Raw genomic sequence first — 55966 nt, forward strand, 5'->3', positions numbered from 1 at the left:
AATGGCAGGAAGAGAAGAGGGATTCCCAGCTTCAACTCAGCTCCCAAAGCGGCATTTTATTTTGTGGCTTGTGAAAAAAATCCGCAAAGCTGGTTTAGCGTAGCGCATTTTGGCATGCTGTTCCTCTGCTCCTGACAAATCCATTTTGCAATCTCCCTGGAGCGGGGGCTCTCCCGTCACCTGCACTGCCGAAGGGCTGGACCCCCGCGGCAGTGGGCAGCCCACAGCCCCGGCCCTGCTGCACCCCAGCCCCGCTGTGCCCACACCACACACCCATCCATACCCACTTCCATGAGCTGCTGGCACTCTGCCTGCATGGCCGGGGTTCAGCTGCTGTCCCCAAGCCCAAGGCCACCTGCTCAGGCATTTCTGTGGGGTTCAACCATCTTGCACCTCAAACAAGGCTGTTAGCAAGCTAAAAGGAGTCATCCGCAGCCCGCCTATGAAAGAACAGGCACATAAAGACCAGCAAGCTCCCTTGCTGCTCATGCACAGGTCTGGTTCTGGACCTTGGTGCTCAGGACTCAATCTGCTGGTGCCACTCACCTGGCTGCAGGCACGCAGGCCCTGCACAGCCACACAAAGCTGCTCCTGGCCCAAGCAGTCACTGGTAACACCTTCCCTCCCCTGCCCCCCCCCACCCCACCCAACCCCCCGCTCAGAGCAGGGAGTTTCTTTCTTTGACATCAAACCTCTGTTAAACCTGCAGACTAGTTACATTGGCTGCAGCTCGAGTAGGAACAAACTCCTGCCCCGGTGCAAAACCCTGGAGAATGCCAGAGTTAGGGCAGTTTCAGAGCAGGGAACCCTGTCTCACCCACCAAGTGTCCTAACGTGCACTCATGCAGACAATCCGCACACCGAAGCCCTGCACCTCAGCTGTGGCCAAGCAGCACGCCCAGCTGCTGAGGTACGGGCATCTGCCGCACCTGCCAGCCAGAGCCATGCACTTGCCAGGACAGGGCTCAGCATTGCAGGAGACAACTCCAGATGTGCCACGGGCAGTGGGGCAGAGGAGAGAGGGGACGTGGTGCCACTGGTGCTCCCTGCCACGCTGGAGCCTCCCACGGTCCATTACGGCACCTTTCCCTCTGAAGCACCAGTTTTTTCCAGGAGCTGGTGCAGGCTCCCGTGCCGCAGGCGGAGCCCTTCTATCCCGCATGCTGCCCTCGGCACTGGCAGGGCATGGCGAAAGGGCGGCTGGGCTCACTTCCGCTGCCTGTTCCCATATGATCACATTTTCTTTCTCTGTGGGAACTTTTCTTTGCCTTTCCAGTGACTACCTAAGATCCCACACACTCAGATTTACATTGTCCCTCGAGCTTCTGGGGTTTGTCTCATAGTGTAGCAACTTCACCTTAAAACATACTGTCTTGTAAGCTCTCTACTTATGCCTATGTTTTACACACACACACACACACACACACGCAATGCTGGGCTTTGGGACACTTCTGCAGCATGTCCCCATGACAGACATTCAATAATCCAGTCATTTCTTTACCCAGTATGGTTCCCAGCTTCTCACTGATTATGCATTCAAATGAGATCTAAGGTTATTTGTCTCACTTTTAATTTTGAACAAATGACTGCAAATCCCAGGAGCAGGGTTTCAGATAAGGCGTACAACAGCGGGCTGAAGTTGAGGACATGCGCCATGACATATAAAGCAGCCTGGTCTGGAATAAGCTAAGCTCAAACTAGCTGAAGGCCCTGACAGCAAGTCATAAGGCATTGTTTCAGCATTAAGTAGATATTGTTAATTTTTTCAAAGACAGACATTCAGCTTCTGCACTAGGCTTTCTTGCCCAATGAGCAAACTGATAAAAGCAAGGAGCAGAACTGTAATGCTCCAGATGAAAGCCTAGTGCTTCGCTTGGTACCTAGTTCGTAACTCCTGTAAAGTTTCTATGCTGTCTATAAATTGCAGGACAGGATGAGCAGAGACAGGCCGATTAAATGAATCTGGCTTTTGTGTTTTTTTTTTAAAATTGGTGATCACAGGGTTTTGCAATAAATTTCCAAAAGGTCCTTTTACCGTTGTTCACAGGCTGTCCTGTGCCCATGGAGAAACAGCAAAGGAGGAGGGCGACATGGTGGTTTGCCCGTCTCCAGAGCTGGCACCAGTGTGGATGAGTAACTGTGTCTGCAGACGCTCCTGAAGGACGATGGACACAGCCAGCAAGCTGTCCCTCCCTGCATCTGCTGTGGGTGCTTTCAGCCCACAGCAGAGATTTCTCCCACCCGGAGCGCAGAGGAGCTGCCGGACACTCCCCATGCCCCCGGGGAGAATGTGGGGCGGCTCTTGCGGCAGGCACCAAGAGAACAGGGCCCTGGGGAAGGGGCTGACGCCTCCAGCCGGCTCTGTGGCCACCCCTGTTCAACTGGAGTCAAACCGGAGCATGTTTGGGGGCACAAAAAGCGACCACGTCCTCAGCCTGGTGGTGCAGGTCCTGCAGAGGGGCTTACACCCATGGCAGGTACCACAGATATCTGGGACAGCCACATGCTCCTCCTCCTGAGCCTCACCGGGGCCACATGCCAGGCTACCATTAAAAAAAAAAAAAGGCTATAGGATATGAGTGTAGAAGGTGCTTGTGCTCCAGGCAGGTGACTGGCACTCCACGTGAATACTCAGCTTTTCCCGTCGCAGGGGCAGCTGCAGGGCATGTGGTCCTTCCAGGGCTTGGAGTCTGACTTGTTGGCTCTCGTTCTTGAAGTCTGAGAGGAAACAAGGGAAAAAAAATGCCTTTGATAAACTGCTAGGGACAAATGGTCTGTGAGTATTTTCTTTAACAAAACACCTGCACCATTTCCAGCACTTGCAAGCAAAACAAAATCTAAGGTCCATGGCATTTCAACACTCGCAGGGAAGGCAAAGTATGTTTAAAAACCTGTCTAAACCCTTTCATTCGCATCTTCCTTCATGTGTGCCTAGTGCATGGCCAGTCCCCTGCTCACTCAGAGTAAAAGCAAATTCCAGAGTTCTGTTTATTTCGGTGTGCTACCCCAAGTAAAACCCCTCCTTGGTGGGTGTAAAACAGGAAAATGTCACCCTAAACCAGAAGTCAAACCCAGTATTAAAAGACTGACAAGAAGATCCAAGTCAGGTCTGTGGATGGGTTTGTTTTCCCCACACTCGGGCTTGCTCCAGCATACTGTACTCCATCAGCTCACCTCCTCCATCACCCAGGCAGCTCAGAAAGGCAACGATGATCCCGCGCATCTCGAGACCATGCTGCGTAGCGCTGCTAACGGGGCAAGGAGGCTGGTATCCACCTGACCACAGCCGCTTCCACATGGGAGACAACTGGGGAGAAGACATGAAGGGAAGGCCCTTGCTTGCACCAGCCTCCCCTGGGGTGGGGGCTGATGGCTTACTTGCAGCAGAGCAGCTGGGAGGGCACCGGGTCCATCCGTCCCATGGCTGCAGCTCCTCTGAGCTTCACGCAGCACCTCCCAGGCACGGGGATTAGCGTAACAAGCTGCCTTGGGAAGCAACACCGAGCCAGGCTGTGCTTTCCTCTTCCTGCCTGAACAAAACTGCCTGTGCAACATGAGCGCTTCCCGCTCGGGACCCACGTAAACAGAGCACACACAGCCCCTGCAGCCTTTCACCTACTAAACTCTGTTTACATATTTCACTCCTCTCTTTTCTCCCCCTGCTGCAAACCAATACCTTTGTGTGTGTGTGTGCGCACGTGGGTACTGCATTTGGCAGGGCCATATGGTGTTTTCCTGACGTATATTTGAGGCCAGATACATAGTTGTGCTGCTGAGAGATTTAAGATGAGAAAACCTTTTCAGGACATTTAAGCTGTAAAAATAATTATAATAAAAGGCCTTTATAAATCTATATGTTTAGTTCTGACAAGCTCCTTGCTACCCTACTCAGTATGAAATATAGACAGGCTGTGACTTAAGAACTTCCTCAGTAAACAAAACAGCAAATGAGTAAGATAAATGGATATGTCTAGAGAAACAAATGCTTCTTAAAATTCCACTTAAACACATTTTTATTTGTATTTTATGGCAGCAAGAAAGGAGTACTTAAAAATTATTTCAACAGGGAAAAGGTCTTGCCCCGATGTACTAAAATAAGCAAAGAATTATGGCTGAGATTTTCAAATCTGCCTAAGGGATTCAAGTCTCCAACTAAACCAAACAAAGTGAGCATCCAAATCCTTTAAGCAGCCTTGAAAATCCTCCTATCCGTGTGCACAGGGCTGTGCATATAAAAGTATTTAGAGTTGCATGAGTAAAAGACTCAATACTTCTTTCACCAAAGCAACTATTTCTAGGGATTCTGAGTATATAAATACATAAAAATGAACTCAAATGAGTTGCAATATTTGAAAGAGTGTTTGGTTGGTCTGTCATATGATCTAATCAATACTCATTATTTATTTAACGTGAGTAAATTTGACCCAAAAGTTTCTAAAGCCTCAAGCTTTCCAACACCTAGTGCCAGCAGGATTATTTAAGGGCATTCACCCAGAGTTGCCAAATAGTCCCGCAGAATCTAAACAGACCCACACACCATTTGAGTCTGGGCTGGCCAGACCCCATGCTATTAATAGTCAACCCAAAGAGGGGAGAGGGGTCTGTGCATATAGGGCCACACATAGGTCTGCTCCTAAAAAACGTGGCTTTGCTCCGTGATCTGTGTCATCCCAATTTGGATCCATAAAGCTTCCTTCAGGATGGGTTGCTATGCTGTGTTTCTTTAGTTTAACAGATGCTTTCCAGACATGGTTTTATTTTACATGTATGTATGTTAGTGTCTAAGCTTTGCCTTCCATAGGTATGCTGACTAGGATGGTGTATCACTGATTTCACTATGACTGCAAGCATTCACAACACCTCTAGTTGCTCTTATATGAAATCTGAGCCCTTAATTCGCTGCACATAAGGAAACAGATCCAAACTACTGAGAACTACGAGACTGATGATAAGTGACAACGCAGCCCACACAGGGCAGAAAATACTGGGGTGGGGGAGAAGGGGGTGTCACACCAGCTTTAGGAGTTCCCAGGACTTCTCCTCCAGAAGCGGTCTGACAGGCAAAGCTTTCTGGAGAATTACAGATGTTACCTACTCCAGAGAACGATACGTTACAGCTTATACCCATATACCACCTCATGAGGTTGACCTGGATTTGAGGTTAACGTCAAAGCTTCCTGAGGACAAAGGAAGCCAAAGGGCTTCCACCTGTCCTCCTGTACTCATGTTCCAGCATTGGTCCCAGCCAGCGCTCACTGATCGTGAACAGGACCCGTGAGGATGGCATCCACTGCCTGCACATCCAGGTACGTGCAGTGGAAGCCTGAATACACAAGCAGAACAGAAGTGTGGAAAACATGCCCACAAAAGGCCTTGACAGATAAGGTGGGTGACAAGAACCCCCTGAACCTCATTTGCTGCTGTTCCCCTCACACTCACATCAATGCTGGAAATGTCCTTTTTTGGAAGGGCTCTGAAGACGGTTCCTGGTAAGCGCATGATCCTCACCACGCAGAGCAGGATGGAGCTCTTTTCTGATAGTTAAAAACTGTTCCAGCTGCAAAACAAACACATGTACACACACAGACGTTACATCAATGTTTCTTTTACAACTGGTGCCATCAAATAAATGAAGATGGTCTTCAGGAGTGCTTCTCAAAAACAACAACTGGATGCAAGCTTTCTTCTGGTAGACATCTCTCTTTCACTTTCTGCCTTTCAGTCCTTGCTCAGAACAGTTCACTGCACTGGGATGAACAACTGCAGAATCACACCCTCTTTCTTTCTGCCCAATATCTGCATTTTCAATCCCTAAACAAAGGGAGATGAAATAGTATTTTGCAAGAATCATTTTTTCCTGCCACTACTGCAAACCAGTTATTTTTCAACAGCACCTGTGAAAAGGCTTCATGGAAGTTCACGCTGAAAATGAATGCATCAGTCAAGCTTCAGCCATTCCTCTTGGTGTAGAAATAGAGTTTACCTGCAAAACCCACCTCAGGTTAACTCACCAACAGGAAAAGACTAGAAAAATGTTGAAAGTGAAAGGAAAAAATATTTCACACAACCAAACATTTCTGGAAGTAGTGAGAAATGAATGTCAATTCTCTCCTGGGAGGACAGAGCTAGTTATATGCCAACCTTCTCCTGACTTGTTCTTATTATTTTTAAATACAAGCTATGCTTCTGAACCAGCTCTGAAAACCGCAGGGATCGCAAAGCCTTTGACCCCAGTCTTATGGCTACACCCAGAGGCAGACCCAGGGACCTAGAAGAGATTTGTGGTGGACAAGTATGTTTCTAAAAACCCATCAGAACAGAGCCACTGCCCCTCAGCAGAGCAAACCTCTGAGAGACAGTGACAGTCAGCTGCCACGCTGCATACCACATCAAGGGGGAACAGGGGAAAACAGAAGCTTCTGACACAGGATAGAGGTAACAAAGGTGTTCCCCAGGGCAGCTGCCCTGGGAAAGCCTGGTTCCTTACAAGGTCTGGAACTGTCCTCTACGTGCCCCATCTCAACAGCTACAGTATCCCTTCTTCACCACTTCCGTGGTGCCCCTGCAAGGTCCTCAGGCTTCCTCAACTTCTCCTGAATTTCAGTCCCCATCACAGTACCGCCTCTCCCCCCATAGTTTTTACCCAAATCTCTTGGCAGCAAAGGATAGTCTGTGCTATGTCCAAGTAGCAGCCATGCACGTGAATGCCTATGTGTCCAGCAGCCAGCAAACCAAGCAGGCCCGAGATCATTCAGTCCATCCCTCCATGAAACTCTCCTCTGCCCAGCTGATGGTTCTTGTTGGCCTTGTCGGCACTCATGGTGGGATCCACTTCACCTCACTCCACCTGCTTTGTAGATTCACCTACCTGTGGCAGCTGCCCAGGCTCCCATTATCGGCACAGGAGATGAAGTCAACAGAGCTCAGAGTGCAATTCATCCCACATCAAGGAAAAATGAAACATGCCTGAACCCTGTGGTTTATATTTACTAGCGCTCCACTGACTATAAAAAGAGCTATAAAAACTGACACTTGTGTTATAAGCACCTAATCTTAGATGAACTCCACCCATAGTGATTCTGGGTACATTTATATTCACTTTGCTATTTGAACCTGAGAACAACCTTAAGCCCAGGGTCAAACAGTGCAAACTGGCTTGCTTCCCAGCTGCTCTTCACAACAAAGGTCCTCTGAAGCAGATGATCTGCACCCATGGAAAAGATGAGCGAGAGAATGCCAGCGCACTTCCCACCTCCCCAGGCCTCCTCGGCCTCCTGTGCCAGCACACTCGCTAGCACAGGCCACGCTCTACAGCCCTCTGTGGTTGTTTTCCAACAGACGCATGCCTACGCATCTACACCCTTCCAGGCATTGACGTCATCCACCATCCCTTCTTTCCCTCATGGAGGGGAGACTTTGGACCAGGGAGACAGCAGTCACAAGCGGGTTCAGATTGATGTGGTCTTTACAAGGCTGCCTGCCAGCCCTTTAACTCCGGCGCATCACTCACTGGGTCCCCATCCCAATGGACGGGAGAATCGCTACCACCCTTTGGAGGCTGGCAATCAAGAGTTGCGGATGCCATAACCAGCTACATGGGCTCAGTCTGCACTGCAGGTCCTATCGGTAAAGTGTGCCCTGTCTACTGTGGACAAGCCAATGCCCTCTTCTTCTAGAAGAGCTTCCATGAGGTCAGGGTGCCACTCTGCATGTCATCTCAAACAGGGCCCACATGGTCCCTCTCCTTGTTACTGTTCCTGTAGAGTGAACGCCTGTGCGACCAAGGTGCAGCATGTCTCCAAGGATGAGCTGCGGGACAGAGATGACTCTCTCCCAACAGTGAGCTGCAAGACCAAAGTGCGTCTCTCCCATGGGGAGCTGCGGGGCTGAGGCACTTACACCCATGCGGAGCTGCAGCAATGAGGGCATGTCCCCAGAACTGTGCTGCAGGAACAAAGTGAGCTGCACAGAGAACTCTGGGAGCGGTGAGATGCCAGCAACCTGTGACCATGAAGGCAGTTGGGATGGGTTGCATGTTGCATAATGCGCGTGATCTCCAGCTAAACCACTCCACAGGCGGAATCTGCAAAGTCCAGGGGATTGGCACACCTGATGAAAATCTTTGGGCAAGTTTTTCTGGTCATGAGGGCAACCCCACTGATGGGGGTTCCCTCCCTGTGGTCTCTGACAAAGCCAACACCATCAATGCACATTGTACATTTGGAGAGTAAACAGTGATGTCCTCTGCAGCCCCTTGTGTGTATCTGAGATCACAGCAGAGATACTTGCACTGAGCAGCACCAAAGCTGGCTTTCGCATAGGCTCTTGTTTTACAAATTTAAAGTAGTATTGCTCAATCCTTATATTGCTGCCAAGAGACCATCTGACCAGCAAAGCTGTGACTCTTATTACATCTCTTTAAATGAAACACAAGGCCTTGATCTCCATGGGTCCCTCAAGTATGTCCTCTGCCCTTAGTTACTGTGACATCTTAAGGAAAAAAAAAGATGAAATCAATTACTAATAGCGAGTAGATTGCTTAACAGCATGCCAGTGGTGTGTTTTGTACCACGATGCCAAGGGCATGGTATGTGAGCCAGGCATTTGGCAAGAGACAGCAGTGGGATATGGGAGAGCTCAAGGCCTGCCGACATATATGGGAGGAGTGTATTGGGTGCAGGGAGCCATACTGGATGCAGTTTAGTCTGTATTGTATGTAGGACATGCTACCTGGATTTTTGCACCTGCATTTTCCTATCCACAGACTATTGGCTTGCTTGAGTATAAACTAACAGGTATGCAGTGGGGGTGGGATCAAATATTAGCATCAACAAATTAACATTGCAGGAGCTATTAACATCTCTATCTCATTTGTCATATGGGCCTGAAACTAGTCAATAGTTCAAAAATTATTAAAGGTAGATATGTCTAAAGAAAAGAAGGACCTTTGTTCCCATGACTTCTATCTCTTCTCCCAAGTCCCTAGCGACAGGACAAGAGGAAATGGCCTCAAGTTGTGCCAGGGGAGGTTCAGGCTGGATATTAGGAAAAATTTCTTTACTGAGAGAGTGGTGAAGCATTGGAACAGGCCGCCCAGGGAGGTGGTGGAGTCACCATCCCTGGAGGTGTTCAAGGAACGTGTGGATGTGGCATTGCAGGACATGGTTTAGTGGGCATGGTGGTGATGGGTCGGTCGATGGTTGGACCTGATGATCTTACAGGTCTTTTCCAACCTTAATGATTCTGTGATTCTGTGAAAATACCTATAATGGGAGATGTAGAAATGCTGTTACCTGTGTTAGGAGGAAAGGCAAAGCTGTCCCTGCTGACTTCCATACCATATTGATATGTCACATGAGATGCCCTGGGCACACCACCGTCTCATCTCCTTCATACCTCCAGGATTTAGCCCATCAGAGAAACTCTTGAAATGCAGCAGCCATTAAGTCACTGTGTAACAAGTAAATTCTGTTTTGGCATGAAAAAGCACACAAACATGTTTCTAACACTTCCATTGGGGAAGAACATTTGTCTCAGCACACACAGATGGCTTTGTTAGCTACACAAGCTCATTCTACAATGCTTAGGGACTGTCTCCTTCTCATCTTACTGGCTGACAGTTCAGCTTCTAAGTATCTGATTTTGTTAGCAGAAATTCAAATTGATCAGTTGGGTTTTATACTAAATAGTTAAATAAACCATGACACTGGGAAAACTCTGAATACAATAAATACACCATTCAAAGTGTGGGAACACACAGACCCATACATCATGCTCGCAAGCAGAAAAGGCTCTCAGTTGCATTTTCCGGTATTTTCCAAGCTCTCTCTGCAAATAAGCAACACATCTTTGCCATACTCTTCCACAGCTTTCCAAAGGTATCCAAGTTCTTGTGAAATGGCGTATCTTCACATCACACGTACGATCCAACAATGTTGCCCTTTTTTTGAGGTATCAACAAAACTACCAGCACTGCACAAGTGAAGAACACACAAGATACTAAACAAAAATAACACATGGTCACACCATGTGAAGTGAAATGTGAAGCAGGATCTACATGGAAAGAATCAACAAATCATTCCAATATTAACTCCTGATTTCCACTACAGAGAATTCCCAGGATTTCTTGGACCAAGACATGCAGTGAGTATGCGACTTGGCTGGTTTGAGACGACCAGACACCCGTTCCGGCTGCCCTTCCAAAAAGATAGATGGGAAGCAGGGCTGTAGCTGGTACCATCATCCTATCCAGTGTCCTGAGAAGAAACACAGTTCTTGTGACAGCCACAAGACCTGAGAAAAGTTCTAGTTGGCATACAACCTGATCCTGCACTGAAGAAAGTGAATATAAAACCTCTCACAATCTTCAGTGGATACTAAAGCAATCATTTACTCACCTAGGTTCTTTCTGCTCTGACTAAAGTAACTGCCTAGCCCACAGTTTTCTGTGAAACAGGTATACATCTAACATCAGAGGTTAAAAATACCTCTTGATGTCCTATCACAAGAAGTGGAAAATGGATCTTGCTTATTAGGATGTAGAAGCCAAGAGTTTAGGATAAAGGAGAAACTTGAAACACCTTCTTAATTCCACCTGCCAAAGCTGAGATAAGCCACAGATAATAGAGCTGTATTTCTTAAGAGAAGGGTGAAATTCAGGAGACTGGAGTTTCGCCTGACACAGCCTCAGTCTCTAGACTGCTGGACAGGACTGCAGTTACACAGCTGGCCAGTGACTTACCAGCCGTGTTGCCAATTCTCTTCCCTAATTTACCTTGCCAATCCCATGACAATTTAGCTTTCCACATCGGAAGAATATGACCTGCAAGCTGGACAAGTGGTTTTCTGGGAAATTTAAACTTAAGATATAGTGTAATAGGCATACATAAATAACCCACAAGTGCTTAAAAGTCAAAATCCTAAACATCTTCCCAACAAAAAACCCAGACATCTCTGTTTTCTCCTGGGCGGCATAAAACCACATCCCCAGCTTCTCTGGGAAACTGAATGGAAAATACAAATACATGTGAACTGACAGTGATCCTTCAGCTGCTTCCAGTGATTGCTAGAGAAAATCGGTTTCACTGAAAACTACTCACTTGCCAAAAAGAAGTTTCTCTTACCTGTCCTAGGCTTCATTAGGGGTGTTTGGGTTTTTTTTTTCCCCTTGCCAGGCTGTCTCCTATGGCAGCAGTGCAAACATCAGTGCTGCTAACAGCCTTCCATTGAACGGCGCTGAGCAGGCACGGCAGGACTGGAACTGCGGTGACTCAGGAACAGCCACAAATGCTCTGGAGAAAAAAGGCCATGAGCAATACTGCGTAAAATGCACGTACACAGAAACTGGGGTTAGTATCATGTAGGGCTGGGGAGAAACACAGCACTGCCAGCCAAACAGGACTTGCTTTGTCTGGCAATCAGACTGGTAAAGCAAACTAAAATGGATAAACTCAAGTCTTTATTACAAGTAAGTTCTGGTTTTCACCTGGTATTCTAATAAGCAATTGCAGAACCAGGACAAAGCAGGTTTTTCCCAAGGCTGGGATGTGTGAGGAAAATGGGGTATGAAGAGGAAGATAAAAAGACTTAGAGGAGACAAAAAAGGAGACAAGCTGCCTTGTTGCCAGTTATATGCTCCACCTATATAAAGCTCTGCAACTGCTGTCTGTAGCAGCAGAGACACATCTCCAATTATTAATAAATGAACTCGAGCAGCAGTAGGCATGCCAGGGAAAAGAGAACAGCCCCACACTGTACAACCCTCTTCTGCCCTGAACTCGCCGTCTGCTGCCTCCAGCCCTCCTTCCGCCCTCTCCCCATTCTCGGTTTGCTCCCTTCCTTCCGTCCTTCCTCTCATGTTCCCCGGCTGCCACTTTCCTGTCATTTCAGAGCTGCCTTTCCCTGGCCACCCCCTCAGCCTCAGCTGCTTTCAGACACCCACCGCATTGCTCTGCATATGAAAATGAGCTGTCACATTTTCCAGCCTCTGAAGCAGAGATTATTTTTGGGAGAGGTGGTTTTGACAGTTCTGCCCTGCAGTTGACAGGCAGAACACAGAACAAGCTGCGTCTGTGCAGGGGCGGAAGAGGCAGGAGGGTACAGCAGTTCAACACACATGCAGGGCTCCTGGCTGTGCACTCAGAAGGGACTGAAGGTCTGTGGGGGGACACAAACCTCCCGTGGGGTATGAGAGTCAAGGAGCAGTTAAGTCTCCCCACTTTCAAGGGCTGTTCTTTCCCAACCCAAGGCCAGCTGCTAGCAATGCTGCTACAGGACATGTCACTCAGATGACAGTTGAGCCTGCCTGTGGAGGACAGGCACAGCGAAGCCCCTCTCCACTCTGTCACACAAAGTCCCTCACCCCGGCTGCATCCCTATCACCCCTAGGCCACACACACTTACAGAGCTCATACTCCCTGCCAAGTACCACAATCACCATTCAGACCTCATCTGAAGATTTGGCCTAAAGACCCTGAAGAGGGAAAGTATAACAGGATTTTGGCCTACCAGTCCAGCCCCAACCATTCTGTGCACTTTGACTGCAGCTGGTCAGCGCATAACATAGAACTTGCGGGGCCAGAAGGCCCTGTGGCACCTGGATGGTGGCAGCAGAAGACAAGCACTGACACGGTGGGAACAAACCCCAGGGGTGAGAGGAGACACTAACGCAGGAGAAGGGAGAATGAGTGGGAGGTTTTCCAAGGGACCGGAAGAGCAGACTGAAGAAAAGAGCAGCTGCAGAGGGTTGCTCTGGAAATTGAAGTTGAAATGAGCTGGTTAAAGAAGCAAAGAAATATGGCAGCTGGAGTGGCAGCGCTAGGAGCACCCTGGGATGGAGTGGCTGGCGGTGTCGGCGGGGGAGGAACAGATAGGGAGGATCCAGAAATGGCCAAGGAGACGGCAGGGTAAGATTGGCCGTAGGTGGTGCAGAGCAGGGTCCGGCAGGCACACTGGGAACGGCCACGGGGAGAGGCTTTCACAGAGTGAAAGCAGCCCGGATGTCATGGGAAGGAAGGTGCATTAAGAAGTAGTAAGAAGAGGTGTGTGTGCTAAGGGCACATGAGATTGGCAACCACGAAAGGCAAGCTGTGAGGGCTTGTGGAGAATTACCGCTGGAAGGGGTGCCGCAAGCAGCAAGGGCGGTCCTGCAGGACCCACAGCAACAACGGCAAAGAGCCAGGCAGTCTTACCGGGAAGCCAAGGCGAGTATGGACAAGGAAGTAAAGCAAGAACAGGAGGAGAGAGAAGTAAGATCAGGAAAAGAACAAAACAGAACAGGCCACCTGAAGCGGGAGCTGATATTGCAAATCAGCCCTTCATTATTTTCTCATAGTTATACCACAGTGGAGTCCAGAAGTACCTCTCACTGTTGGGTCACATCCTACTTCATGTTGCATAAACGGAGAGATACGGCCAAAACGCCAAAGCATTTACAACAGCCTCACTCAATCTCCCCCGAAAGCTACCCTTATGACAAATCTAAAAGGCATGTGAACCAGCTCAAACATCACTATACTAATTTCTTCATCTTTCCATTTTATATGAAAATAACTGTGTTTTCTCCAAAGAGCAGTTTACTACTTCTAGAAAATTACTGCAGAATCACCTTAACTTCCACGAGTAGTCTAACACATACCTCCAACATCTTGCCATAGCAAGCAAACTAAAAATGGTAACAGTATTTCATGTTACAGACCTTTAGTTCATGTTGGCAACTGGATTTTAACACTAAAGTTCTTGCTGTATCAGTAAAACTTTTGTGTACATGCATTACATACATGTAAGGGTGAAAGAAGTGACAAAGATCTGCCTAACTTTTCTGCTGACTTACAGGCAGAAGCTATTAGTTTTGTAAGTGAATTTATCATGTAGGGTTAAACTGCAATGCTGGTGCAACTTTTACAGATTTAGTTTTAGGGGCAATAATATGCTTCAAAAGATATTTCAAAACTTTTTAAATAAAAACAATTACAATCACAAAAAACCTGACAGAACCTGCCATAAACAGGAAACACAGGTTTTCACCAAGAACTATTGTGTATTAGTTCTGCAACCTTTATTTCAGCCAGACCAGATGCAGACAGATGCACTTAGGAGCCAAGAAGTCCGTCCCCGGCCGTGCCTTGCGTGACGGTAGCACCTTTTGGCAAAGGAGAGTATGTTCCGGGAGTCAAGCAACCATTTCATCAACATTTTTTCCTGTTGATTTCAGTGGGAAATACACAATAAACACACTTTCTCCTGTTAAGACACCCAGAGATATGGGATCCAGTGGAGTAATTTGTGAACAACTGTTTGCTGCTACTAGTGAAAAGGATTTGGATCATCCTGAAGTGAATTCTCTTTTGGGAATTCCCTCTAGATAAGGCAGTCAAGCCAGTTTCCCTGCAAGCGTGGCAGGGATCTTATAAAATCTGGCCAAAAGGCAGGCAGATACTCAGGTTACATAACAGAAACCGAAGATGGGAGATGCAGCTTTCCCTCCGTCAGGCGGCACGTTTTCTCAGACGTGAGAATCGTGGAAGCTGTTATCATTACTTCAGCTGTAGAAGTGAGGAGAGAGGGATCCCACCACGGGCAGTCTGGTGCAGGGGGACACAGCAGGAGAGCGCAATCCACCAGATATGCATGGGGTATCGGTGTGAAGCTGAGTAACAGAAATTCCAGCTGTACAATGTATCAGTGGAAACACTGGAGTTCAAGCAATACCAAAAAAATGTGTTTCCTGATAATAAAATTACCACTCTTCTGTCAATACACAAGTCTTTGAACTAATTAAGAATTGTTTTAAATTATATTTTACTCTGTGCTCATGTTTTGCAATTGTTATATCCTTATCCTTCCTTCAGGCTGCAGAAACTGCTTGTTTGCTATTCTTGCGGCATTTTTTCACTTTCAGACATCGTGAAACATTCTGGGAAGTTTCCAGGCAAGTTACAGGAGGACATAACCTGCTGTCAGACCCCTTCTGTCAATTGGGATCAGCTGACAAGGGGATGAAGAATTAATCAGAAAGAAATAATACTGGACCACACCACCACTGAAAAGGGGAAAGACAGGAAGACATATCTTAGAAGAAAAAAAAAAAAAAGTAGAAAAATGCTCTGAGTGAACAAGGCTGCACTGCCTAGGAGGAGGAGGGGAGATCTCTGAAGCGAAGCTGAATAAATAGGAGAAATGGAACTGAACCATAACGAAGCATTAGTAGTATTTCTAGAGCAGAACAGCACTCAACAGCTGCAGCCTGGCTCGGGATCCCACTTCTCAGGTGCTGACACACACAGCCACCTTTTCTGCTTTTATTAGAACTTTCTGACAGGAGAAAGAATCTGCCTTAAACTCTGCATCGAGGACGATATATCAAACAGCTGTCACCCCTCTGGAGTGCCGCAGACTGCAGTGTAACGTAATTAGCTGTGACCCAGCTAATGGGCAGCTGCTACCCAAGCTAGCTGGATGTCAGCTGCGGGAAGCAGGGCGAGAGAGCCCACGGGGCCGTGGGCTGCGCGGCTTGCTCAGGCTGGCTGGTTTACAGCCGGACACGGCCGAGCCGCAACGCGGAGCCGACGTGCCCGCAGGCCCCGCGGGGCTGGGGTTTCCCCCGGAGCTCCCGGCCGCCACAGGGTTCTCGCGTGCTGCCGGCAGCGCTCGGGAGCCGGCCGGGGCCCCGCCCGGCCTTCGCGGGACGCCCCGGGCGGCTGCGGCCTGCAAACCTGGGGTGATCCCGACGCGTGGCAGCAACCCCCCCACCGCGCAGACGCGGCTGCGTGGGCCTCCACCGGGCGTGGGCCCGGGGGTGCCGCCAGCACACATCCGCGGGTACCCAGGCGCCCCCAGCCACGGTGTTTCCTCCGGGGGGGGGGGGGGCCAGAAGGGCCAGAAAGGCCTGAGAAGGCCGCGGCGGCCGGACCACCCTCCTCTCCCCCGCCCGCGGCCCCGCTTCACCCCAGCCCGGCGGATGGGCGGGGGCCGCGCCGGGGAGGCTGCTCCGCTGCTCCCCCGCCCCCCCCCCCGCAGCCGCGTGACCTCATGCGCGAGGAAGCGCCGGGCCGCCCCCGCCGCTCCCACCCGGGGGCGGGCGGGGGGAGGGGGGGAGGGGGCGGCACTGACTCAGCCGGCGGCGGGGACTTACCGCGCGCCGCGCACACGCCGCGCTGACACACTGGCCACGCCGCGGGGCAGCCGCCGATCACGCGCGGGCGCCGAGGGCCCATTGGTCGTCGCCTCACACACCTTTGCCGGCGATTGGCGGCGGGCGGCCGGGAGCCCCGCCCCCCCCCCCCCGCGCGCGGGGCCGGAGCAGCCACCACCTGAATGGGGAGCGGCGAACAAAAAGAGGAAAATAAAGGCAGCGGGCGGAGAGCAGGGGTGCGGGCTCCGGTCAGCCTCGGCTCCCGCCACCGGCTGGAGGTGAGTGACCGGCCCCGCCCGTCGGGCCGAGCGCGGGCCTGCGGACCCCGGGTGGGGAGGCGACCGGGCACCCCCGGGGGTGTGCAGGGCGGTGGGGGACGGGGTGTCCCGAGGTGGGGAGGGAGTCCCCAGGGATGGCGCGACAGGGGGATCCCGAGGGGACGCGCGCGGGGGCGGCCGGCGGCCCGGGCCAGGGAAGGAGGGGCAGCGGCACGGGCGGGAGATCGGACTGAGGCGGCGACGGGAAGAGGTGAGGTGAGGCGCGGCGGGGGGACGGGGGCTGCTGGATGGCCTGCGGGGCGAGGGGAAGGAGCGAGGGAGCCCCCACGGGCAGAGCCTGCGGGGCAGGCGGGCGAGGAAAGCCGCGGGAGGGAGGGGAGCTGCCGGGAACCTGTTGGCACCGCCGGGCCGGCGACGTGCAGCCTGTGTGCCCGCCTGCCCGGGCGCGCCCAGCGCGGGGGAGCGGTGTGGGCGGCAGGCTCCGCGGCCGCATGTGCCGGGCGGCGGGGGAGGAGGGAGCCGGGGGGATCCCGGCGCGGCGGGGTCGGCGAGGCGAGGCGCGGCCCGCCGCCAGGAGGGGGTGGGCGGTGCGGGGGCCAGGAAGCGGGCCGGCGCTGCGGGGAAGAGCCAGCCACAGCCCCCCCGCCGGGCGCTGGGAGCCGTGGGCTCGCTCCGCGCGGGGACGCCGCTTCGCTTCGCTTCCCCCGCGGCGGGAGGCGCCAGGTGCGGCGGCGGCGCTGACCCTCGCCCGGCCCCCGCCCGCTGTGAGGCGAGGCGAGGCGGCGCGGCTCCCCCGGCCGGTCTTTCCCCCGCCCCGCGTGGCACCGGGAGGGGAGGCGGGGCGCGGCCCTGCCCGCGGCGGCTGTGGCGGGCTCCCTTCCTGCCGGCTGGCTGAGGGCGGGGGCGGCCGCGCGGAGAACTGGGTGAAAGGTCGGCGCGCGGCAGTACCCGCACCGCCGAGCAGGCGCTGATCACGCTTTGTTCACATGCCCCCGCCCCGGGCCGCGCCTCGATCGGCGCCGGCCAATGGGCGCCGTCGCGGCGAGCCAATAGGGGAGGGCGGGGGCGGTGCGCGCGGGGGCGGGCGGCGGGGAGCGCCGGCGGGGTGCGCTGAGGTGAGGGTGGCGCGCGCCCAACGGCCGGGGGCGGGGCCCGCGCCTGCGCCCCGCCCCCGCCGCCTCAGCCCGCCGCTGCGGGGGCTGTCCGTGACAGCCGGGGCTGGGCTCCCGCCCCCAGCGCCCGCGGGGTGCCCAGGTCGCCTTAAAAAGATGCATCGTACCCGTGACTCCGGCTGCCTGGAGACACTGCTTCCAGAAACGCGGCTTTTCCACCCACACCATCTCCTCGGGGCGGGGGGGATTTCGCCAGCAGCGGCGGGCACCGTCCTTAAGAAATCGCAAGCTCTGTTAGGGATGATGGTGGAACGTACAGCTTAGGAGGCTTTCTGCGTGAGTTGGTTCCATGTGGTGATAGGGCAGACGGTGAATATACACACATGTATTTCAGTTCTCAAGCTGGTGATTTTCCTGGCATGTATGTGTGTGTGAGAGAGACCTTTTGAATATTTTCTGGAAAATTTTTGGTAGCTAATAAGTTTTGAAGAAAATGTGCATCAGTCCCAATATGGTCCTTTCTCATGTGTCAAAATAAGCACAATACTGAGGGCTGTGTTTAAAGCAAAAATGGAAGGAGGGTGAGATGAGGGAGGAAGTTCTGGGGTTTTTTTGGGTGAAGATTTTTAAGCTTTCGGACACAACACTTGCAATATGGAATAACTTAACCTGTTGCTTAAGATTTGAGGGGAGTTCTTTTGTCTCAAGAAAATATATAATCTTCACCAGATGGCCAGATTTCCCCACTAACAACTTAATAAAAATACTATATAAATAAGAAAAAGGGCAGGAAAATACAGGCATACCCGCCACATGACCAAGCATATTTATCTTGCACAAGTTGCTTTGTTTGTTTTTTACGATGCCTTCTTATAAGTAACTGCAAAATATTCATACTTAGCATCAGGTTTAAAGTTTCCTTTTTTTCATCTAACCAAAACAGGAGGAAGAAATGGAGATGATGACTGAGAAACAGAGAGATACTAGGTATTTCTGGAACAATACTCCTGAAAAAAGCGATTATGAGGCTGTAGAAGCCCTTATGTCGATGAGTTGCAACTGGAAATCAGACTTCAAAAAACATGCAGAAATGAGACCTATAACTCCAGCATCTGATATGTCAGAAGAGAGTGACGAGACTTTGCTTCCTGGAGCAGCAGACTTTAATGCGATACCAGCATTTGTAAGTTTTTTTTAATTTGTACGTGTGGGTGCTTGTTTTTAATAATTAGTGTGGGGCTGTATGGGTAACACGCCCCCCCTTACTGTGTCTGTCTCCCCACACAGTGCCTGACCCCTCCCTACAGCCCTTCCGACTTGGAGATGTCGCAGGTGGTCCATCCAGGGACACCGGCGCCTGCTGTGGCGCTCGGCAAGTCGCTGGCCGAGGCTGCTAAGCCTCCTCTGGCCGCACCGTGGAGAGAGGCAGAGAGACCTTCAGCAGCCGGGCCTCTGAAAGCTCAAGCGACGAGTGTGATCCGCCACACGGCTGATGCCCAGCTTTGTAATAGCAAAACCTGCCCGGTGAGAACAGCCAGTGTGCTGAAATACCAGGATGGTGTTTCGAGGGAAACAAACAGTAAACAAAACACTGAAGCAGAACATTTGGTGTGTTCCGCCGTGGCGCCAAGCAGAGCCAGTGATGAGAACGGTGAACTGCTGGTGGAAGAAGGAAGAACCACAGAACCGGCTGTCAGTCCAGTGGCCTTGACAAAGCCCTTGGTCAGCAGGCATCAGCCTGTCCCCGGGTCAGCACAGCAGTCGGGGGGGGTGGCACCGCCGTGCCCTGCCCAAGGCAGTGGAGCCCCCCCCGTGCCAGTGATTTGCCAGATGGTCCCGCTGCCCGCAAACAGCAATGTTGTGACGGCTGTTGTGCCCACCACCACGCCAAGCCAGCAGCCGGCTCTCTGTCAGCCCATGGTCTTCATGGGCACCCAAGTTCCCAAAGGTGCTGTTATGTTTGTTGTGCCCCAGCCAGTTGTGCAGAGCACGAAGGCTCCCATTATTAGTCCGAATGGCACGAGACTCTCTCCTATTGCCCCTGCTCCTGGCTTCGTACCTTCTGCAGCAAAAACCACTCCTCCAGTTGACTCTTCAAGAATAAGAAGTCACATTTGCAGCTACCCGGGATGTGGGAAAACATACTTCAAGAGCTCCCATTTGAAGGCTCACGTCAGAACGCACACAGGTTGGTCACTGTTGCTGGATGTTAAAAATCAATGTAGAAAATTGCGGCTATATACACAACTTGTTAAGATTCTAGCGGTTACCGGATTTGTTCATGGAACAAATTGTGGGGCTGCAATGAAATACTTCTTTTGCCAGTGTGCGTTATAATGCTGCCTGATCTCTGACAGGAAATCTCCCAGAGGGGAAGTTGAGTCAGCGGTTTGTTTGTGCTGGACTCGCTTCATGCCAGAAGGCATTCAGTAATGCTTCTTACGAGTGTGGAAGCAAGGCCTTGCCCAGTGTCGAGTATGCTTTTCCAGAGCTAAAGATGCCTTATTGGGCTTCTCCACAAGAATGCCTTTGTCAGAATTGGCTAAAACTTGAAGAGATTATTTTATGAATAAGGATCCACTCTGAACTATTCCTACCTTGGTTATTTTAGCGTAACTTCTCCACGCCTCAGCTCTTCATCGCAGCAGCAAAAAGAGTCGCGTGTACTTTCACATAGGTGCACGATGCGCTACCAGAGCTCTGTTACATGAAATGTTATTACAGGCTGTGTTTCAGAGGGTAGTTTTGGGCATGCTAAGTCGTCATAATCTGCAGTTCATGTGGGGCTGAGCATCTCAAACTGTTCGGTTCCAGGGAATTCTTAACCCTTTGTACTACTTAGCCTTGAGGATAGTGAGTTTGCATGTTTAAATATCGGTATATAAACCATTTTTCGCATTTCATATATAAATAAAAATAATTCATATTTATGTAGATTTTGGCTCAACTGTCATAATAGAAACTTTTCTTTAAAAAAGTCAAATCCTGCCAATCAAGGCAGTAGTGTTTGTTGCTCAGTTAGTACTCATGGGGTTTTTTTCTTTATAATTTTTTTTCTTTTAGGAGAAAAGCCATTCAGTTGTAGTTGGAAAGGCTGTGAGAGGAGGTTTGCACGGTCTGATGAACTGTCTCGCCATCGCAGAACGCATACTGGGGAGAAGAAGTTTGCCTGCCCGATGTGCGAGCGGCGGTTCATGAGGAGCGACCACTTGACAAAGCACGCGCGTCGCCACTTATCGGCTAAGAAGTTACCAAACTGGCAAATGGAAGTGAGCAAGTTAAACGACATTGCCGTGCCACCAGCATCTGCGACTGCGCAGTGAAAAGACTTACTCTGAAGACGGTGGAATTAACTGTTGTCGCTGGGGCATGCCAGCTAAAAAAAGGTGTTTGCTCCCGGTCCGTGGTTCTCCCGCGCCGGCTGCTGATGGCAGTGCAGCAGAGAGGCAAAGGCGGTCTGTGCTCAGTCACAAAAAATGTTGCTGGGAGAACCGGTGGCTGACTGGAATAGCGGGTGTCTTTTGCACTGGTAAGGAGAGAAAGAAAGGGAAGGTTCTAGAGCAGAGCAGCACACATCATGCCAATTTTGAATTTTGCAAATTATTCATATGTACTCTAGATCAGTCACACGTTAAGTGTTACTGAAGTTGCTGCTGACGCTTGAGACCAACTCCGATTTTAACTCTCAGTTGTCAATCTTCAGTACAACACAGACTAGGAAGACAGCAATGTACGGACGCAGACTTGAAAGCCCAGAACGCACCTGCCTAAGATAATCTAAACTGGTGTTCCTACTTCTGCCACCTTTTCTTGGTAGGAATCTTTTTCCTCCTATCCATTCTTCGGCCCAGTCACAAGCGACGATTTGGTGCCAAACTCCTGGAGATTTTAGACCTATCCCCCTGCACGGGGTGTCTAGCACACCAAGCCTTACACTGCTGTTCAGGGGGCTTGGAAGAGGTGTTAAGGGGCGCCGGGTGGGCAGCGGGAGAGTAGGAATGGAATGTTCCTGAATCCTCATTAGCTTTGTACTATTTTCCCAGCTGCTTCGGCGAGCTTTGTGAGCGTTACAATTGGTTGTACCTGGGCATCATATGATGCTTCTGCTTTTGTGTTGCTTAAGGTTTCCTTTACACCTTCTCACGCTTCCGTACCACTGTGTTTTTCATGAGCGGATACAGTGCACTTTTAAGAGAAACATTGTAACTGTAAACTACTCTGGTTGATTAAGGAAGAAAACCAAGAATCTTAGGCTTCTTGATCGTGTTATTCTTTGAAAGGCAGTTTATACTAAAAATGAAATAGATATATTATGTATTGTATTAAATTAGAAAGTTGTGATTCGAAAAGTAAAACAAGGCAGTAAAGACACCGGCCTAGAATTTAAACTAGCTTTTGTGACAAATAATGCATCAACTTTCACTATTTCTATTTTATCGTATTATGTTGAGGACACATATCAGAAAGTGAACAGTTTGAAAATAGTGTATTAGATACGCTTTTTGTGACTACTTTAAATATTTGCACATTTCTTATGTTGTACTTTATACTTTGTTTACAATAAAACCGATTTTCTTTAACGTAGACCTCTCTTCCCCTTTTTTTAATTCATAGCAGAACTTAGCCCTTTGCAAGGAAACTAACGTCAAAACAAAATACAGTGTCCATCATTATGTGTCCTGACCAATGAAACACTGTCTCGTAACTTTTGATGGTTTTTTTTTTAAGCTCTATAAAGCCAACAGGAGTGGAATTTCAAGTCTGCACTTAGTACTCTGAGTCTCTGTTTTGTTGTGGTTTTTTTCTCCCTACTCTTCATCCCCTCTCCTTTTCTCCAAGCACCCAAAAATAGACGTGCTCATGTGGGCCCTTATACCTCTGGTGAAAAATTCTTCCTTCAGGCGGAGGTGGTGGTCGGACCTGGTTTCCTCGGCGGCATTGCCTGGGGCCAGCCGGAACCTCGGGACCGGATCCCTCCCCTCGGCGGCATTGCCTGGGGCCAGCCGGAAGGCAGCATGGTAGAGAGATGTGCACTTACTGTCACTGTTCTCCAGCAAGGGGCTTTGCCTGCTCCCTTGGGCTCCATCCTTAGAGCTGCCTTCTGTAGAAGACCCCTACAGGGAAGAGGGCCGGGAGCTGGTGTTCTGCCTTCTCAGGGCAGCACGGTTCCTCTGCCTTCTGCTGCCTCTGCCTGCGTGCAGGGGCTGGCCGCTGAGTGCTGTTCATGGCAGCTCTTCCACCTCCTGCTCTGCCCTGCCTGCAGGGATCCCCAGATTTCACAACTGCGTGGCTGTTGACTCACTGCCCTGCCCTGCGGGGTGTTTGGGGCAGGGGCACTCCTTCCCTTATCCTGTTTGACGCAGGGCACTGCGTAGGAAAAACTTGAGTCATTGCCCTTTCTTCTTGTTCCAGGGGGAATACGGCATCACAGCCCAATGCAAAAGAGACACTTCCCCAGCAGCCTGAGTCCCACTCCACCATCTTGCTTCAAGGTATTTTACGTTTCATAGGCATAAGATAAAATATTTTAACAGCTCTGGATCTGAAACCCTTTCACGCCCGCAACTAGCCACTGAGCTAGGAAGCCGGGTCCCCTCTCCAGCTCTGGCACACTGAACCTTGAATCTAGTTTTGTGCTGTGGCCCCACACAAGGAGGGCATAAAGTAAGTGCCACCCTCATCATCATCCTGCCCAGCCGTGGCTCTCCTCCGCAGCACCTGCGGCGGGCTTTGAACCCCCTCTAGCTCAGCAGGAGTGGAACTTAAATCTGACTTCCCAGGTGAGTCCTCTCATGCTGCCATGCAAGAAAAGGGGAAGAAAGGGAGTTTCTGTGCCGTGTCCATCTCCGCTGCCGGTGTTTTCCGAAGAAAATCAGCTGCTGGTGCTTTTTGTGTGGCATCCGGCTCTGGAGGTGTGCGTGAGGCGTGCCCTGAGAGCACCCACTGGTGGCACCGCTGGGGAGGCTGCAGAGGAAAGCCTGTTTCTGGCATTGCTGTGAGCTAAATGAAATACAGTTTCTCACTCTAAATACAGAATTTAACAGTAAGAAGTGTACTTCTCACTGGTTCCAGCCAAAGGCAGAGCTGTAATTGTGAATTTACCTCACATGCCATTTTTTAAAGCCTGACCGTGGAAGCCAAGTGGAAATTAAACCAGCCATTCAGTGGCTTAATCCAAGTCTAAACTGAAAAACGTGGTTGAAAGGACATTATTAGACACCTTTTCATTGCTGATTTTATTGTGCAATCAAATTTGGTTGCATAGTAGGGAACTTAATTTTTATTAATTCTCTACAGATTTCTGTGAATAATTAGGGTTTCCTTACTCCTCTATGTAAACCAAAACCACATCTCGTAATTTGGCCTCCTGTTTGGGTTTAATGATGAAGCCAAACAGACACGCAAGCTGAAACGCTCTCAGCAAACCCCCACGATTAGCACCTGGCTGCCAACACTGGCGGGCGCTGGCTGCGGCCGGGCCTGCCGGGGCGGACGCTGCTGTTGTTTGCTGTGCAAACACCTGGCTCCCGGGAGCAGATCCGAAGAGATCCAGGAGGTCAGCATATATTCTTGGAAGCGGATTTCAGACATATCTATAAACCCTTCATCTTGCTGCTTAGCAATCGTTCCCCATGCCGGCGGGCAGGGAAGAGCAGTTGGGGTCTCACAACAGGTTGTCCTGGGAAAGGAGGGAGCGAGCCACTGTGTCCAAAACAAAGTGATACAACCCCACACTTGGTATGCCTACCTTGCCGATGGGTGCTGCGGGAGACGGGGAACCATTTTGGGGGCAGAGGGTGCCTGCCTGCCCTGGGAGCTGCACAGGCAGCTCGCTCCTGTGGCCCGAGGAGCAGCAGGGCTGAGCAGGACACACTGCAGGGTTTGGGGTCTGGTTATCCCACTCCCTGGCTAAATCAGCATGGATAAGTGACAGGGAACTGTGGTGCTGGCGCACCCTGCCCATGCACTGAGTGTGCCTTTGCCAGTACTCGGGGGATTTTAAGCTCTTCAGAGAGGAGGGAGGGAGGCTGGAAAAAGCAAGCATTTTCCCTTGTGGTTTGGATAAGAATAATTTCCATTACAGCAGGAGTATTTGCGGAAGGCTTAGATGCTCTACGAGTGAACTAATACGTATTTTAAAAGAAGAGGGGTCCTGAGCTGGGGCAGCTTGTCTGGAGCCAGAGACACAGCTAAGACGAGAACCAGGGCAGCCTGTCTACCCGTACTGACTGGAGAGCGTGGCTTTCTGAGGTTTTTCCTCCCAAGCTTTACCATCCAGCGGTGCTATTTCAAGACAACCTTAACCAACCGGTCCCGTGGTCCTGGCAGAGGGTCCATACAGCCCTGGTGCCAGGGTGGGTGCCACAATGCAGACGTGGCACATGCCCGAGAGCCGAGAGGAAGGGCGTTATCGTCGGCTGGCCTGAGACTTGCACACCACATGCAGAGGCACCAGGTATTCCCCTGGCAGCTCCCCATTTTTACTGTAAATAGATGACTCATTTGTCTGCTTTGGCAACAAACTTAGATCACCAAGGAAACACTCGCAAAGCTGTCAGAAAAGTTAGCGCACAAAATCAGGTCAAGAGAAATGATGAATGAATGAATATGGGTATTATGGGCTCAAGCTCCCTGCCGTTCCGTACCACAGATTTTCTGCAGGAGAGGTCTTTGCTTCTCCTGAAGCACGTGGTCGGGGGGATGATATTCAGCTAGAACAAAGAGTTTTGGAGTATGCCTTACGATGTAATCGAGCGTGTCACACGGAGCTTCCACGTCTTTTCTAGGGGTATTGTGATCTAGAACACTTTCTGTTGGCACCAAAAGAAAATGTGATACTTAAGCAATAAGAAAATGAGAGCAAAATGCATCTTTACCCATCTCATTATATTCACAAGACAACGGTGGCTAAACTTGCTAATGCACTTGCTCTGTTGTGATATAAATCAGGCAATAGTCATATAAAATGCATTATGTAATTCAGAAGCTTTGTTAGGATGCCATGGTTCTGATGAAACTTTGTTCTTGCTTGTGTATTTTACTCTGAAAGTCAAAGTAATTGTCCGGTGAAAAAAATTCTGCTGTTACCGCTACTTCAGAGAAGGTTTTGGTAGGTGTCAAGGCAACAGCTTCCCAAATAAACCGACGCAGCAGTCGAGGGGAGTGCCCATACACTAACAGCTGCAGCGAGGCAGAAGCACACCCTGCCTTGGCTAAATATGCCCCAGGGCCTCTGCAAAACTTAAATGGCTTTGAATAGTTGAGGCATATAGCTTCTCCTCTCTGCCCAGCTCGTCTCCTGTCTGCTTCCAACACGTGCAGGAGGAACTGACATTTGTCAGGTCTATTTTTTTTAAAACCTTCACAAAATTCTCATTTCATTCATGCCAGCTGGGCTGGATTCCATCGTGTTGTCATTGTTTAATTGTGAGGGCTGGGATCTTTGCAGCGATAGCTAGTGGACTGGCACGGGGTACTTACTGTGAACAGCAACCTCAGGCAGTTTAAACACTTCTGCTTGAGAAATAGAGCTTTTAATGTTTAATTGCCTAGTAGGCAGCTGGAAAGTACAACCCCCACCTCCACAAAATGGAAAGAGAAAGAGAGTATCGCATGCAACCTGAGCAGAATTAAAGAAAATATAGAGTACAGAGAGTACATTAATGGCCTAAAATGCAGGGTGGTCAGAACATTAATGAAACCCTCATCAAGCAAACAACAAAGCAACTCCCCTGACCACCCGTCAGCCGTGATGTAACATCACGAGTCACTGCAGTCACTAAATAAAAAGATAGAAGCTGCAGCCTTGCAAGAGAACGGAGCAGCCATCTTCAAACAAGCTATGCAATCAGCTTAATGAAGACATAATTCTTGATCAGCTGCAATCAGTATTCCTCCGGTAATCCCGACTAAGGGGGCGGGAGTGCAAAGGCAGAAGCGAGGCCAGGTTAGCCAGAGGGATTCCCCCGTTTGCAGCTGCAGGGCAGAGTGCTGGCCCGAGGCGTGCGGCAGGGATGGCCCTGGGAGCTGCTCCTGCCCCTGGGGCTGTACAATCCGCAGGGCACTTGCGCATCCTGCCGCTGCTGGGTCTGATTGCTACGCAGGTTTAGGGAGCAGCTGCCTTTAATGCTCTTGGTTGAACATAAGAGGTTTTATTTCCTTTTCTTATCCCTACCAACATTACCTGCCTTCACAGTGCCACACAGGCACTCTGGGGTTCTTTCGGGCTCCCCAGAGCTGTCAGGCTCGCTGCCCTCCTGGGGACGAGAGCGCCTGTTCCTGCCTGCAAGTGGCTACATGCTGCCCTCTGGGAGAGGGGCTCCCCCGCACCCCCGGGCTGCAGGGTGGGTTACAAGGGGCTCCCACTTCTGGGAATTAGGCCACATGCTTCCCACCGGCACCACAGCCCTTCCACCTGGCAGGTGATGGCCACACTGTCACCCCGTCCCCCCATCGCCCTGGCACCCCACTTCTCCTCGTTCTGCATCGGCTTCTGCAGCCCAGAGCAGAGCTTGGGGAAAGGGAAACCAGAAGTAGCCCCTCTGCATGGGAGCCTTTGTTGGGGGCATTGGTGCAGCTTGAACCCTACCTACATTGGAGCCGTGCCACTGCCCGGCCATGTCCCTCGCTGACCCTGACTCATGGGCTCACCTTCCCGACCGGCATCGGCACTCACCAAGCCCCCAGCCCTGCTCAGCAGCAGTCCAAAATTGGGGTCTCTTCTTCTCGCAAAGCCTGGGAGATGTTAGTGTTTCCGGGATCTCACCGCCTCGCTTGGCTGCGGCCAAGGTGACTCGCGAGCTTCCCACGGTGCCAGCAAAGCTGCTGGCGGCTCAGGAGGCTGGTGTGATCGCCTTCATCTCCTTTCGCTAGTAAACCATGCTAGCAAAAGAGTCTTGCCATTTTCTGAAATAAAGGGGAAACTGTGCCAGCCCTGTGAAATTCTCATTGCAGTACATGGGTCAAAAATACCTGTCATTGAACTAAGAAGGAGAAAGAAATTGTTACTGTCTGGAAGTACCCAGAGGGAAGCAGAGTGGATGGAAAGGACAAGTACTTACAGATTAGCTGGCCTAGAAAGCATCGCTTATGTCTTGCACCGATTCATCTTAACAATAACCCTCCCAGCCACAGGACAGAAGGAATTATTTCAGGTCTTTCCATAGCAGAACATCCTAAGTGGTCAGTTGCTAATCTGCAGCTGGGGAGATCTTTTTATTATTTTGTTGTTCATTTATGCAAGAGACTTTTCAATTCCCTATTTAAGTGAAGCAACAAGTATGATGAGTCGATGATGAGTCACCAGGCCAGGAAAAAAGCTGCAGGAAGACTGGACTATTTATAAAATCTAAAAGAAAGAAAGGAAATATATTCTAGATGCAGATAGATCTGGAAGGTGACTCCAACCTCTTTTGTGGGATTGTGTATTCCCAGGCGCCGGACAGCAAACCTCCCAGGTCGGAGGGGGGAAGTGCTGATGGGGTCTATGTGTTTTTTTGGACAGGATTCATCACATTGCATGGAGCACCACGTGCCACAGAGCCTGCCGGCCACTCGTCCCTGACATGGGAGAGCTTTGCAGCTCTCCTCTGAGGAGCACAGCCATGCAGCCGCGGTCCCCCTCATTTATCGCCTTTGCCCCGAGCGGGCATGCCGAGCGGGGAGGTAAGGCAGCCCGAGCTCTCCGCCGCAGTGGCAGATGTGTTGGTTGTGTGTGCCCAGGCAGCTCATTGCGAGCAAGGTCAGGTACTGCCGTGTGAGTCACCACAGCCGCCGGCGCAGATGTGGGGCTCTGCCGGGAGAGCGGTGGCCGAAGGTGGCTGGAGGGGCTTCCTGCACCGTGGCCGCTCGCTCTCTGATGGCTCCTTTGCTGGGAGGTGCTGGGCCGTGAGCAGGAAACCTCTCCACGGTTCAGCACCTCCAACTCTCGGGCTCATCCGGCTCACACCACCGTATCGTGAGGTGGGATGTGGAGGTGCCACTGAGAAACAAATAAACAACAAAGCTATTTGGCAATAATTGTGAAGCCTTGGCATGGCTGGCAAGGACATTTCTGAGTGCACAAACTGGCTTAGGTGATCTCAATCTGGAGACACTGTGGCCCGATGCTGGGCTTGGGCAGCAGAAAGCAACGAAAGCTTCACCTCTGCCAAACACCACCAGAGCTGTCTCCAAGAGCGTACGCAAGCAACGTGGCATGGCCTCTTCAGGCAGCAGATGATCACGCATCTCCCTGGGTTTTGACAGTTAAATTCTGGATAATTGTAGCTGCTCTGGGGTGCGGTTGGAGGAAAGGACCCATTGCCAAGAAGACAAAACAGCACCTGAGGTCTTGAAAGTCCCACCTGCAAAACACGATCAGCGTGTGTCGGATGAGGTTAGACTGCTGGTACCTGATGCTTTTGGAGCAGAGCGGTCTGCAGCCTGGGTCATTTAGGTGGCCAACACAGCTTTGTCTTCATGTCCCTGTCCTGTGCTCACATCATCCCTACTTCCGACGCTAGGTCAAAATCCAAAAGCCTGTCACAAAACCGTGTCACGGCACAGTTAAACAGATGCTTAAACACCACAGATGGACTGGAAGGTGATGAGCTTTCTTTATCGCTTTAGACACAGATTATGTGCTGGTGGCTTGATTCAGCACTCACAGTTTTCATCCAAGACATGGTTTGGTGCTGATGTTCAGTGCACATCCCTGTTCATGGGATATCTGCGTAACTAATGAGATTTAATGTGTTTAGGAATTTATTTAGGCTCTAGTTTCATAAAGCACTGGATCTGTGGAAGAAGGAGGATGGATCTTTAGTGTTTAATTGATGATTTCTCTTGACTAACTAACTATACACGAAGTGAAAAAATGGTCAGTACAATTTGCACACTATTTCAGGCTTTGAATGGACAGCAGTTCAACGAGTAAATACTGTGAGATGGGTGACAGCTCCTCAACTAGTGCATCTTTAGAGAAATAACCCAAATCAGTCTGTTTCTGGGGGGAAATCAAAGTGATGCCTCACCTGAGGAAAATGAGTTCTGTTTGCTAAAGTTAAGGGAGTTGTCTGCCTTTGTTACCCACAGCCATTAAGGGAAGAAAAGGGGGCATCCAATTTGTATGTGCTTAAAGTATTGTTGGTGTTAGTAGGTAACAAGAAAAGAAAAAGAAAAGCGTTCCTGCAAAGGTATTTCGGTGGCTTTTACCACCACCATCAATGGGAACTTTGCAACAAAGTATTAACGGATTTAGTTTTGCAACACTGCTGCTGCTGAGGAGGAGAATTCTTCAGCAGCGTAACGCAGTGCTGTCTCGGCTTCATCATGTCATATCTAAGAAATATAGCCCTGCCTCCTGAAAGCATTTAAGCCTATGTTGAAAGCCATTCCAACAATAAAGCAAACTTTTAGTTGTCCTGAAAGGTGTTGTTTTCCTGAACCACTTAAATAAAAATCATCCCTGCAATAAGGAATCAATCCGCTTTATTTCTGTGTGTTGCTAATGTTGTTGGTTGGCTTAAATAGGCTATAAAATAAACCATTTCTTTTGCTCGAGTAGTCCCGTTGCGGTACGCCGTCTGTGATGGCTGGGAGCTCTTGGGAAGGAACAGCCTTATTCCACAGAGACTTAGCAGGGCTTGCCGGGTCTGGCGTCTTCACGCTAGGGTTCAGACGTTACGATGTCCTCTGCTTCACTTTGGTGCCAGGCAGGACACCTGCGCTGGTTACCTCTGCAACTTGGAGACAACCCTCAGCGTCGGTATCTGGCAATCCTTTAGGGTTTCTTTCTCCTGGACTCTCACCTGCCCGTCTCGAGCTCTGAGCCTTTGGTATGTCGTCACTCTGTAAAAGCTTTGGTTCTTGTCTCATTGACAGCTATGCCGTTTTGGAGGAGAGTCAGTAGGACCGAGCATCACTTGGGTTCAAGGGCGCTGGGCGGTTTTCACTTCCCCTGGGTGTTGATCAGCTGGGGAGGAGGGAGCGTCTTTGTGCTCCCCACGCTGAGCCTCCGCACTAACAAACCTCAGAAGTGGGGCTTGCGGGGCGGGGGAGAAAACCAGGCAGGAAGAGCGGAGGGACAGAGCCACCCCCTCACCCACCTGCACCGGAACCATGGCCAAGGCCGGCCTTGCCGCTAATTAGTGTAATTAATACTGATGTAATAGGAGCTCTTTACAACCCTGAGCACTGATTGCAGTGTAATTTCAGTGCTGGGTTTAAAGCTGCAGGACTCTCTCTTAATGTCACTGAAGTCAAATAAAATGTTGCTATTAATTAACTCTTTTGCTTTTTGGCCTGTTTTTCCCTGGTATTTTTGTTTACATGCTGATATTCTCTGTTTTCCTCGCTGCTGCCTATTTCTTTCTCTCTTCAATGTTTATCAAGCAAATTTAATTCCCCATCCTCTCTGCAGTCGCTTTGCCACCGTTTTAACTTGTCCCCAGCTTTGTGGGCGCGCTGCACAAGAGGAAGCGGGATGCTTTGATATGCTGGGTTGAATTTTAAAGTTTTGACAAACACCGATATTTCCCATGGCAACGACCCCCATACGATACAGCACCCAGCACAAATCTTGCTCTTGCAGAAACAAATGTAGCTCTGCAATGTCTGCTGCTTTCTAAGCAGATGTTTAACTGCAGATGAGATATGAAATAGGGTCCTGGGCCCTGGGCAGGGTGGCGGAATCCTGGGGGTGTGCTGGATACAACAAATTAACCATCGAAATTTACTGGGTGTCACCTGGAACTCTGCAAAAAGAAGATTTTGCAGCTTTTGCTAGGGCTGTAGCTGGTGCAAAAACCTCCTCCAGAAATTCCCCCTTGCTCTGCCATCCTTCTGGGCCACCCAAGCAGCGGGCACCCCGACCTCCCAAAACGCATGACAGTGGGTTTCGGATCTGGGCACTTCCTGCCTGAGACATCGATGCATTAAACTGAACAGCCATCTGAAGGAGAGATTTTCAAGGCGGCACAGGACGTGCCACCGTGGGAGCCGGCTGGGCCCTGCGCGTGAAGGCAGGCTCGCCTGGCCGCAGCCCGGCTCTCCGGCGCTGCTTTCCCTCCTGGCTGGCTGGCGTTGGAAATTCAACCATGCCACACCGTTTTCATTATGGTCCAATTTCTAAGGATATCTTGGAAAACTTGGTCTTAAGGCAGAAAATCAAACCCCTGTTATTCTTCTCCCCCCCCCCAGCTTCCTTCAGACGAAAGGTGGTGTTCACTTAAGCAGTGCCTTCTTGTACGACCGGCACACCAGCGCCAGGGCTGACCGAGCCGGCTTGTAATTCAGTGTTTCAGAGAAAAACATATGGCAGTTGTCCCCCACCCCCCGCTTTTTTTTTTTAAAGGATGTCCAAAATAGTTTATTCCTGGTATTTTATTCCAAACAGCATTTACACAGCTCCTCGCTGAGAGGTGCCTGAAATGGACAGCTTTTCTACAGGACAGTGTCGGACACATCAAGTATCTTCTAAGGCCTCGCAAACTTGCCTTTGCAGGCATAGCCTCAGGCAATTTGCTATTTTTAATGCAGGGTTAAAAGAGACCATGCTTGTGTTAGCCACTGCCATGAATGTGGCAACTGGAGCCTGAACTCTTTGCCCTGGGAGACGTCGATGAGTTCACGGCTGCAGCTGTGGCTCCTTGCCGGCAGCAGTAACTTGGGGTGACAGATCTTAGGTCCCCTCACTTCCTTGTGGTCTTTGTCCCCAGCGTAGTCCCCAGACTTCGGGTCACGCGGCGTGCCGTGGGGACTGCCAAGCGTTGCACCATGGGGACTGCCGAGGGCTGTGCAACAGGGAAGGCCTTCTGGAAGGCAGCAGCAGCCAGGGAAATGGTGTTGCAGAAGGACCGCTTCACTACCACATCCCATCGGAAAACACCTCTGGCGTGCGTGGTGGGCCCTGGGTGGCGGTGGCTGGGCGCAGCAGCTCCCAGCCCTGGCTCAGCAGCTGCTCTGGCCACCGCCGTGCCGCAGAAGGGGTTACACAAGGAGAAGGTCCACAGGGAGCTGCTGGGGCTGGGGATGCTGCGCGGGTGCCAGGCGCCTAATTGTGGTGCAGGAGGCTTGCGGTCCTGGAGAGGGGAGCTGGAGGAAGGCAAGAGTGAGAGGCGGAGGGGCAGGGATTGTGAAGGGGAGAGCTGGTCCCTGAGGAGTGCAAGGTACGTGGTAGGCGGGGATGTCTCCAGGAATGCTGATATTTTGGAGTGGTGGCTCACGGGGTTTGAAACTGTGGTTCCTGAGGACTATGCAAAGCATAAAAACTGTAGAAGTGATGAACTTAGCTGTAACTCTGCTTCCTTCTCTAATTATGGCATTTTTAGTGAGCTTCATGCAAAAAATAAGCCCAAATAATGTTTTCCTTTTGTTGTTTTCTTCCTCTGCTCTACTTCAGCATGTTGGCATTCCCCGCACATTCCTCTAGTTGACTCAGACCCCCTGGGAGAGTGAGCCCGAGAGGGACGGGCTGGGGCGAGCGCTGTGCCATCTCCAGCTTGGCAGCACCGAGGTCTCAGCTGCCGTGCCATCCACGCTCAGCGGAGCCGAAGGCCGGTGCCATGATGCAGGACTGCAGTTCAGTGCCATCCCTGTTCCTGTCCATCACGCGCTCTGGAAAGGAGCGTAGGGAAGAATTGTTGTTCAGAGACTGTTTTTCTTGTAGCTGCTCTTCCTTTTTCCCCTTTCAGAGTTATGAAATCAAGGGCATGAACTCTTACAGCGGGGATCTAAGAACTTTTGACGGGAACATCTGCATGTCCTCAGCATAGGGAGTGGTGGGGAAGAAGGGCTGAAGATGCCTGTCAAGACGGAAGCAGAGAACAGCAAAGGCAGGAGAAGCAGCTTCGCTTCTGCTGCTGTTGAGCTGGGAAAGCTGCTGCCTGTGGCTTTTCTAACATCACCTGCAACCTCCTGCCTCCCAGCCTTGAGGCAGGTCCTGCTGAACCTGCAGCCAGGAGTTGCATCTTGGCAATGTCTTTAATTTCCTTCTTTTTTTTCTTTTTTCCCCAAGGTAATCCCATTTGTTGTTCCCCTCCCCCCAGGTAATGCTAAAAGTCAAGCAAAAAGGGGCTGAGAGGGGCACACAGCATCTGTGCAAAGCAGGTAACAGGCAGTGCCACCAAGGCTTCGCTCCCCATCCTTGCTGCAACTGCCTCTGCCTGCGTGTTAGTCTGCACGAGCTGCTGTGGTGAGACAAAACAGCATTTGTCATGTCTTGCTGAGAAAGGGCCTCCCCACAGCACTCAGACCTCCTCCTGCAGCTCTGGGCGTGATGTCTGGATGCGAGGCAGCCTCTCTCCTCCCCTTCGGTTTGCCATGTGACAGCTCCTTTTGCAATTCAGAAGAAAATCAGAGAAAAACTGCTTTTATTAATTTTTATTTTGGCATTAGAAAGGCAAATTGCAATTCTCAGCAGATTGGACTGATCTGATTAAATTCTGAGTGGTTCCTGTGTTGATGGCAGTACTTGAGGTGACTCAATGGCAAACCAAAATAATACTGCTTCGCTGAGAAATATGGAAGGTTTATTTTTCAGTCCCTGTAGCTGCTCTGAGAATATCTTCCTTTTTTAAAAAAAAAACAACCAAACCTTTTCTGAATATGAATATGCTGATTTGAAAACAAAGCCATAAACTATGAACTCACCCATCCTTAGACCTTGGTGTCTGGGACACGGCCACGGTATTTTGGAAAGAAGGTCACTCCATTTCATGAAGTGGGTTTTTCATTAGTCAAAGCTGACAAAAAGCCTCCAGCCTGATTCTTATCATTCTCCTGGAGTTTCCAAGGGCATTCAAGGGATCATAAATACAACAAAAGTCTTTAGGAAAGTTTTTTACAGGGGAAGTTTTTAAGCTATGGTTAACCCCCAAAGGCATGAAGAGCACTGATAATTACATGGATGCCTGAATGTATGGAGTTAATTCTCTAATAAAGTCTGTGCTAATAAAAGATGAAAAGGCAGACCTTCACACACCCCAACAACACTGATTTCCCTGCCGTTGCACTTCTGGAACAAATTTAAGCCAGCACATGAGCAGGAGATTCCCGGCAGCAGGAGGGTTGTTCAGCGAGCGGTGCAGCCTCTGGGATAGGTGGGTACCTCCCGGGCAACCCAGAACCTGACACGAAGGCTGCACCTCTCTCGCTGTACAACCCAGGTCACCCCACATGCTGTTTGCAGCTCCTGATGCTGAGCCTGGGGATGGTGAGACACCGGAGCAGGTTGCCCAGAGAAGTTGTGGATGCTCCCTCCCTGGAAGTGTTCAAGGCCAGGTTGGATGGGCGCTTTGAGCAACCTGGCCTAGTGGAAGGTATCCCTGCCCCTGGTTAGAACTAGATGATCTTTAAGGTCCCTTCCAACCCAAACCATTCTATCATTCTATGATTCTGGGATGTCTTCAGCAGGAACTGGTGCAGGGATGTGTTAGTCCCAGTATTGGGCACTTGGGATTTGAGACCACTGGGCTGGGTCAGCACCGAGCAGCATGGGGGGACAGCTGCAGCCTGCCCAGGGACAGAGCCTGGGATGTTTCTCAACGCATGCCTGGACCCCAGCCCGTGGATTACATTGCCCAGGTAAATGCTGGAGCCGCTGGAGCAGCAGTGAGGGAGGCGTGCTCGCAGCTCTGGAGGGTGGGAGTGAGCCTGACTTGGCACCCAGGACAGCCTCCTGATGACAACTCTGCATCTGGTGTAAATGTTCCTAAATGGCAAACACAGGAAGGATCCTTGCCCCAAGGCTACAGTCAGGAGCACTTTGTCCATTCCCTGCTTTGGGGCTTTACTTGTCCAGCTCTGCCCTTCCTGCCATGGAGATTAATTGCTCTAGGCTTGCCTGCTGCCGGCTACTGCCTGGTGGGCTTCCTTGAGAAACGTGAGCTGCCAAGGCTGGTCGCTTTGGGGCAGAAGAAGGCCTAGGACCAAATCTGCAACCTCCTCTCTGTGTGTTAATTAGGGCGTTGCTGCAGAAAAAGCCCTGCCAGCACCTACAGCAGAGCTTTGGAGAGAAAATTACTTTAGCTGGCCGTGGTCAACGTTCAGCAAAGTCTGGCTGAAGCAGCCTCTCCGGGAATTTCAGCCCTGTCCCAGACATCTTCAGATCCCTCAGAGCTGAGCTGGGAGCGGACCACCACAAACCACAGGGCTTCTTAGCAAACACCAGAGTTCATGATGAAGCTCCTGGGGAACTTGGTGCTCCCTGACCTGTGGATGCCCACAGTGTGCTGAACGAACACTTCCCTGCACCGTGGACAGCCCGTGTTCAGCCTGATGCGAAACCTGGCTCTCTTCAATGCAGAAATTGGAGCCAGGTGGAGCAGTGGTCCAAGCAAAGGACAATTATTTTTTCCTTTTAGGCCAACAGATTAAGCAGAAAATCATCTTGTGCTGCAGATGTTTTTGTATGCTCCTTCTCTGCAAATATACCTGTATCCAAAATCTGAGCTGTGGCTTCTCTGTGCCAAGAGTAGTCCACAAACAGCACCTGCTGCCCCTCTGTGCCAGGAGTGAATGCCCTAAAATAAACAAGCAAAAAATAGGGGAAGAGAAAAAGAAGAAGCTTGATCAGAGGGAATGTCAGCTGATAAAGTAACAAATCCATTTGCTAACGTAACTTTTACAACCTAGAGAACCTCAGCCAAAAATTAAGCAATTCCCTTGCTTCATTCTGGTGCCAAGTGACTTTCAATCTGCACCATCTGTATCAGCTCATATGAAACTCTCTTACCACTGCTTTGTTGATAGAAGAATTTTAAAGCCCAGCTATCTTGGTGTTTTAGATTTCAATTACTGTGGCATTCACTGGTGTGACTGGCAGAAAGCACGAGCCTATGCAGCTTGCTTTTGTTCTTTATTTTTCTTTATTTGGATATTTTAAGATTATTTCGTTGCCCAATCAGTGACACTGGTGATGGTCACCTTTATTTCAGATGAAATGGGTGTGTCCTAAAACCTATTGGAGAGCCTGCTGACAGGCTGAGTCAATTCTCCTCTTGGGTCCTCTGTGTGCTACCTGCCACAACCTGGTGTCACCACCCCGTCGGGAGGTGACGTGAGTCAGGGCTTCTCCGGTCAGGAGTAACCAGCCTTATGTGGTCAGCGTGGATGGATTTGTAATCACGTGCCTGCGGTCCTCAGCACTTAACGGAGCTAAAACGTCTCACTGCAGCTGATGTGACAGTCAGTCTGGCCCGCTGCATCCTGCCGGAGACTCTTCCAGCCGGCTTTGGCTCTTCTATATGGTGCAGGGCACATCTTCGCAAGCATTTATGTGCCTTTCATAAACATCATGTAGGAACAAAAGAGCAGGTAGGGTATGTGCAAAAGGATATACCAGCACTTCCTATGAAAACGCTAATGCTGCTTCAGGCCTCTTGAGGGTGTTCAGTGAGGTGCAATAAATTACTTTTATATGGCTTTATGAGCAGTTGTGAATTTAACACCGTTTTCAAGGAGCAAGAAGTGTCTCTGTAATCACAGTCAAGGAGATGGAATAAAAACCATTCCAGCCAGCAAGCATAGAAATACCTGGCCTTTACCTTTTCAGTCTTCCTGATAATGTTTGAAACCCAGTTAAGCCTCTATACCCAGGAGAAAACTAGCACAAATAATGTCAGAGATGGATGCTAATGCTAGGCAAGGGAGCGAGCCTTTGTCTCTTCAAACTCATTTAGTTACCCTTCCTTCTGCAATAATCAAACGAATACTCTAAAAATGTTAGTTTATTAGAAGTAAGCTCATCTTCCTACTTGTTGTTTATGATACTCTGCTCCAGTGTAGTGAACATAAGCGACGAACTGCTGTTTCTGCCCGATCTCATGGGTCTACCCACACGAAGCGTTGGAAGCAAGCTGCTTTTCATTTGTAAATTGGACATGGAAGAGGTTGATGGGTAGAAAGCTGTTAATAGGTCAGAAAGAATAAGCTGAGGTCTAGAAAGCTAAATGAATTTAAGGCAAAAGCCTGGGTCCCCCTGCGGTGAAATAAAGCAGATGGGAAGGAAAGGTGGTGTTCCTCTTCCAAGCTGGACAGGACGGATAAAGCCAGGTCTCAGGGGTGTCATCAGGAGACACTCCTGCACAGATCCCGAGCCTCAGATTTACATCCCTCCACAACACGGGTGCCCAGGACTGACCCAATATTGCTGGAAGAAAAGAGCTCAAGGACTAGAATTTAAGTCCTAGAGAAACCAGAGACTTTTTCAGGGGGCTACAAGATGTGTTGAGGTGATTTAGGAATTAAGAACTGACTAAGCTTTCTTGCGTGGAGATATCTGTTGTGCAAGAAGGTTGGACTAGTAATTTTGTTTATTTCCCATTTGAAAGACAAAAATTCCCTTACAGAAAATTAACCGTGCTGGGATTCGAATTATTGCTGTCATAGGCAGGGCATGGATCGGAGCTCCTTCCTATGCCCTGCGGCGAGGATGGATGTATGCTTAGGAGAAGCTAATGAGCCTTTCAGACTAGCAGGCACCATCGGGTCATCTAGTTCCATGCACCTTATTTCAGACCATTACATCTCAGCTGGCTATCCTTGAACTGAGCTAAATCTTGTGCTCGACTCCGGTACTTGGTGAGAGGCGTCCAGTACTGCTATGACACATCAGCAGCAGGGGGAAATCCCACCAAAGCTGTTGGTAGCATGTTCCAGTCATTGCCTGCCTTTGCATCGCTCTTTGGTCTGGTGTCGGGCTGCTGCCTTTTCTACCAGGGACTGAAGAGGCCCCTAGGACCTGTTTTTACCCTTGGATATGGGTGGCTGGCCAAAAATGTGGCATCTTGCCATGCTCTAGTGAGGAGAAATTGCTGAAGGAGTGAAGTATTTTTGGTGCAGCCTGGGTTTATTTACAGATATATCCCAAAGCCTGTGCCTCTCCCCGTTTTGGGGGCAGGCTATTTGTGCAGTCCTTGCTGGGATCTCCCTGCACACTCTCTGTTTGCATTGCTCCAAAGTCAGCACTCCTCCTGAAATTCTTGCTTTAAATTTGCCCTCACTCTGATTCCTCTGAAGTTGTTTGGAACCTCTATTCTTTACTCCTTTAATATTTTACTCATGTTTTTTCTTCCTCAGATGAAATATAGATTTGAGCACTCTCTGTACCATGCCATGCTGGGTCTCAGACATAGAAGCCTTCTGCTGAAACAATTAAGTACTGAACGTGGTCCTCAGGCAAGTCTGAGGATGCAGCATCTCCCAACACAAGGACTTCAATGTCCTCAAGTCTGTGCCTGGCTTTTCTATGGGAATTTTAATCTGAAACTGGTTTTTTTTTTTTTCCTGACACAGTTGGTCAACCTTACCCTTGTTCTGTCATTAACACATCCCCAAAGAGATGGTCAGAAAAACAGAAAGGTCCCAGTGCTGTTCTGTGTTTGTGCATAGCGCGGGTGTCACCGCTCCTTGTTTTGGGTGACTCTTGCCTCCAGCTGCTGGGGACTTGGCACAGTGCAGACCCAGGGTGCTACCTGGCATGGAGCAGGGGCCACAATAATCTGGTTGCAAACAAGGCACAGCTTTTATTTCAGGGTCAACAGAACCCTAGGGACAGGCCGTCACCGATAAATTCCCTTCACATAGGCTGTTAGAGGGGAAGTTTCGGTTGCACTGCCTGCAGAGCTGCCTGCTGCTAACCCACACACTGACAGGCAATGCACCCCCCTGCTCCCCGGCTCTGCAGTCCTCTGTGAGTTCATTTTTACATCTCTTTTAAACCAGATTTTACCTTGCATGTAAATCTTACCAGAGTGAGCCTCTGGCTGAAGCCAAGCTCTGCTGCATTGGCCTTCCTGCTCCCTGACAGCGCATGGCACCGAGGGCACAGGGCCAGGGCTGAGCCGCGGGAGTGCCGTCCTGGCGAGCCATGGGTATATGTTTTCTCCTAGACCTCCCATATGAGTCAAGGGTTTAGGCAAAATGAAGTAAGTGCAACAAAACATCTGGCTGCATCCCATACATGGCGCTCCGTGCGCTGCCGTTCCCAGAAGCACGTGCTTGCCATCGTGGATTGCGTTGGCTTCTGGCTTGGTCCTCTCCATTTGCTGTCAGGGTGATGGAGCACCTTGCTAAGGATTTGCCTGTGTTTGGAAAATCCCCCCCCAAACATGGTGGGGTGTGTTTGCCCTCGCTAGCTCCACTGTGCAAGGGCTCTGGGCGTGCACGGTGGGATTGAGGTAGTTTATCCCACTTCCACAGCAGGCTGCAGGCACCCGGGAGCGGGGGCTAAGCAGACTCCCGGTGTGGCACCTGACCTCACAGCCACGCAAAGCAGGTATTTGCGGAGCAGGAAACTTGCTCTTCTCATCACTAACACCCTCGGGTGGGCCAGCGCTGAAGGAGCTTGGCAACACTGAGGGTGCAAAGCCTGAGAAGTGCTGGACGGGCACCCCTGCACTATCCCTGCCTGGGATCCAGGAGGATGAGTGTCAGCTTCCAGGAGCTCCCATGAAGGCAGGGCTCAAGCTGCAGGCAGCAGGACCCCTGCCTCCGGGGACGCCAGGCAGCCCGTACAAAGCTCTTTTAGGAGCGGGTGGGAGACCCAGCCCCAGGGGCCCCAGTCCCGCCAGTGTTTACCGTGGTATTTACTGCTTGTCCCTTCCAGTGTGCAGTCAACCTCTGCCACGTGGTGGCTTGCTTTACCCCTGTTTTCCAGGGAAAGTACAAAGCATACATAAATGTTGAATAATACTATAGTCCAGGTATTGCTCCTACTCCTTTAGTAGCTGCTCTGGAGAGTAAACAGTGAGTGCATCCTCCAGTTTCCTTTGCTGCTTTAATCTACTGCAAAGCGCCGTTCTTCGTACTCTCTTTGCATATCCTTCCTAGAAGAAACCCACCATATTATCATGAAATCAAGTGCACCATGTTTAAAATGTCATCATGCTAACTGGACACCCAATCTAGACTGGAGTTGTTTATGTGGGCCAGTCCCTTGGGCTATTTTTAAATATTGGGGTCAGGGTCACATTACACAGGTCCATTAACATCCTTAAATCTCTGTGATTGACAGCCCTGGATTTCGAGCTAAGTGCCTGGCTCTCTAGGCACACCGAGCAGCCAAGGAGGGATGGGGACCTGCTTGGGGAAGGTGGGTTTTTGACACTTTCCCCAAGATGTTAGAGTTTTCCACGTGCTTTGCTATTCACCGCGCCACCTGAGAGCACGGTGAAGGAGTTTCCATCATGAGCGGTGACAGATCACAAGTGGTGTGGTTCTGAGTGTGCCGTGGCCAAAACACCCGGCCCGGCCCCGCAGACGCCGACGCTCGTAGCCCTGCTGGCATGGGCCTCTCTGTATGCAGTGTGCGCTTGGCTCTGAGCTGGAACGCTCACTCCTGGGCGTATAAATGTCCCTCTCTTTCCCCAAGGGGATTACCTTTGCAGTATTCCCAGTAACAGTACAGTTCTGCTGTGTGCAGTTATTGTCCAGGGAATTTAGTGTGAATAGAAAGTGCTCAGGACCTGCTGTGAGCGGACCCCAAGTGTTGGCATTTCTATTTATGCCTCTCTTTTTAATGTCCTGCAGTCTTACTGTATTTTGCAGTCAGTAAAACCTCAGCAAGGCTGCATGAGTGGTAGCTGCTACACTCTGCTTTTATTGCCTGCTATATAGCATGCTGTTTTCAATCATTCTCTTCTGCTGCCTCTCCACCAAAGGATGCTGTTTGATTTTAATCATTTATCTGTACATGCTCCTTACTCTCAACTTGTTCTCAAACCTCGCATCTGTTACACCAGTCACCTCTACTGCATCCTGCAGATTCTGCTTATATTTAAACATATCTAGCAGGTAACCCAATGAGAGGGAGAAGCCAGGACACGCACAGCAGTGGGAGTCTCTGCTCGGTGTGGATGTCGCTGCTGGCCTGAGCCCGAGGCAGCGGGCACTGCAGCCCCTTGGAGATGCTCTGAAGGGAACTGTGCCTGGGCTCGAGTGTCTTCAGTGCACCTGCTTGGCCCCAGTCCCCCCTCTTCTCCGTCCCTTTTCTGTTCCCCCGCAGGAGCACAGAGCCTTCCCTCCCTGCTCGCAAGTGCTGGGCTCTGGAGGGGGCTTGTCCCGCTGGCAGCCCGGAGCGCTGGGTGCCGCAGGGCTCGAGCGCTTTGCCCGGTGTGTTGCTGCCCATTGCTGGGCTGTGAGCAAGTTCTCCCGGTCTCTCTGCCTTCCTGCTGACATAACTTTTGGCTCAAATTCTCCTCAAAATGCTTATCAGGCCACAGCCAGATGCTCTGGTGGTTCTGGTTCTGTGCCTGCAGGTACACAACCGTACGCCCCACAAACACAGGACGCATGGCGGCTGGTGACCCCCCTAGACGAAAACCCCAGGGCAGCAGCAGACGTGAGGGGACGGGGTGAGTGCTGTCACCGCCCGGGTCTCGTGCTCCGGCTCCTTTGGGCCCCTCTTGGCTTAGTCTGGATCCAGGACTCACCTGGGCTTTGGCACCCAGACCTCAGCAGGGAGGGGATTTCGTTTTATCTTTTGATACGTTTTAAAGTGTCGCATCCACTTGTGCGACCATGAGGCAGAGCCCTGGCAGCTCTCCCTTTTGCAGACTTTTCCACGCATGTAAGCATAGATGCACAAAGATACACCAAAAAACCCAACCAAACAAAAGAAGCCGCATTTTATTTTTCTGGCAAGTTAAAATCTGTTCTAGTGAGGTGCAGGGAATGATTGTTTTCTCCATAATTTGATTTGTAGCTTGCAGTTTTTTAAATTATAGAATTATTTTAACTTAGAGCTCTTTGAAGAGTACATGCAATGTCCCAGGTTAGGGGTCAGGACGAGGGACCAAAGAGCCAAGAGACCTTCTGTTGTTTGTAATTAATGTTGAAATCAAGGACAATTGCATCGGTATGATTTCACATCACCTACAGATAATAGAGTGATCGAGAGGATAACCTCAGAGACAGCCAAGCTTTGTGCAACTAGGCTGGGATTTCAGCCCTAGCAAGCCGCTCCATCTTTCAAAAGAAGAAGAAAACCCCACACGTCACTTGCCAAAAGAAAGGACCGACCTACAACAACTGAAGTGGAGGGGGACAAAGGGGATGGCAGGGGGAACTAGAAGACGGCCAGAGACGGAAAAATAACTTTTTATTCAAGTAACCAGAGAAGGGACCTGCAGGGTGGAAGAGGGGGAGCAAGAGCCAGTACCCCACACTCGCGGAGGCGGCAGCTTCTCGACGGTCACAGCAAGCATGCTGGAAGGATCAGCTTACTTCTAACCTAAATCCAGTGCAGGATTATTAATGAGGTGACAAGTGCAGAGTCCAGGCTGACAACAAACCCACCAAGCCTTTGGTACGGAGGCATACTTGGAGCCGTGGGTCCTGCTCTGTCTTCTAAACTCTTAGTGCTTTCTCCAGGGGACGTGAGAGAAAACAGGCTTGGAAAGTTTATCTAAGACACTGAGGTGCCAAACAGCTTAGCAGGGACAATGGTTAAATTTAACTTTAGGCACAAAAAAAACGGATGGATGAAATTTCTCACCTTGTGCAGTGGAAGGCAGCCACACCAGCCCCACATGGCTGGTGGGATCCCAACAGCCTCACAATGCCATTGCCCAGAGGATGAGGGACGGTGGCTTAAGAGCGGGGCTGGCCCCTGCGAAAGGCAACAACTTGCTCCTTCGCAGGAGCAGCCCTCCCATGCTGGCGCTGCCTGCAGAGCGAGCCGGAGCTGGGGCAGCGCCGGTGCTCTCGGGAGCAGCAGCGCACCGGCACACAGGGAGAGGAAAGCTGGGATAACTTTGCACCTTCCCACTGAGGTACTGTTCTCCCCGGTTTTGCAATAGCTGGGAGAGAAATAACATTTCCACACAAGCTAAGCCCGCAGAGCACTATCCGGCTGTAGGAAAACCCCTAGAAACCCATGACCGAAGAGATGCCTGGAGTTAGCATCCTCAGATGACCTCCCGTTACAAATTCCTAGGGCTCTGGCTATTTATAAATGCCCCGATAAGGCTAGAGTTCAAGAATGCACTAACGTTTATAACTACAGAGCCAAGTTGCCCTCTCAGCCATCTTCTTCATGCCAGGGAATTCAGAGAGGGTATTTGCTATATGAGGATGGTCAAAATTGGCTCCCAAAATAATTTGGTGCATCAATACGCTGAAGAATACATTAACTCCTGGAAATCCCTATTCAGGCTAATAGCTGCAATAGAGCTGGGCTGCTGAAGAAAATGAAACTCGCCTTATCCAGGAGCTGTACTTAGGGGGGAAGAGCTGCAGGATCAAAGGTCAATATACTCCAGTGCAGAAAGCCAACGTGATGGTGGCCTGTCGTGAGGGCTCCTGCCCGCTCAGGATCACAAGCCACAGCTCTAACTCTTGCCCTCCTCTTCGTTTGCTATTAACGTTGCAAACAAAATGCCAGCTGCAGCACATGCCAGCCTTATTGCTTTGTAACACCACCTTCACCGGGTTTGCTTTTAAAAAAGAGTTACACAGTGATAAATTAAAAAAAAAACAACAACATAAAAATCTGCCACCTAGTGGCAAAGGAATTCCTTTCAGGGAGATGCTGATGTGAGCAGGTCTTGCTGTATTAGTGGTAGTTTTCCAAAGGTATTTTCACTTAGCAAACTCTCATCTAAGTGGTACTTAGATTTTGAGAACGTACAGGGTACAGATTTTGAGAACGCTTTGGGGTATGTCCCAAGGTATTTACAGCATGTAGGTATTCACAAAACTACGTGATTATTTGAGTGATTTGCTCCTATTAGGGAAAAGGTCCTAAAGATGCTCCTACCAGCCCAGACTAGAATTTCATGGCATATAAAATGAACTAGGAATTTTCCTCAGAATGCCCCCTAAGATGTGGCTCCCAGCCTGCAAGCCCTCTTTGAATTTAAACACTAGAGGTCATAATCAGTAGGACAAAATGGTTATTTATGGGTCATTTCTGTAAGAAAAAATATAAACCAAGCAGTTTTTCCCTAAATCTTCCTTTAATAACCGAACATAACAGAACCTTTAATAACGGAAGCATGCTTCCCCCTGGATGTATCTCACATCCCCTGGGCTGCCACGCCAACCTTCTCTGCATCTGCAGCGTGAGGAGGAGCAGCACAGGCCACCCTCCAGGCTGCAGCCTGGGAAGATGATAAAAGAGCCAACATTGTGTTTCTACCTCCGCACACTGTATTGGTGGGGAGAGGGAATTACTGCAGCCAGTCCTGGTGGCCACCTTTGCCAAGGGCACCAAAGGCTTGAAAAAGGGGGCCAGAATGAGCTAAAAATATTAAAGAGTTGGACACCAGGTCTTACAATGAGAAACTTCAGAATTTCAAGATTGAAAAGTGACTTGCTTACAATGTAGAAGTTCATAGCTGCTACTGAGTTACTACAAAGTCAGCTTCTGAGGGCTTTTGTGATCTGGCAGAGAAAAAAATAATGAACTGATGATGCCAGACAATCTCGTGTTAGCAACAAGGCATGAGGTTTAATGACAAGGGAATTATCAATTGGAGCAAAATACAAAGAGAGGTGCTGGAGTCTGCCTCCTGAGGTCTTCAAATAAAGACTAGATATCTTCCTGGAAGTTAGACTTTGGGCAGTTTATTTGTGATATAAGATAATGTAAGAGGAGATTAGGCCAGATGATCTGCCGGTGCCTTCTCATCTTGAAATCTGGAAATGAAGTCATATCTGTCACTGAAGTCTTGCTGCTCAGGAGTGTAATTTGGTGTTAGGAGCCTAATTTAGGAACAAAGTGTGAAAAGCATGTGTTAAAGGATAAGCAATAAGAATAAGAGCAGTCATAGCCAGCCCTATGATCGCTGTGGGACTCGATATATTCTGCAAGTCTGAAGTCACGGGTAGAAGGGAGGTGTTGAAATACTTTTCTCTTCTGCACGCTTAGACAGCTCTGTAGAAATAGCTACCAAATGAGGAGACTGTATCCCAAAGGGGTTTCAGTTTTGTTACTCAGTGGCTGGCTTCGTAAGAAGATGGTTTTCTCCAGAGGTCTGTAGCATTCCCAGTCCCCGTCCCCGCCGCCTGCTCTCACAGGAGTCTCCCTTGCAGCTGCCTAGTTGAGGTATGGCTTATTTTTAAATGTCCTCGACCAACATCAGCAGAATCAGGTTACCTGTGCATAGATGGCCTTTCAATATATAAAAGAGGCTTATAAGAAAGATGGAGAGAGACTTTTTACGAAGGCCTGTAGTAACAAGACAAGGGGTTTTAAACTGCAAGAGGGTAGATGTAGATTGGACATAAGAAAGAAACTTTTTACAATGATGGAACAGGTTGCCCAGAGAAGTTGTGGTTGCCCCATCCCTGCAAGTGTTCAAGGTCAGGTTGGATGGGGCTTTGAGCAACCTGCTTTAGTTGAAGATGTCCCTCCCATGACAGGGGGGTTGGAACTAAATGATCTTTAAAGGTCCCTTCCAACCCAAACCATTCCATGGCTCTATGGTTCTATACTGACCCAGCTACACACCAAGCCCATAAAGCTTAAAATTTGTTATCAGCTGGTTCTTAAGTGCTAGCTGGATGCTGCAAACATGCCAGAAGCAGCACATTTCTTACACCAGAGTTAAATTACCTAGCTGGTTACTGCCAAGCCAAACTGATCCTCAACTTCTTGCTGTTTGACTGAAGGAGCTGTTTCACGGCGCTGGTGGTTTTGGGGAGATGCTTGCAGGGAGCTGCCCTAAGGGCCTGTGCTCACTCGACAGGAGGCCGAGGTGCTGCCGACTTCACCAGCCTTGTCCAAACAGCATCAAATCGGTGCAGAAGGCTGCTCTGAGCCTTCTGAACGCGTGGACAGGGACGGTTTTGCTCCTTGCCGGAGCATGTCTCCCGCCAGCAGGAGAGGAGCAGGGGCGGTGGAGCTGGGGGTCTCCCCAGCCATGGTGCTCCCAGCCATTGACTCGCTGCTTTGTTACCTGTCCCCTCTGATTTCACTACCTTCACACGATGAATGTCAATTGTAAAAGCGGGGCTGGCTGTTTGCAGACTGGCTTTGTTTTCCTTAGGCGTGAGTATTCCCAGGGTAATATCCCCGTTGCAGCAGCGGGTGGGAGCCCTCCACACCAGGGCCCCCCTTGGCTGCCAGAGGTGTGTTGCCCCGGCAGCGTGGGGGTCCCGTGGGGGCCGGTGTCCCCCTGTGTGACAGCGAACAACTGCATTTCTCAGCCAGGCTAATGGCAGGGGATGACAACCCACTTCTGCGGGGTTTCCAGCGGGCAGCACGCCTGCACAGCGCTGGCCCGCAGGCTGCCCACCCTCTCCCCTGACAGCGTAGTTAACATCAGAGGTTCATTTCTGTACCAGCACAACCTCAAGCATTAGGTTCCCCGCCAGTAAAATCTGCCGCGGGGGAGAGCACCACAAAAAGAGGTGGTAACCTTCCTGTCCCCAGCCCTGGGGGTTCACGAAGCCTGAACCAGGTGGTGCTCGCTGGAGAGACGGCTTGCCCAGGCGGCTCACAAATGCGGGCATCAGGTATATTGTCTTGTTACATGCCTTTCTGCAGTGAAAGCTAATGCTGCTTCCCGCAGGAGCGTGTGCCCAAGTGCCGAGGCCAGGGCAGCAAATGCAATCCCCCTGCAAGGCGGTCCCTTGGTGTCACCCCCATCCCGCTGATCCTGCTGATCCCTGCGCTCAGGGAGAATGAGGGCTGAGGCTGCGTGAGGCCCCACTTAGGACCTTAAATTTTTCATTAATATTGCCTTGAAGAAGTTATATTGACAATTCTCCCCCTCTTCCAACATGAGAAATGATTTCTTATTAGTTTGGAGCTATCGATTCCTACAGCAGGAAATGCTTTAGTCGTCCCCTCCTCAGCTGGCAAGAGGTCTGCCCTAGTCCCAGCATCTTCTAAGGAAAAGCTCTCTGTCCTTCAACCGCAACTCTTCCCAGCTGGGCAGCCTCTGCAAGAACCAAACTGAGGGGACAAGCGGCACAGCTCATTTTTTTGGGAGGAGGTTTCTCCCCTCGAGGTGTTTATTATCAAGGTTTTCTTCCTAGAAATATCCTACAGCTCAAAGGGAAGTGGTGGGATTGAGACAAGTGTCCTTATAGAAATGTGACTGATCATAAATGGTGCCTTTCAACCTTCAAAATCCATGAACAGCAATACCCGCCCTCAACCATGCTGCCTCCAGTTGTGCCTTTGGCACCCAGCGAGTGACCGCAGCCAAGTACACCCAAACCATCTTTGCGTTTTTCTGTTGGCATCCCCCTTTTTGCCCACCAAACCCCTTCAAAATGAGGCTCACACACATCTGCTCAGAGTGCTGTCTTTTATTTTGGAAGAGGCCCGAGGAAGTGCTGGCACACGGTTAGCGGGACAGACCTAAAGCCAATGGGGAGGAGGGATGCAGCAGAGGAACGACTGTGCCCTGGTGCTGCTCCCTGCTGTGGCTCAGCGGCTCAGGAGACAAGGGCAGCACTTGTGTGCTGTTTCGATCTTCACAACGCTATTCGGTCCCAGCGAGTAGGTCACCTCGTCCTCGCTCACCCCCGGCGGCAGGCTGATTTCCCTCGTGATGTTTCTGTAGTTATACTCCTTCCCTCTTGCAGTGGTGTGCTCGTCCTCGTGCTCCGCTAACACCTTCACCTTTCTGTCTTTCACCGTTACAGTGATTTCCTTGGGGTCAAAACCCTTCACGTCCATCAAAGCCAAAAGCTTGTGATCATGGGAAGAGTTCAACATCCTGTTAAGTCTTCTTTGCATGCTGGAATAAAAACAAGAGGACAGCCTTCCAGTCCAACTCACAGAGAATGGATGGACCACCTTAAGGACAAGAGAAGTAAATAGGAAACTACTGGATCCACCTTCATGCTGATGCACAGCACTTGGGGTGGTGTCTGCACCATCAGAAGGAGCTCCCACCTGCATGCCACAGCGGTCAGGAGTATTTCAGTGTCCCCTCTTGGGATGGGGCAATTGTGGAGCAGAAAATTTCTTTCAGCTAAACACAGAGAAGCCAGCGCTTCTCTTTCACATGTACATACACCCCTGAAGCCATGTGTCTCCATCTTATGCCTTGACTTACACTTTAAATGGATAGTTACAATAGATCACATTTTCCAGTTAGAGGTTTTGTTTAAAGCAGTCAGTGGATAGGATACACATCTGGCAAAAGTACCCAAAATGTTCCTGCAGAGCTGGGCTGGAGGCTCACTGAGCCATTAAAATGATTTCTAATACTGTCAAACAGCGACTCTGCTCAACCAGAAGGCTGGCTCTTATTCAAACCATTTGTAAAGTAGACAATGGAAGGGTCACCTCAGTTATAATAGCTAAAATGGACACAAGGCACCAAATTAAAAAGATAATGGGTGTGATGGAAGAGGAAATAGGGTGAGCAATGAGGGAACGGGCATGACCACTAAGGTGAGAAATCCCTAACGAGTGGTTCATTAGCAAGGTACACCCATTTCACCAATCCTGCTTAAAGCCTGCAATGATCCAACCTAGTGTGATGATTTTAGGTTTTATTTTCTGTGCTCTGTGAGAGCTGGCTCCTTCATCTGTCCCTTTGGTCTTTTTATATTGCTGGTTGGAGGAAAATAAATGTGCTGAGAAGAGTTGGTCCTTCACAGCATTTTTTGTGGGAAGGGGATAGCTGAATTCCCCAGCACAATGAGCCGAAAACCTGCTGTGGTATGGTTTCAGACGGCAGTGGTATGGACTTGTGTTCAAACCAGCAAGTTGTCCCGAGCGTGTCAGGGCCAGGGAGCCTGGCGCTCAGGTAGAGCATGCCCCGGCACCCCATGGCCCATCCTGAGAACCCCCAGCTTCCACTCTGACTCAATTTCCATTCCTTCACTGGGATTTTGGTGTGCAATGGTTCTGCAAGGGGATGCTGTGCCCGCCCGCCCAGCTCTGGTACCCAATGTGCTGATGAAAATCTGGTCACAGACACCAGTCCTGTAACACCTGGGATCTGAAATCTGCTGCTCAACAGCCCTGTGTGAGCTGCAGCTACCGTGTAAGTTTAAAGTAACCTCACAGGAACTTTCTGTCTTGCTGAAATCGGTGTAAAATTAACTCAGGGGTCAGGCTTTTTTCCTTTGTCCTCTAACTTTATTGCACCCAGTAGGTAACGCACATGGCAGACTGTCGGATAATAATTGCTGCTCTATAGGTAACAAAAATGTCACATTTTTAATTGCCAAGATGAAGGTTTCATCACCTCCTGGTGCAACAGAAGAGAAATCAAACAGATGCTTGAGTCTGGGGAGAAAATACCAATGCCACAAATGCAGCAAGAGAATCCTACTGTTGCTGATGACCGAGGGACTTCTTAGCTCTTCTGGTCTCTCAATATCTGGTTGTGTTTTAACCCAAATGGTAAGGTTTTATCCTTCAACAACTCCCTTCCTGTAAAGCTACCTTTGGGTTTTATCTCTACTAGAGTCAATCCTGAACTCCATTAACAAAATAAAATCATCACACTAGTGGTCAAAATGGAGATGTAGAAATCCTGACACTTATTCCCCCTACTATAGGAGGTAGGAAAATAGGGACACACGTCTGTGGTGCATCAGTGCTGCACCCCACCGCATACAGGCACATTTTGTCTACTGATGAAGATAATTACATGTTTAACAGACTTAAACTGAATTTATGTTGAAGATGGACTTTGTTCCACAGCTGAACAGCTTTGGATTTAGTTGTGTACTTTAATTTAGACACAGTTTGTGAGATGATTAATGCCACAACGCCATAGTCCAAACCCTTTCCAGCACAGGCGCTGCCTGCATGGCTCCTCTCGGGCTGCCCGGCTGCACAAGCTGTGCCTTCCCATTCCCCTTTCAACTAATTTCTCAGAAAAGGGCTATTTCTCTCCCATCCTGCTTATCCGTTTCCAGCTTTGCTCCTGATACCGATGCCAAACCTCCCTTCATCCTGCCTTAAAGGATGCTGATGCCCATAGAAAGCAGGCAAAGACCTCTTACCTGCCCAGTTCTCGCTCCACGTCCAGCCTTGCGGTGAGGGCCCTTCTCTCCCCGGGGTGGAGGTCGGGCTGGCGCAGGCAGCAGCAGCGTGGGGCTGGGCTGCACGGGCAGGAGGCAGGCAGCTCCTCATGGAGCTGCCGCAGGTGCAGGTCCAGCAGCCTCATCTGCCTCTGCATCTCTCTCTTCGCCTGCCTCAAACCCCACTCAGCTTCTTCCAAAAGGCGATCGTGCAACGACATCGTCACACCGCAAAGCGCATCAGGGCACGAGGGCAGCCGTGGCAGCCTGCACTCGTGGGGAGGAAAAAATTGCCTCAAGAGTTTCGTCTGGAGGTGACCGTGTGCGTGGAGCTGCAGGTGCTCTTGCAGCCTTCCAGTGGGTGCCTTATGACATCATGGGCCCGCTGACACATCACAGCGGGGCTTGGGGCATGCTGGGGGGGTGTGTGCAATGGCCAGGCAGCAGAGCCGTGGGCTCTGGAGCATGACTTAGGTGTTGTTTGATGCAAAACGTTGCTTCAGCACGGCTGCCCACACTATCCCCCTCTCCTGCCCTGGCACACCAGCTCAGAGGGAACACAAGCCGTCCCCCTCGAATCCCAGGCAGAAATCCCTGTGGACAAAGCCCAGGTCTCCACTCAAGCTTTTAAGCGTGGTCTCCTCTTGAAGCTCATGGGGATTCCCATTCCCAGGTCCTGACCACCACTGCCTTGGGAGAAGGGAAATGCGCACCCGGCAGCAGGCTGCTGCCAACCTGCTGCAAAACTGCAGCCCCCTGCAGCCTTCCCCTCCTCGCTGTTTTGCTGCTGTTTACCACAGCCTTAAAGAAAACGTGAAAATTAAGGAGACTTGCAATTGCTCTTTATGTTTTTTCCTCCTTTTACAAGTGCTTTGCACAAGGCATTGGATGCGTGATGCCTATGGACATTTTTCGCCGACACCCAGCATGGTGTTAGGCGGAGGCCACCAGAAGCCTTGGCCTCAACATGCGTCAGGCTGCTCTGCAGGGTGCTGGCACCCCCGGCAGCACCACCGGCCCCCCAGTGAGTGCCAGGGAAAGGCGAGGTGCTCATGGCGACTCCCACACAGCTTCTCCCCGGTGGAGCACTCCACCTCCCCATCCTTCTCCCAGGGTTTTCTCCAGTGGCTACAAGTTTCAGATGTGACTTAAAACCCGCTGCTCCCATCAGGGACTTCTGCCTTTGCCTATTAGCTCTCTGCCTTTTTCTTTTAATGGGAAAGACACAGCAAATGGTCAAAAATGTGCAGAAATGGGAGTTCTCTTTAAAATCCTTACTAACAGCTGCAGTTGAGGTACGTGTGGGAACACTTTGAGAACATGCACCTTCAAAAATATTTATGTTGTCTTCTCACACCATATTAAGCAAACAAGTGACTAAGAAAAGCAGACCCAGGTATTTGCTTCCCCCCCACCTTACAGATGTTACTCCACAGCTTTCACCTGCCCATGCATCAGAACGAGGTGTTGCCTTGGCAAGAGCGGGTGGCATGAGGATTTTTGTCAATGCAAGACAGCAAAAAGGATGCTGCATCCCGCAATTATTTTACAGAGAAGGAGACAGGGCACAGGCGCCACGCGCACTCGGGGCATTGCTGCAAGCACTTATCTGAGCTAACAGTTTTACCTTTGCAGATCCCGTGTGTGCTGGGATCTGTTGCCTGCTCACTCAGTGAGCTTGGGCAGGGGTGCCGCTGTCATCAGCTGCTGCCTTGAGGACTTCTGAAGCCGTCGTGTCCTGTCAGCCTGTTGCATCAGTTTTTCTTGAGAGTGACCCATGTGTGTTTCAGTGTCAGTGACACTCGTGGCATGGATGGATTTGCTTGGACTGTGTGGTGCACTTTAGTCACAAGCAGCATTGACACCAAAACCTCCTGGGACTAATACTGCTAGAAAAACTAAGAGAAGACTACAGGAGTGGGGAGTGCTTCACGTTTTGGGGAAATCCGGTCTTTAAGGGCTTGCAGTGGATCAAGTATCAGTACTCTATTTAAGAGAGCAAGAGAAGACTCCTCAGGAGCCCGGGAGCTGCTCTACCCTGCTGGTACCTTCCCACAGAGGAAGCGCCTTCCACAATTATTAGCTGTATCCAAAAGCCCAAGTAGCCCCAGACAAGAAAATCCCCCCTGCAGCCTCCAAGACGGCAAAGCCGAGCTGGCCCCCGCGGCTGCTCCCGCAGGGCTGCGTGCTGACTGCCTGGAGGGAGCCAGACCTGCAGGCGGCCGAGCGGGGAGTGCGAGAGGGGGACCCCGAGAACCACAAAGGGGAGCAGGTCACACCTCAGGTTGGACAAAAATACGTGAGGCTTCCTGTTGGACATCGCTCACATTCAAACATTGGTGTATCATACGCAAGAATAAATTAAACCCTTCAAATAACTTTATATATATAATTACATTTACATATAACAACAATGAAAAACCTTTGTTAAAAGCCAAATGCTTAATACTTACAAAGCAAAACTTCTTGACAACCCCCAATTCCCAGCAATGATACTCACCATCAGCTTCAGTCCCATCATCTCTGGTAAGTGCTGTAGCCCAAGACATGAACCATATTCCCTCAGACTGGCCTGGGACACAAAAGCTAATCCCTGCCTCAGCAGCACCAACAGCCTCATCCCTCAGGCGTCTGCAGACTGGTGAGCTGGATGATGTGTTATTTTCCCAAGGCGAAATATGAGTTTGACTTTTCAATAAATCAAAACAGCCAGCTTATTTTATATTGAATGGCAGTTTCTTCCAGGAAAAAAAATTGCTTTACGCTTTATTACTCATAAAAGGCATCACTTTTTCGGTCTGAAGACAAATCTTTTATTTAAAAGCTGAATTCGGAGGCTGCCAACGTGTGAAGGGTCCCTCCTGTATGAAGTCTGTATACCTTTCTGATGGCAGTATTTTGTCTTTAAAACGCTGGCGCTCTCTAGTCTTTCTGGCTCCACATGAAAGAGTCTTTCATGAGGTCTCTCTTGCATGGTGGGAGTCTGAATCCTTTATTTCACAGAGGAAGTTTTGTTTGCCAAGTCCCATCTGAAGAGACGAGATCTGGAGCAAACGACTCGAACCCAGCATTGAGCTAAATCTTCCTGTCAGAGTCCTGGGGGTACGGACCACAGGAGCTGTTACGAAGCAAAGACGCTGAACACAAGGATGTGTGTCAAAATAAAATTTCTGCAGGAAAAGCGACATCTTGAAAACGATTTGGAGTTAAACCCCCCTGGTGCATGAAATCAGGGGGTTTGAGGATTCACCATGTGCCCCGCAGGAGAGCAGGGAGGCTCTGCAGGCAGGGGTGCCCGTGGGGTGCTGCCTCCTTTGGGATGCATTTTTATGCCAGGGGATGTGAGCTTTTCCCGGCAGGCGTGCTCACCCAGGGAGTTTGTTCCTAGACCTGGCGAGCATCAGTATGGCCATGACCTTGAGCACTGAGCAGAGGGACCTGCATGCAAAATAAACTCAGAGGGCATCACCATACATCCTACGTAGGATAAGTAGGTGTCTGTGGACACAAATCAGCCAAGCAGAGATTTGCCAAGCTGCTGCTCTCCTCCTCTGCCCCCTTTCCCGTCCCACCATCACGGGCTGAAGCGCAGCGTGTGGCACTGCTCCTGGCGTGCGGAGGCCCTGCTTCCAGAACAGCACCTGCTTTTCCTTGGCTTACCGTGTCCCGAAACCTCCCGGGAAATCCTGCAGCAGGATGAAATGCCATGTCAGCAAGTGCCCTCTGTGGAATCAATTAACCCACGGGTAGCAACACTGGTTTACAAAGACTTCCCGAAACACCTGTGCACAGAGATGCTCATCCCCGAGGGCACTGTCACACCAGCTGCATATCTTCACTTATATTTTCAATCAGTGTTTAAAAATCATAAAAACCCATTTGCAGACAGGACATTTTTTTAACGCTCTGAAAAGTGGGCTGTAGTTTTTAAACCGAAAGGAAATATACAGCTCTGAAAGTAATTTGTAGCCTCATTTCCCTTTACTGCAGCAGCTAAGCAAGAATTGCATGCTGGCAGCGTGCTTTTTTCATGCCTCTATTGCTGTTTTTAGTTAAAATCCCTGCACTTATAAGGGATGGATGGGTGGCTAGATTAGACAAGTTGATAGTTATTTTTCATCTTATGTTTTATGATCTTTCTATAAAGATCTACACGGTGATAACCCTTACTGAGACTTCCTAGGGGTTGAGCAGAAGTGTGCACCTGCTTTGGCTGTGACAAGTGACTCTCTTGATCGTATGTACTTGAAAACAGTTTTGGAAGGCGGCTGCTGCCTCTTTCTAGCATTTAGCACTGTTTGCAGATTACAGCAGCTGAGTATTATAAATTTAGTTTCAGCATTCTCGGTCATATGTGATTATTTCCAGTAGCGTCCCCATAGAGTTTACTGTCTGTGGATGACATTTTTAGGAAAGGGACCTCAAAAGCATTCAGAGGAGAAAGACTGATCTGGATCCCTCAGCAAACGATGGCAGCGAATTGGTTGCCTGGTATCCTTTTCCAGGCTTTCACTCCCTTTGGGTGCTGGTGTTATAGAGAAAACCATGGTCTTAATGGTTCAAAGGACTCAGATCCCACCTCAGCCTGGTACATAAAAACCAGCAAATGTTAACAATAAAAATCCCTGAATTACTGATGTCACCTGCTCCTAGTACAGTGAGAGAATCAGGGGACAGGTTGGGAAGTGAGCAACCTGCCCAGGTGGGTAAACCATAAAGATAAGGTTTGTCACCAACCACCCTTTTGGGGGGAAATGTGTGACTCGATATTGATACAACAGTGGCAGATTGGATGGAGCAAGTTTGTTCCTTACAGATGCCAAGCCAACGGTCTGGTACGCTGTGATGAATGGAGATGCTAGCGAGTCCTTCTGAGCCCGGGCTTGACATATCTCAATAGGCTGGAGAGAGGTACATAGATGACCCATAAACTGATTCCAGTTTTTAGCTAAACACTCCAAACCATCCAGAATGTGGGTCTTGCCTCTCTCTACCTTCTCTCTGCCTTCTCTCCCAGCCTTCTCCCATGGTCTTGCTTCTCTCTGAAAAGACAGCAGTGTAGTTGGCATCTTCTGCAACATCACCATGAGTAGGTGACTGGTGAGGCAGCTAAGGATATCTTACACAACTCAGTGCTCAGTCAAACTCCCTCAGCCCCGAAAAGCCTGCTGAGCCCATGCACCGGGCTTGTCATTGAGTGGGCATCAGCTCACAGGGCCACAGGGTCTTCCATGAGCCTCTGGGGTGACAATGGGCTATGGGCTACTCCACTCACCCTGGTGTTTGTTGTGACAGACCACCCAAACAACAAGAGCCCGCATGGTGCCTTGTGAGAGAGGTGATGGCCACAGACTCCATCGGGGGGGGGCATTCACCTCTTTCCACAGAGCAGGGCTAGAGGCAGGTGAAGGATGAAGGTCCCACTCCCCAGCTTCTTCCAGCCCACCCATGGGCTGGGGGGAGGGCAGTCCCTCAGTTGTGTGCTACCGCCACGTATCACCAGACAAGGACAACACACA

At 50.2% G+C, this 55966-nt stretch overlaps 2 protein-coding genes and 1 long non-coding RNA gene across 4 annotated transcripts; 1 reads left to right on the forward strand and 2 right to left on the reverse strand.

Moving 5' to 3' along the window:
- Positions 1–1567: 1567 nt before the first annotated feature.
- LOC132322070 (uncharacterized) lies at positions 1568–11286 on the reverse strand. Of its 2 annotated transcripts, none has more exons than XR_009485022.1 (3): positions 11124–11286; positions 5440–5557; positions 1568–2718 (listed from the first exon to the last, which is right to left on the reverse strand). It is a non-coding gene; the product is annotated as an uncharacterized LOC132322070 (long non-coding RNA). The 2 variants fall into 2 exon arrangements; XR_009485023.1 differs by lacking the exon at positions 11124–11286 and adding an exon at positions 9294–9330.
- A 5082-nt stretch (positions 11287–16368) lies between these two features.
- On the forward strand, positions 16369–22106 carry KLF10 (KLF transcription factor 10). Its single transcript, XM_059836256.1, has 4 exons — positions 16369–16410; positions 18466–18705; positions 18810–19710; positions 20586–22106. The coding sequence occupies exons 2-4, from the start codon at positions 18475–18477 to the stop codon at positions 20843–20845; spliced, it is 1392 nt and encodes a 463-aa protein (XP_059692239.1). The 5' UTR covers positions 16369–16410; positions 18466–18474; the 3' UTR covers positions 20846–22106.
- A 25780-nt stretch (positions 22107–47886) lies between these two features.
- On the reverse strand, positions 47887–51501 carry ODF1 (outer dense fiber of sperm tails 1). Its single transcript, XM_059836342.1, has 3 exons — positions 51313–51501; positions 50430–50719; positions 47887–48199 (listed from the first exon to the last, which is right to left on the reverse strand). The coding sequence occupies exons 1-3, from the start codon at positions 51499–51501 to the stop codon at positions 47887–47889; spliced, it is 792 nt and encodes a 263-aa protein (XP_059692325.1).
- Positions 51502–55966: the final 4465 nt, after the last annotated feature.

The sequence above is a fragment of the Gavia stellata genome, chromosome 3 (genome assembly GCF_030936135.1).
Source record: "Gavia stellata isolate bGavSte3 chromosome 3, bGavSte3.hap2, whole genome shotgun sequence".
Classification (NCBI taxonomy): domain Eukaryota; kingdom Metazoa; phylum Chordata; class Aves; order Gaviiformes; family Gaviidae; genus Gavia; species Gavia stellata.

Coding starts and splice junctions, on each gene's coding strand:
- KLF10 (XM_059836256.1), top strand. CDS start 18,475: ATGGAGATGATGACTGAGAAACAGAGAGATACTAGGTATTTCTGGAAC. Junction 18,706..18,809: donor TTAATGCGATACCAGCATTT/GTAAGTTTTTTT, acceptor CTCCCCACACAG/TGCCTGACCCCTCCCTACAG. Junction 19,711..20,585: donor TCACGTCAGAACGCACACAG/GTTGGTCACTGT, acceptor TTTTTCTTTTAG/GAGAAAAGCCATTCAGTTGT.
- ODF1 (XM_059836342.1), bottom strand. CDS start 51,501: ATGAGCACCTCGCCTTTCCCTGGCACTCACTGGGGGGCCGGTGGTGCT. Junction 50,720..51,312: donor ATGCCTTGTGCAAAGCACTT/GTAAAAGGAGGA, acceptor CCTCCCCACGAG/TGCAGGCTGCCACGGCTGCC. Junction 48,200..50,429: donor GTGGAGCGAGAACTGGGCAG/GTAAGAGGTCTT, acceptor TTTTTATTCCAG/CATGCAAAGAAGACTTAACA.